This window comes from Salvelinus alpinus, chromosome 10 (genome assembly GCF_045679555.1).
Source record: "Salvelinus alpinus chromosome 10, SLU_Salpinus.1, whole genome shotgun sequence".
NCBI lineage: Eukaryota > Metazoa > Chordata > Actinopteri > Salmoniformes > Salmonidae > Salvelinus > Salvelinus alpinus.
In genome coordinates this window covers 42,354,793-42,426,881 of record NC_092095.1, presented here as the reverse complement: position 1 = coordinate 42,426,881, position 72,089 = coordinate 42,354,793, and the positions used below count along the sequence as shown (strand labels likewise).

The 72,089-nt window shown below is 42.0% G+C and overlaps 1 protein-coding gene across 5 annotated transcripts; it reads right to left on the bottom strand.

Moving 5' to 3' along the window:
* Positions 1-15,196: 15,196 nt before the first annotated feature.
* On the bottom strand, positions 15,197-65,545 carry LOC139532074 (cullin-2). 5 transcript variants are annotated; one of them, XM_071329203.1, is made up of 22 exons: positions 65,207-65,545; positions 63,865-64,003; positions 62,380-62,482; positions 62,083-62,177; positions 58,509-58,614; positions 41,305-41,387; positions 39,485-39,581; positions 37,594-37,704; positions 35,953-36,139; positions 28,528-28,652; positions 28,167-28,274; positions 27,835-27,894; positions 27,500-27,628; positions 27,135-27,221; positions 26,524-26,676; positions 22,489-22,566; positions 22,258-22,324; positions 19,928-20,022; positions 19,575-19,751; positions 19,378-19,479; positions 19,143-19,259; positions 15,197-15,911 (listed from the first exon to the last, which is right to left on the bottom strand). In XM_071329203.1, the coding sequence occupies exons 2-22, from the start codon at positions 63,981-63,983 to the stop codon at positions 15,780-15,782; spliced, it is 2,331 nt and encodes a 776-aa protein (XP_071185304.1). In that variant the 5' UTR covers positions 63,984-64,003; positions 65,207-65,545; the 3' UTR covers positions 15,197-15,779. The 5 variants fall into 5 exon arrangements, with proteins under 5 accessions (XP_071185304.1, XP_071185307.1, XP_071185306.1 ...); XM_071329206.1 differs by having other exon boundaries at positions 19,644-19,751; XM_071329205.1 differs by having other exon boundaries at positions 35,977-36,139.
* Between the last annotated feature and the right edge of the window lie 6,544 nt (positions 65,546-72,089).

Below are 72,089 nucleotides of genomic sequence, written 5' to 3'. Positions count from 1 at the left end.
AAGCGAGGATAAAAGGCATTTAGCCCATCTGGTAGGCTCTGGGCAGCTAGCGGCTGGGTCTCCCTTTGTCCGTAATTGTTTGCAAGCCCTGCCACATCCGATGAGAGTCAGAGCCAGTGTAGTAAGATTCAATCTTAGTCCTGTATTGACGCGTTGCCTGTTTCGTCTGAGGGCATAGCGGGATTTATTGTAAGCGTCTAGATTAGTGTCCTGCTCCTTGAAAGCGGCAGCTCTTGCCTTTAGCTCGATGCGGATTTTGATTGTAATCCATGGCTTCTGTTTGGGATATTAACGTACTGTCACTGTGGGGACAATGTCGTTGATGCACTTATTGATGAAGCCGGTGACTGAGGTGGTGTACTCCTCAATGCCATTGGATGAATCCTGGAAGATATTCCAGTCTGTGTTATCAAAACAGTCCTGTAGCGTAGCATCCGCGTCATCTGACCACTTCCGTATTGAGCAAGTCACTGGTACTTCCTGCTTTAGTTTTTGCTTGGTAGCAGGAATTAGGAGTATAGAATTATGGTCAGATTTGCCAAATGGAAGGCGAGGGAGAGCTTTGTATGCGTCTCTGTGTGTGCAGGATAGTTTTCTTTCCCTCTGGTTGCACATGTGACATGCTGGTAGAAATTAGGAAAAAAATAAGTTTGCCTGCATTAAAGTCCCGAGCCACTAGGAGCTTCGCTTCTGGATTAGCATTTTTCTTGTTTGATTATGGCCTTATACAGCTCGTTGAGTATGGTCTTAGTGCCAGTGTCGGTTTGTGGTGGTAATTTGACGAAATATAGATGAAAACTCTCTTGGTAGATAGTGTAGTATATAGCTTATCATGAGGTTGTCACGAATCCCGTTTCCTGAGTCTGTTTTTTGCCTGTGTTCTGTCCTGGAGTGTTTTTTCCGGCGTCCTGGAACGCACCCTGTCTGGTTGCCGGGCAATGTAGCCAGTTGGGAGAGTTCTGATTACCCGCACCTGTATCCCATCAGCTATCTGCACACCTGGTCCTGATCATCATCTCTCCTCTTCTTAAGCCCGGACCTGACATCCATTCCCTGCCGGATCGTTAGCCATGAACAGTATGTTGTGCCCACGAACCAGCCTCCAGTTGATAGAGTTTGTTTTGTTTTGTTTTGTTGTTTTGTACGTCTTGCTTGCCTTTAACTTACCTCCGTTTGTTCTGTCTACAGCCATTCACCCGGAACCCATATCCCATCCCTGTCTGCTCGTCGCCAGTTTTTGTTTATCCCTTGGATCTGCCTATCCACTCCCATCAACACACCTCCGCTGCCCGCTCCGCCACCTGGAACTATCTACCTCCACGTTCTCATTTATTAATAAATACTCACCATCTTCATACTCACCTTGTCCTGGTCTGCTTCTGGGTCCAATTTTGGTAAACCCTGACAGAGGTACTCTACCTCAGGCGAGCAACACCTCGAGAATACCTTAATATTAGATTTTGCACACCAGCTGTTATTGACAAATAGACACCCCCACCCCACGTCTTACCGGAGGTAGCTGTTCTGTCCTGCCGATACACCGGAAACCCAGCCAACTGTATATTATCCTTGTCGTTGTTCAGCCACGACTCGATGACATAACATATTACCGTTGTTAATGTCCCGTTGGTATGATAGTCTCGAACGAAGCTCATCCAGTTTATTCTCCAGTGACTGCACGTTAGCCAACAGAACGGATGTTAGATGCGGGTTACCCACTCGTCGACGAATTCTCACTATGCATCCTGATCTGCGGCCCCGGTATCTCCTTTTCTTCATGCAGGTATTTGGGCCTTGTCCGGGAGCAACATTATATCATTCACATCATACTCATTAATGAAAAGAATCTTCATCAGTTCGAGGTAAGTAAACACTGTTCTGATATCCAGAAGCTCTTTTCGGTCATAAGAGACAGTAGCATCAACATTATGTACAAAATAAGTTACAAACAATGCGAAAAAACACAAAATAACACAATTGGTTAGGAGCCAGTAAAACGTCAGCCATCCCCTCTGGCGCCATTTTTGACCACAGAATCAAAACAATGATGCTATTCATTATGGATGTTCTGCATGTGTTCTGATCTGTTGTCAATGTTCACACGCACACTGAAGGTGATGATGAAAATGCTCACGATAACCATACTAATCTAAATATGGAACGGAAAAGCAGAAAGATTACCTACAAGTAAAATCAATTTAGCTAGCTAACATTAATTACAGACAACATGAAAAAGCAAGCTAGCTAACATTACTCAAAGTTCAATAGCGAACTAACATCAGATACATTATGTGCGTTACACTTAGATTTTAGCTAGTTGGCTAACATACATTTAGGCAGAGAGGAAGAGTATATAGCTAACTAGATAGCTAGCAAGCTAATGTTAGATTGTATCGCTAGCTAGCTCCTGAGTTAATGCTAACGTTAGTTAGTAACACTTTTTTCTTACAGATCAAACCAAAGGCAGAGGACGGTGCGGAATGTTTTATTTGTTTAGGGTTGTTCGGGTGATTAGTAGGACCTGTCACACTCTGATCTGTTGCCCCCGTCTTGTGCTTGTCTCCACCCCCGACCAGGTGTCTCCTATTTTCCCCATTATCCCCTGTGTATTTATACTTGCGTTTTCTGTCTGTCTGTTGCCAGTTCGTCTTGTCTCGTCAAGTCATCCCAATGTGTTTTCCGTGTGTTACCAGTTCTCAAGTGCTTGTTTTCTAGTCTTCCCGGTGCCGAACTTTCTGCCTGCCCTGACCCTGAGCCTTCCTGCCGTTCTGTCCCCTTTTCACTCTGCCTTGGATTTGAACCTCTGCCTGCCCTCGACCTGTCCTTCAGCCTGCCCCTTTGTTATAATAAATACTCTGAGAACCAAACCACCCGCCTCCTGTGTCTGCATCTGGGTTATATCCTGAGTCGTGATAGGACCTGTGTTTTGAATTAAATCAGAATTGATTTCCTCAGAAACGCAAATGATTTGATTGAATCCGAACAGTTTTTGAACATGCATTATTCAGTGTATTGTCCTCCATTCCAGAGCCTTTATGGAGTATGTTAGGTCCACAGACCTCTCCATTTCATAGTGCAGCTCAACCCTCTGTGGAATGCTATGTCTGTGTGAAAAAGACTGATCCCCTTGCAAGGAGATGAGAGTAGTGTTTTAGAGTGTCTTAGAGATGATAATGCTTCCCTTGACAAAAAAAGTATAAAGAATTAGCCAAGGAAAGCAAGCTTGGATTTGGCGTCTCTCCAATCAAAATGCTTTGAGAGCATACGTCATTAACAGAAACAACTTGAATTGTTGCATTTCGTTGTGTTGTCATCCAGCGGCTAGCTAGCTAAAATTGTCTCTTTCCTAAATTAGCCATTGATGGAGATAGGGATTTGGACTTAATTCTCCTGTAATGGGCAATGATTATAACAGCGATTCTGATCCAACCATTAATTCATACATTGTTGTGCCCCTGGCATTAGAGGATGGAAGTTCAGTATGTACATTACTGAACAACATACTAGCTAATGTTGCCCAAATCAAATCAAATTTTATTTGTCACATAAACATGGTTAGCATATGTTAATGCGAGTGTAGCGAAATGCTTGTGCTTCTAGTTCCGACCATGCAGTAATATCTAACAAGTAATCTAGCAGTTTCACAACTACCATATACACACAAGTGTAAAGGAATGAATAAGAATATGTACATAAAAATATATATGGACGAGCGATGGCCGAACGGCATAGGCAAGATGCCTTAGATGGTATAGAGTAAAGTATATACATATGAGATGAGTAATGTAGGGTATGTAAACATTATATAAAGTGGCATTGTTTTAAGTAGCTAGTGATACATTTACTACATCCAATATTTTATTATTAAACTGGCTAGAGATGAGTCAGTATGTTGGCAGCAGCCACTCAAAGTTTGTGAGTGTTTTTGGTGACAAGCCACATTTCTTCAGCCTCCTGAGGTTGAAGAGGCACTGCTGCGCCTTCTTCACCACGCTGTCTGTGTGGGTGGACCATTTCAGTTTGTCCGTGATGTGTATGCATAGGAACTTAAAACTTTCTACCTTCTCCACTACTGTCCCGTCGATGTGGATAGGGGGCTGCTCCCTCTGCTGTTCCCTGAAGTCCACGATCATCTCTTTTGATTTGTTGACATTGAGTGTGAGGTTATTTTCCTGACACCACACTCCGAGGGCCCTCACCTCCTCCCTGTAGGCCATCTCGTTGTTGTTGGTAATCAAGCCTACCACTGTAGTGTCGTCTGCAAACTTGATGATTGAGTTGGAGGTGTGCATGGCCATGCAGTCATGGGTGAACAGAGAGCACAGGAGAGGGCTGAGAACGCACTCTTGTGGGGCCCCAGAGTTGAGGATCAGCGGGGTGGAGATGTTGTTACCTAACCTCACCACCTGGAAGCGGCCCGTCAGGAAGTCCAGGACCCAGTTGCACAGTGCGGGGTCGGGACCCAGGGTCTCAAGCTTAATGACGAGTTTGGAGGGTACTATGGTGTTAAATGCTGAGCTTTAGTCAATGAACAGCATTCTTACATAGGTATTCCTCTTGTCCAGATGGGAAAGGGCAGTGTGCAGTGTGATTGCGATTGCGTCGTCTGTGAACCTATTGGGGCAGTAAGCAAATTGGAGTGGGTCTAGGGTGTCAGGTAGGGTGGAGGTGATATGGTCCTTGACTAGTCTCTCAAAGCACTTCATGATGACAGATGTGAGTGCTACGGGGCGATAGTCATTTAGCTCAGTTACCTTACCTTTCAGGAACAATGGTGGCCCTCTTGATGCATATGGGAACAGCAGACTGGGATAAGGATTGATTGAATATGTCCGTAAACACACCAGCCAGCTGGTCTGCACATGCTCTGAGGACGTGGCTAGGGATGCCGTCTGGGCCGGCAGCCTTGCGAGGGTTAACACGTTTAAATGTTTTACTCACATTGGCTGCAGTGAAGGAGAGCCCGCAGGTGTTGGTAGCGGGCCGTGCCGGTGGCACTGTATTGTCCTGTTTGTCTGGGAGCAAGACATCGTGGTCCGCGACGGGGCTGGTTTTCTTTTTGTAGTCCGTGATTGACTGTAGACCCTGCCACATACCTCTCATGTCTGAGCCGTTGAATTGCGACTCTACTTTGTCTCTATACTGACGCTTAGCTTGTTTGATTGCCTTGTGGAGGGAATAGCTACACTGTTTGTATTCGGTCATATTTCCGGGCGCCTTGTCCTGATTAAAAGCAGTGGTTTGCGCTTTCAGTTTTGCGCGAATGCTGCCATCAATCCACGGTTTCTGGTTGGGGAAGGTTTTAATAGTCGCTGTGGGTACAACATCACCGATGCACTTGCTAATAAACGCACTCACCGAATCAGCGTATTCATCAATGTTATTGTCCGACACTATGTGGAACATATCCCAGTCCACGTGATCGAAGCAATCTTGAAGCGTGGAATCCGATTGGTTGGACCAGCGTTGAACAGACCTGAGCACGGGCGTTTCTTGTTTTGGTTTCTGTCTGTAGGCTGGGAGCAACAAAATGGTGTCGTGGAATTGAAGTTAGGCTAGCTAGCAAGCATTTTAGCCCAGTAGCCTTTGACAACAAAAAATAAAAGCGGCACTGTATGATAGAGTGACAGTCCGTTTCGTCAACATGAAAGAAAGGAGGGTGGCATTGGCGTTTCTCTACAAGTAGGGTGAGTCAACATGTTTTCTACTTGCACGAACGCATGCGCACGCAAAAGGACAAGCGCACGCAAAACAGAAATCAGAAACACAAACAGAAATCAGAACCATGGACAGCCACATCATATTTAGCCTATGTTGATTGGACTAAATTGTTTTTGGTATCTTTTAGTTGTCACTGTATTAGACTAGGCAGAGGTGATTTGTTGATGTTGAAATGTTGAAGTTGAAATGGTGCTGGAATAGTTGAGGCAGCTCCTGTTTTCTTTGTGACTTGCGGTAACTGTGGTTTTAAATCAATCGTTGTTTAGTGGTCTAAAAATGTCAGGAAAATATACTTGTCTGTTACATGCAACTGGCTTCCCCAGTGATTTTACCCACGCACCGCTACTGCAGCACACGAGGCATGCATACCGGCTAGGCCTATATCATATTAGATCTAATATATTAACTTAGTTTAAGACCCAGGCTGAGGCTGTGGCAAGGCTCTCCTCATGAAGCAATTTGAGAGGCAATTTGAAGCACCAACCTTGGAGCGACTTTGAGGCAGAGGGAGGGGAGGAATTACACAGAGAAGGTTTCAGAGAACCATTGAAGTGGGAAGATAAGACAGAGAGAGTGCTTCATGGTGTATGGCCACTTGAGACCTACCAGTAACTTAAAGGCCTAATTGGCATGCAAAAATGGTTGCTCGCTGGTTACTTTACACATGTGTAAAAGGTCAGGTGTAGTAAAGAATAGTAACATGGGATTTGACATGGGATGTTCCTAGATTCAAGGATTAGCAAACCAAATTCAGAAAATTCCCTGAAAAAATCATATTGATTAAGAGAGAAACTATCTTTGAATATTTGACATTGGACTGCAAGACTATAAGAAAATGGCACCCTCCTCAGAAAAGGTATAATAACTATAATCGACCATGTCAGATTAGAACATGCAAAAATCTGATGGATATGCTTGTACAAAGCCTAAAACATCTCTGAATTCAGCAAATACAATCCCAAGGTATGCGTGACACAGACAACTATTCCATCAAACATAAAATAAAAACACTTCAGATTCATGAATTCAGGGCCACAAGACGAGAATCCAGCCTCTCCTCTGTGTCAGTAAATCAGTGGGCCTGCGGTGTGTATCAGTCCAATATCTGTCCCATATGCCCCTAGTAGGAGACGGGGCCTGTTATCTTAGCGGGTCCTGGAAAGCTCCGGGGCCTCCGGGAGTGGGGGGTAACGGAGGAGGGGAGGTAACGAGGAGCCCCATCCCAGCAGGGGGCCTGGCTATGTCACCTCTGTTTATGTCCCCTTGGGCAGTGCCTGACCTAAATCAGCCTCTCGGTGTTGCAGGGCTGGCCCAGGGAGTCCACGCTGGCAGCTATTAGGGCCGTTTGGCAAAATGTTCAGACACTAGAGATAGACTAGCCCTGACAGCTGTCAACAGAGACAAACATCCTAGCATGACACAGAGAGAGAGCAGTGGGGGAGTGTGTACAGGGAAGTGTGTGGGGATGGGGCTGTGTGTGTGTGTGTGTGTGTGTGTGTGTGTGTGTGTGTGTGTGTGTGTGTGTGTGTGTGTGTGTGTGTGTGTGTGTGTGTGTGTGTGTGTGTGTGTGTGTGTGTTTTCATCAGTAGTGCCGAATTCCAGGTCTGGTTTAAAGCACTAGTTATACAGGCACGTTGTCAGGAATCATTTGGTGAAATGGCAAAGTCGAAGCAAGCTGTCATGCTAGGCATATCATAAACAGCTATGTGCCCAAATCTACTGAGTGCCCCTTGAAAGGAAAGCCCAGTAACTTGACCTGATTTCAAAACCATGGTCCTAAAACAACCAAATCTCCTGGCAAAACAGTGTATTTTAGCTGAAAGAAGAATGGATATCACATAGTCCCTCAGAGGGGAAGTTTTGTCCATGTCTGAAGACACCATTGAATGGGGGCTAGTTAGTGTATTCTAAATAGATTGTTTGAATAATTCCTTACTCGGAAACATAATGCAAATGTGTGTGTGTGTACAAATCAAACGGCCTAAGTATGACACCCATGAGTTTACCAGTCAATTTGCCAGGGTTAGAGGTTCCAAGCCCGTTCTATTCATTATATTTATTTGTGCTGCTGCAGGGAGGGGAGTGTTGCCAAGTCAACCGAAGACTTGTTTACTTGTTTCAGCAAGGAGCAACAAAGTTTAAAACCACTTAAGAGTCCATGTTACCACAAAAAGAGACTCAACCACACGAATGCCTGGCTGTCCCGTCTTCAATCAGCTGTTCAGTATTCATCCATAAACATTGGTTACTGTTAAACGGTAATAGTGTAATCCTTGGCAGACACAGTCTCTCAGTCTCCCGGTGCTCCATATTCTTCTTCCTCAGGCTTCTATTCATCCCTCTTTCTGTCTCAGGATCTGTCAGGATCTCCCCGGATAAAGAGGTGCTTTTGGCTGATAGTGGACAAGACAGTTGTCTACCCCTCCTTCTCTCACCCTCTCTCTCCCCCTCTACCCATGAAGGGAGGGATTGAGTAAGCGAGGCAGGCAGGGGGATTGGAGACTCAGAGAGCAAGAGAGAGAAAATAGCCCCTTCTCCTACTTTCTCTCAGTGAGTCTCCAATCCCCCCATCTTTTCTTCCTTTGGCTCTGTTGTGACTTTACTTTCATTAATCTGATGACTGTTATTTATTGAATCAACTAACCATGTTTAATTGTTACCCGATTAAATTAATCATGTAACAATTAACTCATTAGGAATTTGGGGCACCACGAGAGTGGTTGTTTAACTTCTTTGATATAGGGGGCAGCATTTTCACTTTTGTATGAATTGCGTGCCCATAGTGAACTACCTCCTACTCTGTCCCAGATGCTAATATATGCATATTATTATTACTAGTGGATAGAAAACACCTTTTGAAGTCTCTAAAACTGTTTGAATGATGTCTGTGAGTATAACAGAACTCATATGGCAGGCAAAAACCTGAGAAAAATCCAAACAGGAAGTGAGAATTCTGAGACTGGTCGATGTTAACCTTTCACGAGCCTCTACCCCGGGTCCGGGATCACCCCCCACCCCCCCCACACACTGATTAGCATAGCTAGCATAGCTTCACAAGTAGATAGTAGCATCTAAATATCATTAAATCACAAGTCCAAGACACCAGATGAAAGATACAGATCTTGTGAATAAAGCCACCATTTCAGATTTTTAAAATGTTTTACAGGGAAGACAAAATATGTAAATCTATTAGCTAAACACGTTAGCAAAATACACCACTTTTCTAACTCCATCAGTTTCTTACTCCTTCAGGTGCTATCACCAATTCGGCTAAACTAAGATATTGATAGCCACTAACCAAGAAAAAAACTCATCAGATGACAGTCTGATAACATATTTATGGTATAGGATAGGTGTTGTTAGAAAAAAGTGCATATTTCAGGTAGAAATCACAGTTTACAATTGCACCGACCATCACAAATCGACTAGAATTACTAGATAGAGCAACGTGTATGACCAATTTACTCATCATAAAACATTTCATAAAAATAGACAAAGCATAGCAATGGAAAGACCCAGTTCTTGTGATTTCAGACCATATTTCAGATTTTCTAAGCGTTTTTCAGCGAAAACACAATAAATCGATAAGTTAGCATACCACATGTGCAAACGTTACCAGAGCATCGATTCCAGCCAAAGAGCGCTATAACGTAATCACCGCCAAAATATATTAATTTTTTCACTAACCTTCTCAGAATTCTTCCGATGACACTCCTGTAACATCATTTTACAACATACATATACAGTTTGTTCGAAAAGGTGCATATTTAGCCATACAAAACCGTGGTTATACAATGGAAATAGTCACAACTCAAGCCTCAAAATGAGGAACGTCAGCTTTCAGAGTGATCTAGTTTAATCGAAAGCTAATCATATACTTGACTAAAAAATACAGGGTTGACAGGAATCGAAAGACAAATTAGTTCTTAATGCAACCGCTGATTTACATTTTTAAAATTATCCTTACTTTTCAATACAGGGTTCGCCAAGTGAAGCTATACCAAACAAAATGGCGAAATATGCGTTTAAAATATTTCGACAGAACAACGATTTATCATATTAAATATTGTTTACTTTGAGCTGTTCTTCCATCAGATTCTTGGGCAATGTATCCTTTCTATGTTATAAACGTCTTTTGGTCGATAGATGTCCTCTGTCCTTCGAAATGTCCACCACCAACGACCGACACCCCGAAACGTTTCCAAAGCTAAAAAGTGCACGACAAAGAAATTCCTCAAAATCGCACTAAACGGATATAAATTGCTATAAAACGGTTCAAATTAACGACATTATGATGTTTTTAACAACTATAACGACTGAAAACATGACCGGAGAAATATAACTAGTTAAACAACGATTTGGAATGAGGCAGGTCCGATGTCCATCTTGCTTGTGGCGCGCGGAGAAGAGAGAGAGATCCTCCCACGTTTTGTGGTTTTATATGGGCTGGGATTGTGCAATAGACTCCATTCAAAACGTGATGACGTACAGACACCCAGAGGAAGACGTAGGCAGTGTCGGTTTCTTCATAGCATTCACTGTCGCCTTAAAAACAGACTCCAGATCAGGGGTAAAAATTTCTGAAATCTGACCCCTGTCATGAAAGGTGCTGTAGATATTGTTCTGTACCACTCAGAGACAAAATTCCAACTTCTATAGAAACTAGAAAGTGTTTTCTATCCAATAATAACAATAATATGCATATTGTACGATCAAGAATTTAGCACGAGGCAGTTTAATTTGGAGACCCAAATATGCTAATGCGGAACAGCACCCCCTATAGTCCCAAGAAGTTAAAGTCATTGCCTATTCAATTCCCTGTAGTATATGGATCTGTTTGTTAGAACGCTGAACGAAGCCTCTAGTGTGATGTGGGGCTGGATGGGAGGTGTTTCAGTCATTGGTCTGGCAGATTGCCAGTTCTTGGTCACGAGCTTTCCTCATGATATCGCCTTGCGTTCCATAACTTCTACAGACATGAAGGAATGGGCCGGTTGGAACGTTATTGGATATATATGATAACAACATCCTGAAGATTGATTCTCTACTAAGTTTGACCAGTTTATTCGACTTGTAATATAACTTTTTGACGTTTTTGTCCGACGTTTGCCTGCATCTGCGCGAGCGTTTGGACACGTGTACTACACATGCTTGCAAAAGTAACTAATTGGACATAAGTAATGGACATTATCGAACAAAACAACAAATTATTGTGGAACTAGGATTCCTGGCAGTGCATTCTGATGAACATAATCAAAGGTAAGGGAATATTTATGATGACATTTCGTATTTCTGTTGACTCCAACATGGTGGAGAAATGTTGTTAAATCTGAGCACCGTCTCAGATTATTGCATGGTGTGCTTTTTACGTAAAGTTTTTTTTAAATCTGACACAGCGGTTGCATTAAGAACAAGTGTATCTTTAATTCTGTGTAAAACATGTATCTTTCATCAAAGTTTATGATGAGTATTTCTGTTATTTGACGTGGCTCTCTGCAATTACTCCGGATATTTTGGAGGCATTTCTGAAAATGGCGCCAATGTAAACCGAGATTTGTGGATATAAATATGCACATTATCGAACAAAACATAAATGTATTGTGTAACATGATGTCATATGAGTGTCATCTGATGAAGATAATCAAAGGTTAGTGATTAATTTTATCTCTATTTCTGCTTTTTGTGACTATCTTTTGCTGGGAAAATGGCTGTGTTTTTCTGTGGCTATGTACTGAGCTAACATAATTGTTTGGTGTGCTTTCCCTGTAAATCCTTTTTGACCAATGTAACAGTATAACTTTATACCGTCCCCTCGCCCCGACACGGGCGCGAACCAGGGACCCTCTGCACACATCAACAACTGACACCCACGAAGCGTCGTTACCCATCGCTCCACAAAAGCCGCGGCCCTTGCACAGCAAGGGGAAACCCTACTTAAAGTCTCAGAGCAAGTGACGTAACTGATTGAAATGCTACTAGCGCGTACCCGCTAACTAGCTAGCCATTTCACATCCGTTACACTCACCCCCCTTTCAACCTCCTCCTTTTCCGCAGCAACCAGTGATCAACGGTCGCCCCTCACGACGCCAGGTCAGCGGAGTCAATCACCACCTTCCGGAGACACCTGAAACCCCACCTCTTTAAGGAATACCTAGGATAGGATAAAGTAATCCTTCTAACCCCCCCCCCCCCTTAAAAGAGTTAGATGCACTATTGTAAAGTGGTTGTTCCACTGGATATCATAAGGTGAATGCACCAATTTGTAAGTCGCTCTGGATAAGAGCGTCTGCTAAATGACTTAAATGTAAATGTAAAATGTAAATCAGACATGTTGGCTGGATTCACAACATGTGTAGCTTTAATTTGGTTCTTTCATGTGTGATTTCATGAAAGATTGATTTTTATATTAATATATTTGAATTTGGCGCGCTACATTTTTTCTGGATTTTGGCCAAGTGGGACGCTACCGTCCCACCTATCCCAGAGAAGTTAAAGAGTTACCATCTCCCGAATTAAACTTTACCTATCACATCCACAAAACAGTCAATGTATTAATCATAACATCACTCCGAACAGTCGTAACCTCCTGCATCTGCAAAAAACCCAGCCTCACTTATGATTCAGTACCACACAAATTGATTTAATTAATTACTAGCTAACTAACTGATAACACAGGATAAACATACACACTTAATACATTAGGAAAAGGTCCCTAGCGGACTGACACAACATATGGCTGCTTCTTACACAACGACAGAGACAGAGAGAGACAGAGAGAGAGAGAGAGAGACTTATCGTTGATACATTTTAGGAACTACTTTCACAGTAATCATATACTTTGCACATGAACTGCCGACCGTTTTGAGTAAGAAATCATTCATGTATTTACCTTTACCTCCTCTCATTCACTCCTGAAGCTTCTTTGAAGATAGGCTAGCCAGTCGTGTCGATGGTTCCAGTGGGGTAATGAGACTAGTGTACTACGGTGATTTGACAGAGCAGTAGAATGATCCCACTTAAATTCACTTTCGAAGAGATTTTACTTTGCTGCTAATCAGCCGTACCAGTGATTGACATTATTGTCTCAACCTCATGTTGAGATTCAGAGTTCAAACCACATTAGAAGTGAGCTGCAGCTCCCAATCTTTCCTGGTCTAAATGTTAATTTCTTTACCAATCCTTTTATGCACTCTGGTCGAAAGGGCCGGTTCCATCAGGCTGACACTCTCTCTGACCTCACTCGAGGCGTGGCTACTTACTGTTCAAAGTTTATAGGAGACATTGATCTCTTATGGCTCCTTAAATCCATTCATATTTTAACAAAAAAACTTTCATAATTTTTCATAATTCATGCACAACGTAAAGGATGGAGACTTCTTGCATGTAGTGTACAGTTGAAGTCGGAAGTTTACATACACTTAGGTTGGAGTCATCAAAACTCGTTTTTCGTTTTGGCAAGTCGGTTAGGACATCTACTTTGTGCATACACAAGTCATTTTTCCAAACAATTGTTTACAGACAGATTATTTCACTTATAATTCACTGGATCACAATTCCAGTGGGTCAGAAGTTTACATACACTAAGTTGACCGTGCCTTAAAAAGCTTGGAAAATTTCATAAAATGATGTCATGGCTTTAGAAGCTTCCGATAAGCTAATTGACATAATTTGTACCTGTGGATGTATTTCAAGGCCTACCTTCACACTCAGTGCCTCTTTGCTTGACATCTTAGGAAAATCTAAATAAATCAGCCAAGACCTCATAAAAAAATTGTAGACCTACACAAGTCTGGTTCATCCTTGGGAGCAATTTTCAAAAATTGGGTACCAAAAATTGCTGTAATTTGTAAATGGATTACCTGATATCGATAAAAATACCCTCAAATTATAGTCATTGTATAATTTCAAATCCAAAGTGCTGGAGTACAGAGCTCACTGCTGATTCATCAGATTTTAGGGAAAAAAACTAACCATTGGACTTCCTGAACACAAAATCCAATTCTATTAGCTATATATCCATAATGAATTTCTCCAAATGGGTGATATTTATACTGAACACAAATATAAACGCAGCAATGATTTTACTGAGTTACAGTATAAGGAAATCAGTCAATTCAAATAAATTCATTAGGACCTAATCTATAGATTTCACATGACTGGGCAGGGGCGCAGCCATGGGAGGGCCTAGGAAGGCATAGGCCCAACCACTTGGGAGCCAGGCCCAGCCAATCAGTTTTCCCCCACAAAAGGGCATTATTACATAATGATGATCTCAGACTATCCCGCAGGTGAAGCCGGATGTGTGCACCTGTGTAATGATCATGCTGTTTAATCAGCTTCTTGATATGCTACACCTGTCAGGTGGATGGATTATCTTGGCAAAGGAGAAATGCTCACTAAAAGGGATGTGCACACAATTTGAGAAAATAAGCTTTTGGTGCATATGGAGAATTGGGACCAAAACTTTACATGTTGCATTTATATTTTTGTTCAATACACAGTACATATACTTATATAGACTTGTAGGCTTAATATAAAGTAATGTGCTTACTTGCTTATGGGGATGGGATGTCATGCCATAGCTCTCTGTTGTTCTGAGACCAGTGTATCGGCAGATGTTGTCCACGCATGTTTCATGTGGTCTTCCAGGTCTACTCCCATTATACGTTTTTTTTTTTTTTTTAACTAGGCAAGTCAGTTAAGAACAAATTCTTATTTACAATGACGGCGTACCCTGGCCAAAACCAGGACGACGTTGGGCCAATTGTGTGCCGCCCTATGGGACTCCCAATCACAGCCGGACGTGATAGGGCCTGGATTCGAACCAGGGAATATAGTGACGCGTCTTGCACTGAGATGCAGTGCCTTAGACTGCTGCACCACTCTGGAGCCCATTAGAGGGTACCCAAAGTATGACTGCTTGTGCCTTGCTCAGGATGGCTGAAACAGTGACCAGCCAATCTCAGCCTCCTGGCTCTATATGTATCAAGCATCTCACAGTAGGAGTGCTCAACTAGGATCAGTTTAGTCTTTTAGATCATAATGAATAGGATTTAATGGACAGGAGTTACCTGATCCTAGTATTCCTTCTCCAATATGCTTGATACATACGGCCGTTGATCTTCTCACTGATCCTGGGCAGAGTTTTGTACAGCTCCTGGTTGGTAAGGTGTTGTAACCAGTGGACCCTGGTATTGTCTCATGCATGAACAAACAAGCAGTCAACATCATTGGAATACAAGAATGCAGCATTGTAAGTTACGTAACAATGTGTAACTCCATAATTATTCATAACAATGTGTCCTCTTGCACTCCCCCTAGAGGTAGGCTTCTGTAATAAAGATAGACATTCCATCCATCCCCTTAGTTTCTCATCACACTGACACTAGCCTCTACCACAACGTGAGCGAGGCCTGGAAGCAGAGGCTACACTAACACATACACAATCCTTTGAAATATTTCCCAAAATCCCTCAGTATTTTTATTTATTTATTTGACAAGCAGCAGGACCATGTTTGTCACCTCAATTTGTTTGTTCTTTACATTTGAAAGTAGATACAATTATCAGTATACCGGTTTTATTACAATATTGTTTTCTAACTTCGATACATAAAAAAAGAAAACTGCAAATGTGAGAAAAGAAAGCATGGTTTTCCACGTCTAGTCTCCAACATTTCCGTCAATGTCACAGCTCACTCGCTCTTTTTCCATTCTTCTTTGTTTTCGGTTAAGTCAACAAAAAATGTATTATCAGCTTTGCACACGGATAGCTATAGGCATTTTCATTGACGCAACGGTGCGTGGCACTGGTGATGTAAACAGCATAAAATCAGAAAGGGGGGGGGTCAGAAGGTGTCGTGTTTCGGTGGCTGTCTGGGGTGACTTGTTTTGTTTGTTTCCAAGATAGAGGCACATAGTCCTGCTTCATCCCTCCCTCCCTACGGGAGCACGCGAGACAGCAACAGCCCAAAAATATATGAAGAAGAATGGTCTCTGTCGTTCTTTGCTTAACCTGCGGTTGGTTGGGGTAGGGGGCCTAATATGCCATTATTCCTCCATTATGCCACATAGCTGTACTCGTCTGCAGAGCTCTGGCTCCGCTCAATGTACTGCTTGTCAATGAGCACCTCGATGCACTTCTTGATCATGCTGATACTGGGGTTAAATCTGGCTTTGGACTGGTTGATGACCTGAGGGAAGAAATGGACAGACAGAAAGAGAGAAATTAACTGCCTGTGTTACTCTGTTGTTGGTAGAATCGTGAATAATAATAATGATTACAAGGCATAAATATCATACCCCCCCAAAAATGCTAACCTCCCGTTATTGGTAATGGTGAGAAGTTAGCATGTCTTGGGGGTATGATCTTTGTGCCACTGTAACTTTCTCACAATTCATGATTATCCGTAATCATGGTAGCATCCACATTACTGTATAAGTGTCCAGAAACATATGCTATTTATGTTTACAAAAAGTGACTTTATATTTATTAAGGATCCCAATTAGCTGATATCAAAGCAGGAGCTACTCTTCCTGGGGTCCAGCTACATTTAGGAAAGTACATACAATAGAGAATTTTAAAAAGTGTTATTACATGACATTTCATAACGCTTTTCACAACACATTGTGTGCCCTCAGGCCACTAATCTACTACCACATACACTACATGACCAAAGGTATGTGGACACCTGCTCATCGAACATCTCATTGGAAAATCATGGGCATTAATATGGAGTTGGTCCCCCCTTTGCTGCTGTAACAGCCTCCACTCTTCTGGAAAGGCTTTCCACTAGAAGTTGGAACATTACTGCGGGAACTTGCTTCCATTCAGCCACAAGAGATCTTAGTCTTGTGATCTTGTTGATCTTAGGCTTATGTGCTGCTGCTCAGCCATGGAAACCTATTTCATGAAGCTCCCGACGAACAGTTCTTGTGCTGACGTTGCTTCCAAAGGCAGCTTGAAATGCGATAGTAAGTGTTGCAACCGAGGACAGACAATTTCTACGGGCTTCAGGACTCGCCGGTCCCGTTTTGTGAGCTTGTGTGGCCTACCACGTAGCGGCTGAGCTGTTGTTGCTCCTAGACGTTTCCATGTCACAATACACTTACAGTTGACAGGGGCAGCTCTAGCTGGGCAGAAATTTGATTAACTGACTTGTTGGAAAGGTGGCATCCTATGACGGTGCCACTTTGAAAGTCACTCAACTCTTCAGTAAGGCCATTCTACTGACAATGTTTGTCTATGGTGATTGCATGTCTGTGTGCTCGATTTTATACTCCTATCAGCAACGGGTGTGGCTGAAATAGCCGAATCCACTAACTTGAAGGGGTGTCCACATACTTTTGTATATACAGTGTATCTACAATACAAAAGCCATGTGTACGTGTGTGTAGAGTGCACTTGTATGTGCCTGTGTGTGTGTCTCTTCACAGTCCCCGCTGTTCCATGAGGTGAAAGTTTATCAATTTTTTTTTATCTGATTCTACTGCTTGCATCAGGTACCTGATGTGGAATAGAGTTCCATGTAGCCATGGCTCTATGCAGTACTGTGCGCCTCCCATAGTCTGTTCTGGACTTGGGGATTGTGATAAGACCTCTGGTGGCATGTCTTGTGGGATATGCATGGGTGTCTGAGCTGTGTGCTAGTAGTTTAAACAAACAGCTCGGTGCATTCAGCATGTCAATACTTTATTACAAAAACAAGTAGTGATAAGGTCAATCTCTCCTCTACTTTGAGCCATGAGAGATTGACATATTCATGTTAGCTCTCTGTGTACATTTAAGGGTCAGCAGTGCTGCCCTGTTCTGAGCCAATTGTAATTTTCGTAAGTCACTCTTTGTGGCACCTGACCACACAACTGGAAAGTAGTCAATGTGTGACAAAACTAGGGCATGTAGGACCTGCCTTGTTGATAGTGTTGTTAAGGCAGCAGAGCAGTGCTTTATTATGGACAGACTTCTCCCCATCTTAGCTACTGTTGCGTCAACATGTTTTGACCATGACAATTTACAATTCAGGGTTACTCCAAGCAGTTTAGTCACCTCAACTTGCTCAATTTCCACATTATTCATTAGAAGATGTTGTTGAGGTTTAGGGTTTAGTGAATGATTTGTCCCAAATACAATGCTTTTAGCTTTTGAAATATTTAGGACTAACCTATTTCTTGTCACCTATTCTGAAACTGCAGCTCTTTGTTAAGTGTTGCAATAATTTCACTTGCTGTAGTAGCTGACATGTATAGTGTTGAGTCATCCACATACATAGACACACTGGCTTTACTCAAAGCATGTCATTAGTAAAGATTGCAAAAAGTAAAGGGGCCTTGACAGCTGCCCTGGGGAATGCCTGATTACCTGGATTATGTTGGGCCCTCTGTGTTCTGTTAGACAGGAAGCTCTCCTCATTTTTATTGGGCACAACATAATCCGAAACACAACCAAAAAAACTGCAAATACATCCAACAAGTTTGTACAGTCACAAGCTTGATGTAGCTATTGTGTGCTAGGAATATGGGACCAAATACTACACTTTTGACTACACATAAGTGAAATTGTCCATTTATTTATGACACCTTCAAAATGGGGGTACTAGATATATAGTGCTTTCATTTCTAAACGATAAAACAGATATGTACAAAAATACCCTTAAATACAAGGTGACATTCTGTAGTGTCACCTCATATGAAACATTTGATCTCAAATCCAAAATGTTGGAGTATATGTAGGGGACTGTATGTGGTGGGGAGAGTGCGCCACTAAACCAGTCACTTAAGTCCTAATTTTATGCAATGACTGAAATATTGAACCATTAAAGTACAGAGAGGGAAAATAAAATAGTGTTTTGAGGTGTGTTGTGTTGTTGGGGAGACAGGATATATGTGAGTGAGTGAGTGAGTGAGTGAGTGAGTGAGAGAGATAGATGATGACAGCAGAAAGCAATGTGCTGCAGCCTTCTCCTAGTCCCCAGGCGTGTTCGAAGATCATTCCAGAGGAGAGACACTCATTCCTGACATCACTCTGTTCTGTGTCCCGGCCTCAGAGATGATATCTCACCATCAAGGAAGGAATTTACCTCCCTGACACAACAAACCAGAACATCAACACAGGAGGAAGAGAGCCAGGGTCTAGACTAGAGACCTAAACCAGGGAGGATGTAGTCCGACTGGTCAGGTGACTGCTCTGTCCTCAGGAAAACCCTTGGATCTCTCCATTCCCTTGTTTCAACCGGTCTCTCAGGACTAGCAGGTAAAGCTCTGTATCGTATCTGAACAGTAACTTGCCTGTACCATTCACAGACATTGCTTGAACCTGTAGCCTTGATATCTCTCTATCTCCCTCTCAGGACCATGTATATGTACAGTACAGACCTGGGGTGCTATTTCTACATGGGTTTGTGGAATATGACAGGAGTTGAACTCACCTCCTGTATGAGTGCGTTGTGTCTGAGCACTTTGCGTGCCTTCATGATTCTCACTATAGCAGCTTGTAAATACATTTTGCGGTCCTCGTCCACTGCACTCCTCGTCTGCTCCATCTCCTGCAAGGTTGGAGGAACACACACACACGTTTAAACAGAGGCAGACACTTTCAGAGAATAGGTGTTTGCATTGTTGGATGGATACAGACTGAGCTCTCAGTGTAGTAGGGTACTGTACCTGTGGTGTGTCTTTCTGCATTGACGTTGTGATCTTGAACTTTGTTCTTTTACTGGTGAAACTCATATTTAGTGAAAACGTGGACTCAGCATCGATTTCCTCCTGAAGACAAGAAAATAGTTACATACATTGTATCCACCAAAAGGACTGAGAAATAATAAAAATGCCAAGATGAGCTACTTTTAAATCCATCTAACCACTAAAGAAGACACTGCTGACTCTGGGTCTCCGGGTGATTCTGTGGCTGCTGATATCTGACCCCTGACCTTTTGAGAGTCGTGGTTAAGCATCTTGACGTCCAGCAGGGACTTGATGGTCTTCTGAAGCTCCTTCTCGTTCATCTGGGTGGAGTCTTGGAGCTCCTTGTAGCCCACCTGTTAGGATATGATACAGAGCTAGTTCAGTGCTTAGGGCACAGTTATTGAACTTGCTCAGTGCTTAGGGCACAGTTAACACAGTCCTTTTCCACCTGTTAGGATATGGAGGTAGTTAGTGCTCAAGGCAGTTAAAACAGTCCATTTCCACTAAACATGTTGGTTTCGTAACACACCGTCTCACTGTTGTTGAAGGCCAGCAGCACCGCCATCTGGTAGGTGGTCACCATGGCAACATAGGGCTTGGAGAGATAGTTCATCTTCACCTCACCTAAAGAGAGAAAGGAGCCAATCATCGTCATCACCAATGCTGTACCACCATCTTATTCGCCACACCACCTATTGATAACAGGTTTGTATTTGTATATACAAAAAAACTGCTCTCAAGTGTAAGCAAAACCAAGAAGAAATCAGACAACGGTAATCCCCAATCCTGATGTGTTCTCTGGGTATTCTTGTAAACGCACACAGGGATTTAGTTCCAATGCGTTAACTGCAGTGTCAGTGTCGGGATTGCACCTGACATACAGTGGGGAGAACAAGTATTTGATACACTGCCGATTTTGCAGGTTTTCCTACTTACAAAGCATGTAGAGGTCTGTAATTTTTATCATAGGTACACTTCAACTATGAGAGACGGAATCTAAAACAAAAATCCAGAAAATCACATTGTATGATTTTTAAGTAATTAATTTGCATTTTATTGCATGACATAAGTATTTGATACATCAGAAAAGCAGAACTTAATATTTGGTACAGAAACCTTTGTTTGCAATTACAGAGATCATACGTTTCCTGTAGTTCTTGACTAGGTTTGCACACACTGCAGCAGGGATTTTGGCCCACTCCTCCCTACAGATCTTCTCCAGATCCTTCAGGTTTCGGGGCTGTCGCTGGGCAATACGGACTTTCAGCTCCCTCCAAAGATTTTCTATTGGGTTCAGGTCTGGAGACTGGCTAGGCCACTCCAGGACCTTGAGATGCTTCTTACGGAGCCACTCCTTAGTTGCCATGGCTGTGTGTTTCGTGTCGTTGTCATGCTGGAAGACCCAGCCACGACCCATCTTCAATGCTCTTACTGAGGGAAGGAGGTTGTTGGCCAAGATCTCGCGATACATGGCCCCATCCATCCTCCCCTCAATACGGTGCAGTCGTCCTGTCCCCTTTGCAGAAAAGCATCCCCAAAGAATGATGTTTCCACCTCCATGCTTCACGGTTGGGATGGTGTTCTTGGGGTTGTACTCATACTTCTTCTTCCTCCAAACACGGCGAGTGGAGTTAGACCAAAAAGCTCTATTTTTGTCTCATCAGACCACATGACCTTCTCCCATTCCTCCTCTGGATCATCCAGATGGTCATTGGCAAACTTCAGACAGGCCTGGACATGCACTGGCTTAAGCAGGGGGACCTTGCGTGCGCTGCAGGATTTTAATCCATGACGGCGTAGTGTGTTACTAATGGTTTTCTTTGAGACTGTGGTCCCAGCTCTCTTCAGGTCATTGACCAGGTCCTGCCGTGTAGTTCTGGGCTGATCCCTCACCTTCCTCATGATCATTGATGCCCCACGAGGTGAAATCTTGCATGGAGCCCCAGACCGAGGGTGATTGACCGTCATCTTGAACTTCTTCCATTTTCTAATAATTGCGCCAACAGTTGTTTCCTTCTCACCAAGCTGCTTGCCTATTGTCCTGTAGCCCATCCCAGCCTTGTGCAGGTCTACAATTTTATCCCTGATGTCCTTACACAGCTCTCTGGTCTTGGCCATTGTGGAGAGGTTGGAATCTGTTTGATTGAGTGTGTGGACAGGTGTCTTTTATACAGGTAACGAGTTCAAACAGGTGCAGTTAATACAGGTAATGAGTGGAGAACAGGAGGGCTTCTTAAAGAAAAACTAACAGGTCTGTGAGAGCCGGAATTCTTACTGGTTGGTAGGTGATCAAATACTTATGTCATGCAATAAAATGCAAATTAATTATTTAAAAATCATACAATGTGATTTTCTGGATTTTTGTTTTAGATTCCGTCTCTCACAGTTGAAGTGTACCTATGATAAAAATTACAGACCTCTACATGCTTTGTAAGTAGGAAAACCTGCAAAATCGGCAGTGTATCAAATACTTGTTCTCCCCACTGTATGTATGCTGTTGTAAGCTTTGAGGGAGTTATCACAGTCTTAGCGCTGTGGGATTTCATGGATTATGCAGTAGTAGTGCCAGGTGCAGCGTTAGTTAGAATCAGAGCCTCTCTACTAACATGTAATGTGTCACGATGATTTGGGATAAAACACTGCAGAGCATACACACAATCCATTTTAGACTATGGAATAATCATCCTGTTACTTCTGTCGAGCTATGGATGTGATTTCAGTGAGTAGCAAGTGGGCCTTCCATGTAGTAGCAGCTTCAGTGAAAAATAGAGTACTGCTGCTAACAAAAAATTCCACATATTTTGCACGGGGTTTTCTATACTACTATCCCCTGCCGTGCGCGCGCGCACGCATACATACCTGTGCAGAGATAGTGCAGCCAAGTCAACTTCCTCCCACTGAAGTGCTGATTATAGAACATCTCAAACTGTAGAGAAAAACATAATCATGTTAGAATTACATCAGATTAAGATATGCAGTTTTGTTGAATAGCTAGGTGTAATCTTGGGGCAATCACAGAAATAAGGTTTTATTTCTATGGGCATGCCCTCTCCAAACAACCACATCTAAATCTCCTGAACCGCTACTTACCATCTGTACACTCTTCTCCAGCTCCTGTGGGATGGCAAAGGTGGAGGAAGAGATGTGTGTGAGGGGCCAGGCTCCTGCCTGCAACGAGACAACACACACGGTGAGACATCTCTACCACCATTGTCATTGAGGTTCTCACAGCAAACCTGCCTGAAGATGCCTAACCTTCAAACTATTTACAAAACCACAGAAAATTACCCAATTACCCGATTTCACTCCAGTGTCAACAACCTTTATTATAGGAAAACAATTCATTGGATACTTATTTGATGGGTGTCGTTTTCTCTTATGCTATCAACCTGCTTAACCTGCACATACAGTAATGTCTATCCATTAACATGGGTGAGCTAGCAACCTGCTTAACCTGCACATAAAGTAATGTTTTATTATTTTATTTAACTTTTATTTAACCAGGTAAGCTAGTTGAGAACAAGTTCTCATTTACAACTGCGACCTGGCCAAGATAAAGCAAAGCAGTGCGACAGAAACAACAACACAAAGTTACATGGAATAAACAAGCGTACAGTCAATAAACACAATAGAAAAAAAGAAAGTCTATATACAGTGTGTGCAAATGGCATGAGGAGGTATGGCAATAAATAGGCCACAGTAGCAAAGTAATTACAATTTAGCAGATTAACACTGGAGTGATAGATGAGCAGATGATGATGATGATCAGATGATGGTGTGTAAGTAGTGATACTGGTGTGCAAAATAGCAGCAAAGTAAATAAAAACAATATGGGGATGAGGTAGGTAGATTGGGTGGGCTATTTACAGATGGACTATGTACAGCTGCAGCGATCGGTTAGCTGCTCAGATAGCTGATGTTTAAAGTTAATGAGGGAAATGTAAGTCTCCAGCTTCAGTGATTTTTGCAATTTGTTCCAGTCACTGGCAGCAGAGAACTGTAAGGAAAGGTGGCCAAAGGAGGTGTTGGCTTTGGGAATGACCAGTGAGATATACCTGCTGGAGCGCGTGCTACTGGTGGGCGTTGTTATCGTGACCAGTGAGCTGAGATAAGGCGGAGCTCTACCTAGCATAGACTTGTAGATGACCTGGAGCCAGTGGATCTGGCAACGAATATGTAGCGAGGGCCAGCCGACTAGAGCATACAGGTCGCAGGGGTGGGTGGTATAAGGCGCTTTGGTGACAAAACGGATGGCACTGTGATAGACTGCATCCAATTTGCTGAGTAGAGTATTGGAAGCTATTTTGTAGATGACATCGCCGAAGTCGAGGATCGGTAGGATAGTCAGTTTTACTAAGGTAAGTTTGGCGGCGTGAGTGAAGGAGGCTTTGTAGCGAAATAGAAAGCCGATTCTAGATTTAATTTTGGATTGGAGATGTTTGATATGAGTCTGGAAGGAGAGTTTAAAGTCTAGCCAGACACCTAGGTATTTGTAGTTGTACACGTATTCTAGGTCAGAACCGTCCAGAGTAGTGATGCTAGTCGGGCGGGCAGACGGGTGGGGGCAGCGAACGGTTGAAAAGCATGCATTTGGTTTTGCTAGCATTTAAGAGCAGTTGGAGGCAACGGAAGGAGTGTTGCATGGCATTGAAGCTCGTTTGGAGGTTAGTTAACACAGTGTCCAAAGAAGGGCCAGATGTATACAGAATGGTGTCGTCTGCGTAGAGGTGGATCAGAGAATCACCAGCAGCAAGAGCGACATCATTGATGTATACAGAGAAAAGAGTCGGCCCGAGAATTGAATCCTGTGGTACCCCCATAGAGACTGCCAGAGGTCCGGACAACAGGCCCTCCGATTTTACACACTGAACTCTATCTGCGAAGTAGTTGGTGAACCAGGCAAGTCAGTCATTTGAGAAACCAAGGCTATTGAGTCTGCCAATAAGAATACGGTGATTGACATAGTCGAAAGCCTTGGCCAGGTCGATGAAGACGGCTGCACAGTACTGTCTTTTATCGATGGCGCTTATGATATAATTTAGTACCTTGAATGTGGCAGAGGTGCACCCGTGACCAGCTCGGAAACCGGATTGCAGAGCGGAGACGGTACGGTGGGATTCGAAATGGTCAGTGATCTGTTTATTAACTTGGCTTTCAAAGACTTTAGAAAGGCAGGGCAGGATTTATATAGGTCTGTAACAGAAGAGGGGGATGACTGCGGTAGCTTTCCAATCTTTAGGGATCTCGGACAAAATGAAAGAGAGATTGAACAGACTGGTAATAGGGGTTGCAACAATGGCGGCAGATAATTTTAGAACGAGAGGGTCCAGATTGTCTAGCCCAGCTGATTTATACGGGTCCAGGTTTTGCAGCTCTTTCAGAACATCTGTGATCTGGATTTGGGTGAAGGAGAAGCTGGGGAGGCTCGGGCAAGTACCTGCGAGGGGTGCGGAGCTGTTGGCCGGGGTTGGGGTAACCAGGAGGAAAGCATGGCCAGCCGTAGAGAAATGCTTATTGAAATTTTCGATTATCATGGATTTATCGATGGTGACCGTGTCGCCTAGCCTCAGTGCAGTGGGCAGCTTGGAGGAGGTGCTCTTGTTCTCCATGGACTTTACAGTGTCCCAAAGCTTTTTGGAGTTAGAGCTACAGGATGCATATTTCTGTTTGAAAAAGCTAGCCTTTGCTTTCCTGAATGACTCTGTGTATTGGTTCCTGACTTCCCTGAACAGTTGCATATCGCGGGGACTATTCGATGCTATTGCAGTCCGTCACAGGATGTTTTTGTGCTGGTCAAGGGCAGTCAGGTCTGGAGTGAACCAAGGGCTATATCTGTTCTTAGTTCTACATTTTTTGAAAGGGGCATGCTTATTTAAGATGGTGAGGAAATTACTTTTAAAGAACGACCAGGCATCCTCGACTGACGGGATGAGGTCAATATCCTTCCAGGATACCTGGGCCAGGTCGATTAGAAAGGCCTACTCGCAGAAGTGTTTTAGGGAGCGTTTGACAGTGATGAGGGGTGGTCGTTTGACCACGGACCCATAGCGGATGCAGGCAATGAGGCAGTGATCGCTGAGATCCTGATTGAAAACAGCAGAGGTGTATTTGGATGTCTATCCAATAATATTGGTGAGCTATCAACCTGCTTAACCTGCACATAAAGTAATGTCTATCTATTAATATGGGTGACGACTGCACATTTGCACATGATTGCTCCTATTTCATGACTACCTGATATCTTTGCTATCCATAATATACACTAACATTCAAAAGTTTGGGGTCATTTAGAAATGTCCTTGTAGGCCAGCATCTTGGAGTCGCCTCTTCACTGTTGACGTTATGACTGGTGTTTTGCGGGTACTATTTAATGAAGTTGCCAGTTGAGGACTTGTGAGGAGTCTGTTTCTCAAACTAGATACTCTAATGTACTTGTCCTCTTGCTCAGTTGTGCACCGGAGCCTCCCACTCCTCTTTCTATTCTGGTTAGAGACAGTTTGCGCTGTTTGCTGAAGGGAGTGGTACACAGCGTTGTACGAGATCTTCAGTTTCATGGCAATTTCTCGCATGGAACAGCCTTAATTTCTCAGAACAAGAATAGACTGACAAGTTTCAGAAGAAAGGTCTTTGTTTCTGGCTATTTTGAGCCTGTAATCGAACCCACAAATGCTGATGCTCCAGATACTCAACTAGTCTAAAGAAGAAAGAAGGACAGTTTTATTGCTTCTTTAATCAGCACTACAGTTTTACTACTGTGCTAACAATTGCATTTGGGTTTTCTAATGATCAATTAGCCTTTTAAAATAATAATCTTGGATTAGTTAACACAACGTGCCATTGGAACACAGGAGTGATGGTTGCTGACAATGGGCCTCTGTACGCCTATGTAGATATTCCATAAAAAAATCAGCCGTTTCCAGCTACAATAGTAATTTACAACATTAACAATGTCTACACTGTATTTCTGACCAATTTGATGTTATTTTAATGGACAGAAAATGTATATGTCTATATCATGTTGTATGGTTGTTATTGTTTTAATGTTGTTTCTTACCCTGACTGCACTATACACATTTGCGGACAATAAAGATATGAATTTATGTGAGACTTCTAAACCCCTCTCACCTGTAATACATAGATCTGGAAGCTGATTCCCAGGTCAACCGGTGACTCCTGGGTCTTGATGAAGTTGTTGAATTTGTTGTTCAGGTCTGCGCTGACGCTCATGTCTGTGTACATTCTGTGGAGCTTGCTCGTGAACTCGTAGCCGCATGCTTGCTGTAGTGGGGGAGAGAACGTGTGTGTGTGTGTGTGTATGTATGTATGAATGAAAGACGTGCACCAGTACAAACACTATAATAAACAAGTCCATCATTACGGCCAAATATCACACATGACAGACGCATTCGAGTACAGTGGAGTCACACAGCTAGAAGACATTTACTATACTGCATTGAGAAGCACATGCTGTAGGGCTTCGTTTGAAAGTTATGTGGGATACTAGATTAAAGGGAAAGACTGACAGTTTAGCGAGTGATGCTCAATCATGGCATTAATAAATGGCATTGTTTAGTGTCTTGTCCAGAGAGGGTGTACCTGTACATCAAGCTGCCTCATGCTACAGAAACAGGAGATATGCTCCTGCCATATGGGACATTCTGGCTTGGAAAATGCTTACTTTAGGCATAAAAGACCCTGAAATGCACCTGATAAAGTTAAAAGGAGTCTTATTTCACCTTTAGTTTGTTGATCATGGCTTCCTCTGAGTCCATGGACAAGGACAGCCCGTGTATTAACCTCTTTGCTAACATTCTTGCATAAAACTGTACAAAAGAGAAAGAAGCGACAGAGTGGGAGAGAGAGTGAAAGTGAGAGGGGGGCAAGAGAGTGAGTCATCAACATGGTTAAAAAGAAAACATAAGACATCAATTCAACATCTCAGTCTCCAAAAACGTTTTATTTGTATTTATTTTTAGATAATGCTCTTTGGCGAATTCCAAATTCAGCCTGGAAGGAGTAAAAAGCAGCCATACTAGCTGTCAATATCGCTGGTCATTTGTGATAATGAGAGTAAAAACGCTAATGCCGGTCTATCAGCTACCTTTTGAAAAACGTCCTTGTCGTCTATGTACTTGAACACGGTGATGAAGCTAGTCAGCTTGTCCTCCACCTCGTTCTCTGTCATTCCCTTTGCAGACTTCTTGAGCAGATTGTCACAATACTTAGCGAGCTACATGGGTAAAGGGAAAAACAACACAAGGTCAAGACTTTACTATGGTCCTCAAAACAAATGTTGAAAAAAAACACAGATAAAGTAGTAGAGCTCTTGACGAACTGCTGTGTACAGGGTTTTAACTTAGTTTATCACTATGGTCTTATCTGATACCCCCCACACATGTCCTAACCTCAGGTGTCATGAATGAGTCTCACACTCACCAGTTCAGGTGCTTTGCAGATGGATTTGGGCTCCCTGTAGTTAACCACTGAAGTCAAAGCCTGGGGAGGATCAAACAAACCAGTAATTCTTCCACCCCCATCAGTTTCAGTACATCCACAGCTAAGACATCAACTAATAAATATAGTTAAAAGTTATGTTTTAACTTATGCAGATCCTTCGGAACAATCTTGTGAGAAACAATATGGAGACACATTCCATAGTGAACACAAACACCACTCACTGGTGCCACCTACTGGCTTGACCTGTCCCTAGTGTCCAGATTCTGATTTCCCCTCTAAGCCTGCCAGCCAGGGAGTCATAACATTAATACCTTATCAAGTGCGCTCATGAAGTGCTGATCCCCATTCAGGACTGTGTTAATGAGCTGAACAAATTTACTGTGAACCTCTAACACGGACTCCACAAAGAGGGTTGGCATCTGAGGAGGTAACAACACAACAGGAGAATTAGTAGTGAGTTGTGAATATTATGTTTGTGATAATGGTAATCTGATAATGCATAGGCCTACTGATAATACATACTGATAATGTACAGCAACAATGTAGTGTTTGAAGTCCAAAAACAATACATTTAGACAAAAGGATTAGCGGGGTGCTGTTATACATTTACAATGACGATAATCAGATAACGTACAATGATAACGTATAGTGATACACAAAGATGTGACGTACGTTTTCCTGAGAGAGGTTACTGGTGGCTCGGAGGCCCTCGTCGTGGATATGGATCTGGAGCTCCTGGATCATGTGGGGTAAGCCGCTGGACACGGCTCTCAGCAGGGTGTACATGTTAGCCATGTCTGTATGGGGTAGCAAGAGGGAGAAAGAGGGGAGAGGAGAGCGAGACCAGAAGGAAGGCAGAGACAGACGGAGCCAGGGGAGAGTCAGTCATAGAGACAGGGTTCGTACAGACAGACAAGCCAAATTCAAGGACTTTCAAGTACATTTTCAAGCACTAATGTTAATTTTCAAGGACCATCAATTTGTAATACTTCCTAACATATACATGTTCTATTCATCACTACCCCAGTTATACCCAATAACACGTCTTTCAATACGTAATTACTACATACTTGAGTAGTACGTCAGTAGTGATGATGTTGTAATTTGAGAAGTGATGAGCAGTTTCGGGACGTGCCTACTGGTGAACACATTTCCTATTCGCATTACTACACAATTCCAGCTTAATGACCGTATTGTATTACTATAGGGAATTTGGGAATCTACTACTCAATAGCTACTAAATAGTGTAGTAACTATGCAATTGTGTTCATGTTATGTAATATTGTTTAATTGACATCACAATATGCTTAACTCTTTCTTGAACTGCACTGTTGGTTAAGGGCTTGGAAGCAAGCATTTCATGGTAAGGTCTACACATGTTGTATATGTGACAAATAAAGTTTGATTTGATTTTAAATACTGTAGCCGCAATAATCTTTGAAGTCACAACAACCTGTTTCTGGTGAATTCAAATTCATAAATGGCGCTATGGATCAGTCAATGAGATCAACATGATTGTGTAAAACAAACTCAATGACAATAAAACAACCTTTTATTTTAGGTTACAGACCAAAATGTTTTATGTTGAACCATTTTCAACAACAATCTCAAAAATGTCCATGTCAATAAAGTTAATTTAATATGAGAGAGAGAGAGAGAGAGAGTTGGATTTAGATGCATTATTGAAATTGTATATAATAGATGGCAGTCTGAACAATTTATCAGAGAGATGAGAATACGGAATAAGATGTGTTTAGCTAATAGTGATAATGGTTGAAATAAAGACTTTGAAAGCAAATGGTAGATGAAGGTGAGAAAACTAGCTACCTTTTGTCTAATTAAGCAATAAGGCTTGAGGAGGTCTGGTATATGGCCGATATATCACTGCTAAGGGCTGTTAGGCACGACATATCGCGGCCCCATATATCACAAACCACCGAAGAGCCTTATTGCTATTATAAACTGGTTACCAATGTAATTAGAGCAGTAAAAATACATACTTTGTCATACCCGTGGTATACGGTCTGATATACAACGACTTTCAGCCAATCAGCATTCATGGATCAAACCACCCAGTTAATAATAAAAAACACATCCATGGGCATAGCACACATGTAACATAGTGTGTACACCGCAAAGATCAACATCACAGCTCACCTGATACATTATTCAGAGTGGTAGACAGGACCTTTGTCTCTCTGAAAACATTCCATTTAATTTCAACAACAATCTAAAACATTTCCATGTCAATAAAGTTAATTGAATTATACTGAACAACAAAGAAACGCAGCAATTTCAATGATTTTACTGAGGTTCAGTTCATATAAGGAAATCAGTCAATGAATTCATGAGGCCCTAATCTATGGATATCACATGACTGGGAATACAGATATGCATATGTTGGTCACAGATACCTTTAAAAAAAAGTTTGGGGCGTGGATTAGAAAATCAGTCATTATCTGGTGTGACCACCATTTGCCTCATGCAGTACAGCACATCTCCTTCGCATAGAGTTGATCAGGCTGTTGATTGTGGCCTGTGGAATGTGGTCCCACTCCTCTTCAACGGCTTCAAGTTGCTGGATATTGGCGGGAACTGGAACACGCAGTCGTACACGTCCAGAGCATCCCATACATCCTCAATGTCTGGCGAGTATGCAGGCCATGGAAGAAGTGGGACATTTTCAGCTTACGGGAAGTGTGTATTGATCCTTGCGACATAGGGCCGTGCATTATCATGCTGAAACATGAGGTGATGGCGGCGGATGAATGGCACGACAATGGGCCTCAGGATCTCGTCACGGTATCTCTGTACATTGAAATTGCCATTGATAAAATGCAACTGTGTTTGTTGTCCGTAGCTTATGCCTGCCTATACCATAACCCCACCACCACGGGACACTCTGTTCACAATGTTGACATCAGAAAACTGCTCGCCCACACAACCTCATACATGTGGTCTGAGGTTGTGAGGCCGGTTAGACGTACTGCCAAATTCTCTAAAACGACGGAGGTGGCTTAAGGTAGAGAAATTAATATTACATTCTCTGGCAACAGCTCTGGTGGGCATTCCTGCAGTCAGCATGCCAAATGCAAGCTCCCTCAAAACTTGAGACATCTGTGGCATTATCTTGTGTGACAAAACTGCACATTTTAGCGGCCTTTTATTGCCCGCAGCACAAGGTACACCTGTGTAATGATCATGCTGTTTAATCAGCTTCTTAATATGCCACACCTGTCAGGTCGATGGATTATCTTAGCAAAGGAGAAATGCTCACTCACAGGGATGTAAACAAATTTGTGCACAACATTTGAGAGAAATAATCCTTTTGTGCGTATGGAAATGTTCTGGAATCTTTTATTTCATCTCATGAAACATGAAACAACAGTGTATATTGAAGAGAGTGAGTGAGTGAGTTAGTGTGAGTGATGTGCTCACAACAGTCCAAGCTCAGCATTTGTATCTTCTATTGATCTTCTGAAGCTGTTGAACTTGATACTGCATTCTCTGGACATTGAGGAGGTCTGCCTCTGCAGCTACCTTTTCCATTTATTTTTGCAAGAGTTCCATGTCCTTTTCCAGGAATCTCTTTTTATTTGAGGTCCTCATTGTCTACCAATTTTATTTTCTCTGCCCTCCTGTGGTCATGATGTGCATCTAGGTAGTCTTGATTTTTCTGCCTTGCAGACTTACAGGAGGATATCCTTGGTGCGTTATGTTGACTTTCTTCAGTCCTACTGCATTCTCTACAGCATCATACACCAGTCTCTGTGCTGTGTAGGGCTGCTCCTTTTTGTTTACAACAGTGAGAGCGGAGTTGACTGAATACCCCCTTTCTACCAAGGCCTGTCAGTGGGAGAGCAGAAGGACAATTTGAGTTGCTTGCCACAGGTCTCTGTAGTTCTCCTTACCCTTCAGATGCTCTAAAAATGTGCTCAGAGGAGTCCTCGGCAGATCATACTCACTAAACAGAGTGATGTTTCAAAACTTCCTGCGATATGAAGCACTCCAACTGCCACTGAGCATGCTTCAATTTAATTACGTAAGCTTGAGAAGACTTTTGAATTTGCGCTCACAAGCTGCAGGATTCCTTGCCATCTGTTGTCGGTCAAGACAAACAGCCTGTCTCACAAAACTGGAGTGACGGGGTTTTGAGCATCAACTTCCTCAAGGAGGCACTTATTTTTGTCACTCTGAAACGCAAAAATCCTCCTCTCACTCACTTTGCTAGCCGCTTTTTGTTTTAGCAGCTTACATGTTGAAAACCCAATGTCATCTTTGGAAGGAACCCACGGCATCATCCTCTGTCACCGTGTATTTTGAGAGTTTCAGGGGGGTTGTAAGTGTGTCTGTCACCTCTTTTCAGGACTCTGCTCAAGACATTAGTCAATAGGTCTGCCCAGTCTGCTGCCAGGAATGGGAGCATGGGAATGTATGTACCCTTGAATGCGTTTGGCTACAAATATGAAAAGAATATGTTTTGCTGGGTGAAGTTTGCCTGCTATTGCTTCCTTTACAGTTGTGAATGTAATGCATGTCGGTGTTCTGTAGGATTTTATTAGGTTTGGCAAACCCTCTAAGGCTCTAGTTGCAACCTCTGTTTTTTGTACCTATAGGTGTCCACAACACTTTTTAGGGAAAACTGAGGAGCCTGTGGTTGTCACAAAATCATCTTGCCTTGCAGGGACGTCGTGCGACAGTCTATAGAAAGCATTTAAAGTGCCCTCTATGTCCCTATCTATGGAGCCAAATACATTTTGAAACACATTGTGGATACTGTGCAAGGAACATGTTCCAATGTCAATTAGCTCTCGGGTTGTGGCTTCTACAAGGACATCAGAAGTGAATTCTCTGTAAAACTTGTGGTTAACATGTGGTCCATCCATCGAAATTTGTAGGAGGCGAGATATGTTAGGTTTATCTGTCAACTCTGTAGTGAGAGAGACAGTCCTTAGCTGTACCGTGTCCCATGAATGATGAGTCCAGGTAGTGTGTGGTAACCCTGTTGGTTGTGGGGTCTAAAAACCTTACGTGGACATCAATTTGCTTGAGCTGCAGTCGTTTGTCAAAAAGCAGCACATAACCATCATTCTTCTGCAACTTGTCCAGGAGATGGTGTCAAAAGTAAGGTGCAAGACCATGATTGATCATGTAGGCTATCATCTTCTCCCAACAGGCATATGACTTGGCAATAGCACTGTCCGGAAACATCAAGGGGAAATTGTTGCGTTTTCCTCTGCACTTTGGCAGGATAAAACAGTTAGAGTTTAATAATAGCAGTGACAGGAGAAAACCGAGGCCTCACATGGTGTACAAGTTTAATAAATGTTAACTACTTCAGAGGAATTCCAGACTAACTCGTCATTAGCAGCGGATAATATCCACAAAGGTGGGAATTACCCCAGAGCATCCGTAAATTGCTCTGACCCTGGAGCTAGCAAGTGAAGGCTCTCCTGAGCCGTCCCGACTACAGTTTGCAAGACCAATACATCCCGACTACAGTTTTCCACAGGAGGCATGGCTGGAGTGGAGGACATTCAAAGACTTAAAGAAGCTACTCACCACCTCACCACTTCTTGGGCTATCCACTCGATTAGCGGCGACCTCATCCTTGATACAGACGTACTGAAACTTCGGCATTCGAGCCGTCTTGTCCCAAATGCAGGACGGTGAGGAACCCGTAGTAGTGTATGGGAGCTGGAGGCAGTCCTCCACTGAGCAAAACTATTGTACCACACAGAGGGAGCTACTAGCAGCAGTGGAGTTCATTACACACTTCCGTCAATACCTGCTCGGGAAGACCCTTCATTGTGCGCACCGACCACAGCAGCCTTCAGTGGCTCATAAGGATGAAGGAACCAGAAGGTCAACTGGCGAGGTAGCTCGAGAAGCTTGGGGAGTATAACTTCAAGGTCATTCTTCGTCCAGGACGGTCTTGGCATGCCCCTGATTGAGTGGCAAGCCAGCCACCAGGTCGATGGGCTCTGTTACTTCTCTTCCAAGGAGCATCAAGTTCGGAGCAAATTAATTTCCAGGCATCCAGAGCGCGAAACACGTGAGGGGGGGGGGGGAATTATGTAGGTAGTCTGCCTGGAAATTCATTTTCAAGACCAATACATTTTTCAAATATTTTTAATTTAACATTTTCTTTTCTGTTCTCCTCTCATTTTAATTCAAGTAATTTTCAAGCAAAAAACTTGAGAAAATATCTTGTATTCCAGAGTGCCAAATTCAAGTACTTCAAGCACCTTGCGCAAAACCTGTGGAGATCTTTAGTCAGTCACAGGTGGAGGTTCTCTGTTCAGTTTGAAATCTGATATCTACAGTGCATTCAGAAAGTATTCAGACCCCTTGACTTTTTCCACATTTTGTTACGTTACAGCCTTATTCTAAAATGTATTAGATTGGGGTTTTTCCCCTCAAATCTACACACAATACCCCATAATGACAAAGAATAAACAGGTTTTGGGAATTTCCTTTGCACATTTATAAAAATAAAAAAATACATGAAATATCACATTTACATATAAGTATTCAGTCCCTTTACTCGGTAAATTGTTTACTGTAAATTGTTTACTGCGTTTACAGCCTCGAGTAATCTTGGGTAGGACGCTACAAGCACACCTGAATTTGGGGAGTTTCTCCCATTCTTTGCAGATCCTCTCAAGCTCTGTCGGGTTGGATGGGGAGCGTCGCTGCACAGCTATTTTCAGGTCTTTCAAGAGATGTTTGATCGGGTTCAATTCCGGGCTCTGGCTGGACCACTCAAGGACATTCAGAGACGTGTTCCAAAGCCACTCCTACGTTGTCTTGGCTGCGTGCTTAGGATGATTGTCCTGTTGGAAGGGGAACCTTAGCCCCAGTCTGAGGTCCTGAGCGCACTGGAGCAGATTTTCATCAATGATCTCTCTGTACTTTGCTCTGTTCATCTTTCCCTCGATCCTGACTAGACTCCCAGTCCCTGCCGCTGAAAAACATCCCCACAGCATGATGCTGCCACCATCAAGCTTCACCGTAGGGATGGTGCCAGGTTTCCTCCAGACGTGACGCATGGCATTCAGGCAAAAGAGTTCAATCTTTGTTTCATCAGACCAGAGAATCTTGTTTCTTATGGTCTAAGAGTCTTTTAGGTGCCTTTTGGCAAATTCCAAGTGGGCTGTCATGTGCCTTTTACTCAGGAGTGGCCTCCGTCTCGCGACTCCACCATAAAGGCCTGTGCTGCAGAGAAGGTTGTCCTTCTGGAAGGTTATCCCATCTCAACAGAGGAACACTGGAGTTCTGTCAGACCTTTGGGTTCTTGATCACCTCCCTGACCAAGGACCTTCTCCACCGATTACTCATAAACATAAACATGATGCACCTGTGCTGAATTTCGAGGCTCATAGCAAAGGGTCTGAATACTTATGTAAATAAAGTATCCATTTTTTAGTTTGAATAAATTTGCAAAAATGTCTAAAAACCTGTTTTCGCTTTGTCATTATGGGGTATTGTGTGTAGACTGATGAGGAAAAACACATATTTCATCAATTTTAGAATAAGGCTGTAACGTAACAAAATGTGTAAAAAGTCAATGGGTCTGAATACTTTCCGAATGCACTGTACATCCAATGGCCAGTAACATATGGGAGTCAGTCAATGAACCATATGGGATTCAGCCAGCTCAAGTTATATTTTATTTAACCTTTATTTAACTAGGCAAGTCAGTTAAGAACAAATTCTTATTTACAATGACGGCCTACCCCAGCCAAACCCTCCCCTAACCCGGATGACGCTGGGCCAATTGTGCGCAACCCTATGGGACTCCCGATCACAGCCGGTTGAGATACAGTCCGGGATCGAACCCAGGTCTGTAGTGACGCCTCAGGCACTGCGATGCAGTGCCTTAAACGGCTGCGCCACTCAGGATCCCAAATACAGCCTGCTTGATCGCCAATGTAAGGATGACCTGTGCATAATTAACACTGGCTCTAAGCCAGCCCCTGGCACCCTGACCATCTAACTTACTGATTTGACCATCTAAATACAGAATTACCATCTAACTAGAGTAACAGACCTTCTAAGCCAGCCCCTGTATCTATTAGTAACAAACAAACTGACCGTCACTCCTGTAACCAGACTGACCGTCTCTCTTCTCCTGGCGGATGATGTTCTGACACTCCCCGTGGAGAAACTGCAGGTGGTCCGCCACCATCCGCTGCTGGCATTCATGGATGACTTTGGCGTATGAGCTGGGGTGCAGGTACTTCCGACATCGCACCTCCTCATCTTTCAACCTTCCTAAAACCTAAGTGGAGCCAGGGAAGAAAGGGAACACATTGGATTCATTGATTTGTTTAATATGGTTAATTATGCAGATTTCAAAGTCGCTAAATGGCCCAACCCCAGTGGGGCTGAAAGCCAATAACCCACTACAATCTACCCTGCAGCACTGTCTACTTAATGCAATGATAGGCAGGTGAACAGAAAGCACCAGGGTTGGGGTCAATTCCATTTCAATTCCAGTCAATTCAGGAGGCACACTGAAATTCCAATTCCCTTCAATGCCTTTCAACGAGGAGAATGTTGGAATTGAAATTTGGTTTACTTTCTGAATTGAATGAATTTGACCACAAACCTGGAAAGATCTATACTGGGATAAGTGACTGTGTGGGGAAAAAATACCACATCATATAAGCAACGCTAACGCCGCCAGCAAGCATATCCCATATATAGAGATTTCAGTCACCACCACACAGCACAACAACAGATGGACAGATGCTCCTATACACTGTAGACTGGCCACCATGCCTTTTGAAGCCAGTGTTGTGATTATCCTTGTTAAATGGCGATCACATTAATCTTATCATTGTCACTGATTTACAGGTCCACTTGTGAACAGAGTCCGAGTCCCAAATGGAACCCTACTCGCTATATAGTGCACGACTTTTGACCAGACTACAGCCCATAAGTAGTGTACAATATAGGAAACAGGGTGCCATCGCAGACGCACCTGAAGGCAACCATGATGTGAGCTAGCTAATGTAGGGGACTGTCTGTTTCTGCGCTACAGTCAGTCAGACAGAAATACACAGACTCAACTCTTAAGTCAGCACATCCACAAGACCTCCCACACCATCTCAACACTGTCTGGGGTGAGGGCAGGGGTGGAGGGCTTCCACTCAGGCCCCGCAATTAAGGAGCCTTACGATGGAGGATTTAACCCCTTCATTGGAATTATAACACATTTTCATAAACACACACACATGACGGTGCTACAGCTGGTAGCGCCATGAGTCTCCTCGGAGAGTCACGGAGGGCTCCAATAGTATAACACCAACAACACGATAAATGCACAGCAACAATACTCAATACCAATTTGCAGCCATGGCAAATCACATGAACTAAATCAATATTTTCTAAAATCCTAGCCTCAACGGATTGCCACATAGGCATTCCTTAGGGTCACAACGGACTGCTCTAAGGCCCTTGGATTATATGTACAAAAAGTCAAAGAAATAACATTAGGAGGGTTGAAACAGGAGTAATTTGATTTCTAAATGACCAGGGTGTAGCGTATTATGCTCAGCCCACAGAGAGCAGCAGGTAACAAGGGAGGGGAGTGAACAGCAATACATGTCCTGTCCAGCAGCCATCTTACCTTTTCCCTAAAGGCTACTGTGAGCAGTTAGACCATAGAGATCCTATAATTTACATAGCTGTATGGATCTCTATGAGTTGGGCTACCTACAGCCATCTTACCTTTTCCATATACTGTGAGCAGTTGGACTCTTGCAGTAAATTGGAAGCTTCCTGTTTGTAATACTCTCCCGTTTTCGTCAGAAATGGCCCTTCGAAGATTTCCTGATAAAACTGAAACACAATAAAAGAGTGTGAGCTGCATAGTGAGTTTAGAGAACACACAGAGTGCACAAACTGTACACCTATTGTCACGACCGTCGTGGCTATCTGTAACATTTTAAAAATCGGACATGTTGGCTGGATTCACAAGATGTTTATCTTTCATTTGCTGTATTGGACTTGTGATTTCATGACATTATATTATATTATATCCCTGTGGCGCTAGGCTAGGCTATGCTAGTCAGCGTTTCTGATGATAATGATCCCAGATCCGGGATGGGTAGTCCAGAAAGGTTAAAGTAATGATGGACTGTCGTTTCTCTTTGCATATTTGATCTGTTCTTGCCATTATATGGAATTGATCTTTTACCAAATAGGGCTATCTTCTGTATACCACTCCTACCTTGGCACAACACAACTGTGATTGGCTCAAACGCATTAAGAAGGAAAGAAATTCCACAAAATTTTAAGAAGGCACATTGAAATGTTAATTGAAATGCATTCCAGGTGACCACCTCATGAAGCTGGTTGAGAGAATGCCAAGAGTGTGCAAAGCTGTCATCAAGGCAAAGAGTGGCTACTTTGAAGAATCTCAAATATAAAATAATTTTGATTTGTTTAACACTTTTCTGGTTATTACATAATTCCATATGTGTTATTTCATAGTTTTGATGTCTTCACTATTATTCTACAATGTAAACAATAGTAAAAAAATAAAAAAATAAAAAATACTTGAATGAGTAGGTGTGTCTAACATTTTTAACTGGTACTGCGCGCTCGCACGCACACACACACGGCCAGAAATATGTGGACACGTGCTTGTCGAAACATCTCATTCCAAAATCATGTACATGTATTAATATGGAGTTGGTCCCCCCTTTGGTGCTATAACAGCCTCTACTCTTCTGGGAAGGCTTTCCACTAGATGTTGGAACATTGCTGTGGGGACTTGGTTCCATTCAGCCATAAAAGCATTAGATAGGTTGGGCACTGATGTTGGGCGATTAGGCCTGGCTTGCAGTCGGCGTTCTAATTCATCCCAAAGGTGTTCCACGGGGTTGAGGTCAAGAACACCTGCTCTTTTAATGACAGACTGATCAAGTGAAAGCTATGATCCCTTATTGATGTCACTTGTTAAATCCACTTCAATCACTGAAGGGCAGAAGATAGGATAAAGAAGGATTTTTAAGCCTTGAGACAATTGAGAATGTGTGCCATTCAGAGGGTGAATGGGCAAGACAAAATATTTAAGTGCCTTTGAACGGTTTGTGTCAAGAACTGCAATGCTGCAGCGTTTTTCACGCTCAACAGTTTGGATTCAAATAATGCAGCCCCGGCTTTTTTTTTTTCATCTGTCAGGAAGAATTACAACAAGTACTGCAGAGATGGCAAAATAGCCTCAGGGACTGTTCTTAACCACTGCCTTTTCGAGCGCTTTTCAGCACCCGTGGCCTAACCCAGGTGGGTGCTACATGTTCTGCAATGGAGGACCAGTACCTACGGAGGAGCGGATCCTATGGAGGAACTGACTGTCGGAGAAGCAGATGTGGTGCATTGGTGAAGCGCTGTCTTTTTCTCTCTCTCTGCTTGTACCATCTGCTGAAGTTACACTGCCTTTCCAATCTGAACTCCCAGCCTTTCATCTGAAGCCAAATGGAGACATTCAACCTCCATCTCTAACATCTCAATTTAAAGATGTTGTTTGTTTTGCTTTCTATGCACTTTTAGATTATTTTCTGGAAAAGTTAAATAAATTAGTATTATTAGATTCCAACATAGCACAGCTGCTTACCTTCAGAGGAAACTTTTTCTTGTACTGTTCAACATGAACAAAGGAGTTGATAACCCCATGGATTACTTTCTGATTTGGGTCTTCGCCACACCGGTCACTGGAAGAGAAGAACGACAAGCTCAATTAGTGATACTATTTCTGTTGAGCATTAACCTGTGCCTAGCTAGAGAATGTAAATAAAAGAGTAAAAGGTGACTAGTGGTTTTAAATGACATATCAAAAGCTGCCTAACAGTAACCCTGAACTGTATTAGCCTGCTATAACACGGTAATAGATACGGTCAGAACAGAGCGAATGTTCATCCTTTACCTTCACAGAAACAAACCCAGAGATCAAGTCATTAAGACAATCACAAACCGCTAAATAGAAGCACTGGTCATTTTAGACCTACAGTCCATTCGGAAAGTATTCAGACCCCTTGATATGTTTTTCCCCTCGTCAATTTATAATACCCCACAATGAAAAAGCAAAAACATGTTTAGACATTTTTGCTAAAATAAAAACAGAAATATCATATTTACATAGGTATTCAGATCTTTTACTCAGTAGTTTGCTAAAGCACCTTTGGCAGCGATTACAGCCTTGAGTCTTCTTGGGTATGACGCTACAAGCTTGGCACACCTGTATTTGAAGAGCTTGTCCCATTCTTCTCTGCAGATCCTCTCAAGCTCTGCCAGGTTGGATGGGGAGCGCCCAGGTCTCTCCAGAGTTGTTCGATCGGGTTCAAGTCGGGGCTCTGGCTGGGCCACTCAAGGACATTCAAAGACATGTCCCGAAGCCACTCCTGCATTGTCTTGGCTGTGTGCTTAGGGTTGTTGTCCTGTTGGAAGCTGAACCTTTGCCCCAGTCTGAGGTCCTGAGCGCTCTGGAGCAGGTTTTCATCAAGGATCTCTCTGTACTTTGCTCCATTCATCTTTTCCTCAAGCCTGACTAGTCTCCCAGTCCTTGCCGCTGAAAAACAACCCAACAGCATGATGATGCCACCACCATGCTTCACCGTAGGGATAATGCCAGGTTTCCTCCAGGTGTGACTCTTCGCATTCAGGCCAGGTCTGAGAGTCTTTAGGCAAAGTCCAAGCAGGCTGTCATGTGCCTTTAACTAAGGAGTGGCTTCCGTCTGAACACTCTACCATAAAGGCCTGATTGGTGGAAAGCTGCGGAGATGGTTGTCCTTCTGGAAGGTTCTCTCATCTCCACAGAGGAACTCTGGAGCTCGGGTTCTTGGTCACCTCCCTGACTAAGGCCCTTCTCCTCCGATTGCTCAGTTTGGCCGCGCGGCCAGCTCTAGGAAAAAGCTTGGTGGTTCTAATCTTCTTCCATTTAAGAATGATGCTGCTGTTTTCTTAGGGACCTTCAATGCTGCAGACATTTTTTTGTACCCTTCCCCAGATCTGTGCCTCGACACAATCCTGTCTCGGAGCATTCTAAAAAAACAGTTTTTGCTTTGTCATTATGGGGTATAGTGTGCAGAATGATGAGGAATTTTTTTAAAAAATCGATTTTTGAATAAGGCTGCAACTATGGTTGCAAAATTCCAGAAACTTTCAATAAATTCCTTTGTTTTTCCAGATATCCTGGTTGGAGGAATCCAGATTTCCTGCTCATTCCCTCCTGATTCCAGGAATCCTCCAACCAGGGATTTTGGGAAAACTAGGGAATTTATTGAAAGTTCACGGAATTTTGCAAACCTAGCTGCAACGTAACAAAATGTGGAAAGATTCAAGGGGTCTGAATACTTATCGAATGCACCGTACTTCAAGCATTTCTCCTCCCAGGCTAGCCCTGCTGAATCCTACTGTACATATCAACCAAGAACCAACTTTTTGATTTCGTTGAGCAGCATCCGGATCAGGACAGCTTGCAGTGGCTCGATCATCAGCTTCCTCCACATGTCTAGTGCTAGCTGAAATGACAAAGTGGGGAGAATTGTATGAGCATATTGTCATGACTCTCCTGTGAGGATCCAAATGATCAGGTTACAGTGTATCAGCTCTACAGAACTCTCGTGAGGTATGACACCTCACGCCCATCGAAAATTGTAAGGCAGCAGACAATTCCTTTCTGCTCTAGCATGGGCGATTGGAATGTATGTGTGTGCCTTATGAAGAGTTTACAGCCCAAAACTAGAACATTAAACCATGGACACGGGACACTATATTTCATCCTCCAAATGCTGGTAATAATGAGAGGTGGAATATGTAACATTTTGTGATGTCATTAAAAGTTAAATGAAGATGTTATGACAAACACTAACTTGAAGCATTTTCATAATGTGTATATGTTTACATTCTTTAAGTTGTGTAGAAAATATCCAGATTAAAGAGAATGTTTTTGTGAAGATGAGACGGGGATTGAAGATGTCTATCGAGATCATAGTAAATTGTGATACCTTGCCTCTTAACTACATTGGTTGCTCCTTTAATAGTTGCGTCATACTGCAACACACCTTGTGCGGGCTGCTGCAGCATTCTGTGACACGTTATCAAATTGTCAGCCATTTTTTTCTGTTAATGCAAGTTAGTGCTAGTTTGACCACCAGAGGGCATCTTTGAGAAGCATTTGATAGTCTACCATATTGGCATTACCAGAGAATGTAAAACCTTTTTTGTAATAACATAGTATATGGGATTGATTTTAAGAAATTTGGCTCAATTAATTTGATTAATATTATGGTGTTTCTATTCCGAGAAAAACAAAAAATTAAACCCTCAGGGTTTCCGTTAGGATGGAATGGAAAATATGGAATGGAAAATATGGCATTGTACAACGTGACGGTCGGGAGTAGGCTACAGCATAAGAGGATTGGAGGATTCTAAATTGTTTGCCTTCATTAGACAACTTTGTTCCAATATTTATGTAAATCAGTGACATTTATTCCCATAGTAATTCCTTATGGAACCATACCTAAATCAACATCTGCATTTTGTCATTCATATTTTTGTCATTAATTTATTAACGAAAGCATAATGATGCTGATGAAGAAGTACAGTATTGTACAGTATATTCTTTTACATTTGGATAATAAAGCATTTTGAAGATATAAGCCTCCTGCATTTGTTTATTAGGCTACTGTGCAGTCTGACAAGTAAACTTGGCCTCCAGTACATACTGTAGTAAACATGGGAAAGTGCCTAATTCCTTACATAAGGGAGAGCAAGCCATGTCTGTACTACAAAATGCAGGCACGCGGGGGACCGGGGTTCAATTCCCTGAAGGGGAGGAAGGAGTAGGCTGTCCTTGTAAATAAGAATTGTTCTTAACCGATTCCATATGTGTTATTTCATAGTTGTGATGTCTTCACTATTATTTTACAATATAGAAAATAGTAAAAATAAAGAAAAATCCTGGAATTAGTATGTGTGTCCAAACATTTGACTGGTACTTGCTTAATGAATTTGATTAATATTATGGTGTTTCTATTCCATGAAAAATGAAAAACCCTCTGGGTTTCTGTTAGGATGGAACGGAAAATATGGCGCTGTACAACGTGACGGTCCTGCTTCCTGCATGTTTCATTTGAAGTCGTGCCCAATTATCAGTTTATTATTTGGTTTATTTTGCCCATTCATTGTCAGTTAGAGACACAGTAGTGCATTGGGACCCAAAAGCATAATCAGTGCTCTAACTCCTCCTTGGTCGTTAGGGCAAATTTGGTCTGTGATAGGATTGGTTATTTTCACACCTAGCTCGGCTATTAGACTATTCTTTAGTAATAGTAGTAATGTTGAATAGTCTATTGTTCAGCTATTAGCCCTCCTCCCCAACTTGCAACAAATTGTTGTTACTCCCATCTCGTTCCTCGCCCTCTTCCACGCGTCATTCTCCACCTGAGTGGCTCGCTTATGGGCGTGCTGGCAGGATATGGCAGCATCTTCGGTTGTGCGTCAATAATTCGGTATAGCAAGTTTGTATGAAGGTCTGGTTATTCACAGGCAAATTGTTATATGCTGCGGAGGTACGTTTGTGTCTTTTTTTTTTTTTTACCCCCTTTTTTGTGGTATCCAATTGTTAGTAATTACTATCTTGTCTCATCGCTACAACTCCCGTACGGGCTCGGGAGAGACGAAGGTCGAAAGCCATGCGTCCTCTGAAACAAAACCCAACAAAGCCGCACTGCTTCTTAACACAGTGCGCATCCAACCCGGAAGCCAGCCGCACCAATGTGTGGGAGGAAACACCGTGCACCTGGCGACCTTGGTTAGCGCGCACTGCGCCCGGCCCGCCACAGGAGTCGCTGGTGCGCGATGAGACAAGGATATCCCTGCCGGCCAAACCCTCCCTAACCCGGACGACGCTAGGCCAATTGTGCGTCGCCCCACGGACCTCCCGGTCGCGGCCGGCTGCGACAGAGCCTGGGCGCGAACCCAGAGTCTCTGGTTGCACAGCTAGCGCTGCGATGCAGTGCCCTAGACCACTGCGCCACCCGGGAGGCCACGTTTGTGTCTTTTTGTCGAGAGCAAAACTGTTGTTCTGAAAGCAACTTTTTTACTTTTAATAAAAAAAGATTTTCTGATTTAATTTCGCTATCAACCACCTTCCATTTTGGCCATTTTTTGAGTGTCAGTTTGGCTACAACCAATACTGTTCAACCTTTCTTTCCGACACAAAGGAAGTCATAGCGGACACCTACGAAGGACTGTGTGATGTTGGCATCTCAGGTAAGCAGCACTGGGCGTTCTTCTGTCCAACTTCTACATAGCTAGTAGTTAGCGCCTACGATTCAGTGTCGGTTCTTAACATTCTACTATATTACGTAGATACATACATACCGTAGAATGATAAATCATGCAATTATTATTCTCAAGCTAACCAAAAACATTTAGCTACGAATGTCTGTTCTCGCCATTTTCATTTGAATTCATCTAACTTTCTTTCATGGCAACTCATAAGCAGGCCATGTCCTATTTGCTTCATAGTCGATATATAATCATATTTCATGACAGTGGAACGAAAGAACACAATATGTCTGTCCGGGAATGCTATTCTGATATGTCAGATGAAGAGTTAGACCAGAAAGTCAGGGCCATTAAGGCAAGGATGCCCCATGCGGGCTTTAGAATGGTCAAAGGAAGTCTCCGAGCAATGGGCCATCGTGTACAATGGCGAAGAGTTAGGGAGTCTTTGCAGCATGTAGATGGTGCAGGTATCATTGCCAGAATGATCCAGCTTCGTTGCATTGCTTGGCAAAAATACTCTGTTCCTGCTCCCGTCTCTCGTCCACATTGATACAAATCATACATTTATAAGGTATACTGAAGCAGGTTAATAGGTTAAACATTTCACTTTTAATTCCAATGCTTTTTTTTTTTTTACTTTGGCGGTATAGATGCATTTTCAAGGAAGGTAAGTATATTATTTTATTCGCATATTTATTTGCATACCTAATGAACAACCACAATACCAGCTTTCTGTGCTGTATTGACGGATACTGAAAATGACATCTGCTGCTTTAGAGTGAACGGTCATATCTCAGTTACTGTTTTCATATCTATAAAAAGTAAGCTATTTTCTTTACTTTCAGAGTGCCAGCTGATCAAGGGGTTGAAAATGTAGATATTGACAGATTTATGTTCACTGTCTGAGGAACAGGCCATGGAAGCTTTACTGCTGGCAAAAGTGTCCATAACTAGAGGTAATTAAACTGTTCTGTGTTCTTTTTCTCTCTTCCTCTCTGCCTTTCTTGTGGTACATGGAACCTGTCTTACATGCATACATTTTTAAAAACCTTAAGATGTCAGCTGCTAATTTTGAGATTTACACCACATAAACACTCAGCCATTTTCACTGGACTATCAAGCCCCTGTTGCTACCAAGTCATGATTTCCCTGGGGGTTAGCCTTGCAATAACCCGGTGGTGAGACAAACAGCCCTCTATATTTAAATGTTTCAGGTTCACTCAGATAGGTGTCTGCGTCACATACAGTCAGTAACCACTCAGAGAGGCACACACAACTTGCATTTCTATAACCTCGGACCCACCTCAGTGTTCACTATTCATGGAGGAAGAACACATGACCACAGAGATTAGGTTCCCCCCCCCCCCCACAAAACCTTCCTCTTTCTCTCTGTTAGAGTGGAACACTTATGGAGAGATGTTCGGAGTGCTGTGACATGTCAGTACTACAACTTGCTGCACAGTTTGGAGAAAGGAGGCTACCTTGACCTGTCAAATTATATCCACCTCTTCTGTGTGGGATATGTGCTCCTACCTCATCTGCGGGGCAGATCTGCAGCATTTCACAGAGAGTTGGAATAATCACCGTTTAAGTACAGAGGTGAACCTGACACCTCATCAGCTATTGCCTTAGCACTACACAACGGATTCAAATGATCAAGTCGTCATTAAGCCTCAAGGGGTATTTATGTATTCATTTGAGATCTGGTAATGTAAAAGTCTAATAATGACATTATCTTCCATTGTTGGTCCTTGTGTGTCTGTTTGTCAGCATAAAGTACTCTGTAGCCACTTAATGTGGACACCAGGTGAGACTACACACACACAGTTATATCAGCTGTTTTGGTGAACCCCTCCCGCATCTGAACTGGCTGACACAGAGGGCACAGCATAGGTGAGAGGTCATTTGGTCGGGTCAACAGGAAGTATTATTAAAGAGATGTTTTACAATGAAATACAGATAGAGATGTAGTAGTCCCAGAGTTAATGATCCAAGGTCAGTTTTGCATTTCACCTCCTGATGATTATGATGACTGACCGTGTTAGAATAAAAAACAAAGCTTAATCATGCTCTCTCTCTATCCACCTGTCTCTCGTCTGCAGGTATGTTTTGATGTGAGAGAGGAAGCCAGTCCTGTCATCGCCACCTCACCCGCTCTTAAGATAACCTTCGGACCAACTGGGGGCCCAAGGCTGGTTAGGAGACACCGCTAGAGACACTACGTAATTTTGATGAACTGAGAGAATATTAGGGTAGCACTGTAATTCATTAAATCATATGCTGTCTTCCCTACTCCTGTTTTACCTCTCTCCCCACCTCCTCTTTGTTCCTCTTTTTTATAATGCACACCATATGTGCATTGAAGTACAGATTTAACTTATATTTATAATATAATATTACAATTTAAATATTTATAATGCATGTATTATGTATTTATAACACCTGGAAAATGAACTTTCAATAAAGCGTTTCACATTCTCCACTGGTTGAAATTACGTATCTCATTGAAATACTTCACCTATCCTGTGTATTCAGATTAATGCAGATGAAGGGAGTTACAGTGAGGGAAAAAAGTATTTGATCCCCTGCTGATTTTGTACGTTTGCCCACTGACAAAGAAATGATCAGTCTATAATTTTAATGGTAGGTTTATTTGAACAGTGAGAGACAGAATAACAACAAAAATATCCAGAAAAACGCATGTCAAAAATGTTATAAATTGATTTGCATTTTAATGAGGGAAATAAGTATTTGACCCCCTCTCAATCAGAAAGATTTCTGGCTCCCAGGTGTCTTTCATACAGGTAACGAGCTGAGATTAGGAGCACACTCTTAAAGGGAGTGCTCCTAATCTCAGTTTCTTACCTGTATAAAAGACACCTGTCCACAGAAGCAATCAATCAATCAGATTCCAAACTCTCCACCATGGCCAAGACCAAAGAGCTCTCCAAGGATGTCAGGGACAAGATTGTAGATCTACACAAGGCTGGAATGGGCTACAAGACCATTGCCAAGCAGCTTGGTGAGAAGGTGACAACAGTTGGTGCGATTATTCGCAAATGGAAGAAACACAAAACAACTGTCAAACTCCCTTGGCCTAGGGCTCCATGCAAGATCTCACCTCGTGGAGTTGCAATGATCATGAGAATGGTGAGGAATCTGCCCAGAACTAAACAGGAGGATCTTGTCAATGATCTCAAGGCAGCTGGGACCATAGTCACCAAGAAAACAATTGGTAACACACTACGCCGTGAAGGACTGAAATCCTGCAGCGCCCGCAAGGTCCCCCTGCTCAAGAAAGCTCATATACATACCCGTCTGAAGTTTGCCAATGAACATCTGAATGATTCAGAGGACAACTGGGTGAACGTGTTGTGGTCAGACGAGACCAAAGTGGAGTTCTTTGGCATCAACTCAACTTGCCGTGTTTGGAGGAGGAGGAATGCTGCCTATGACCCCAAGAAACCATCCCCACCGTCAAACATGGAGGTGGAAACATTATGCTTTGGGGGTGTTTTTCTGCTAAGGGGACAGGACAACTTCACCGCATCAAAGGGACGATGGACGGGGCCATGTACCGTCAAATCTTGGGTGAAAACCTCCTTCCCTCAGCCAGGGCATTGAAAATGGGTCGTGGATGGGTATTCCAGCATGACAATGACCCAAAACACACGGCCAAGGCAACAAAGGAGTGGCTCAAGAAAAAGCACATTAAGGTCCTGGAGTGGCCTAGCCAGTCTCCAGACCTTAATCCTATAGAAAATCTGTGGAGGGAGCTGAAGGTTCGAGTTGCCAAACGTCAGCCTCGAAATCTTAATGACTTGAAGAAGATCTGCAAAGAGGAGTGGGACAAAATCCCTCCTGAGATGTGTGCAAACCCGGTGGCCAACTACAAGAAACATCTGACCTCTGTGATTGCCAACAAGGGTTTTGCCACCAAGTACTAAGTCATGTTTTGAAGAGGGGTCAAATACTTATTTCCCTCATTAAAATGCAAATCAATTTATAACATTTTTGACATGTGTTTTTCTGGATTTTTTTGTTGATATTCTGTCTCTCACTGTTCAAATAAACATACCATTAAAATTACAGACTGATCATTTCATTGTCAGTGGGCAAACGAACAAAATCAGCAGGGGATCAAATACTTTTTTCCCTCACTGTAGATATGCATAGGAAGTGTAGTGTACTGTTTTTTTCTGTATATATGAATTACAAATCAGCCTTTACTTAAATCATGTTTCTAGTCTATTGCATAGTTACAATGTGTAATCATTGATGTCCCAGGACTGTTGAAGTGTATAATTGTAATACATGCATAATACATGCATACACAGCATAATTCAAAGAATGGAGTTTGATACACCTATTATTGGATATGACTGAAAAAGAATGTCTCACAGAGATTCAAACCTGAACTGCACCTTTATTTGCTGCCAAGGAAGAGTACATGATCAGTGAATATATTCAATGTACAGGCTACAATGTGGGGATCCCATGTGTGGTAATAACTACAGTACATGTATATAGGACTTGCATCCTTGGCACAATAAAGTTATTATATTCTACTCAATCCATAGGCTTCATTAATGCCATTCAGACTTGAAGTCGATACAACAACTATGATAGCTGAGGTTCATAGATTCTGAACTAATATTCATACCAAACGTTGTAGGGTCCATACACAGATCGGCTACATACTGTCGCTAGCTACACATCCATAGGCATACAGTTATTTTTATCCTCCACTACACAATAAGCAAATAAATAGTTACCTAGCTAAGTTACTTCAGCTGCATTGCATGGCAAATATAAGCAAGGCAAGCTAACACAATTGTACATTCAATTTGCAGTAAATGCTTTATCTTGCTAGATTCTTTACATCCACTTTTTCACAAGACGACAGTCTGGTTTGCTGGTTTTCTCAGGAGTCCCTAAAACATTAAACAACACAAATTACAATTTCATACTCATGTCATAACACTAGCTAGGTAGTTGGCTAATGTTAGCTAGTCATACCTTTATGACCAAAAAATACGCACAATCGTTTGTCTTTACATCAATTAACATATTTATCTCAATTGTCATTTTTTTTGCTTGACTCGTTATAACATTATAATTACTTACATTTTTTCCACCGTAATGTTTTGTCAGCCATCTTTTCTGAAGAAAGTTACCAGGGACGGGTGGCTCGCGTCAAATTCGCCATTGGAACCACTCGATATGATTGATCATATAAAAACCTTGGGACCCAAATACATAATGAGTGCTCTAACTCCCCCTTGCGGTGGTCTGGAGCAACAAAGCCGTGATGCTGGGTACCTCTAAGTCCCGCGGTGTAAGCTCGCAACTTTTAAAGGAGGAACCACTTTAGCTACACCCCAGGGAACCCAGAGAGCGTACCAGCAAGACGGAAATATCCCTTTCTACCCGAGGGTATAAAGCATTTGAGTTAAGAATTAACATACCAGACTAGGATGATCACGCGCTGCAGCCGAGGTCAACGATTAGTCACAACTCCAAAACGCAACACGAGGTTGAAGAAGACAAAGGAACCTCTTAACAATCAATGCTATGGTTGAGTAGCTGTTCTAAGTACTGTATCTAAGGTGAATGAATTTAAGCAGGACCATCTAGTTATTCTCTTCAAATCATCGGTTGTCTACATGGCTTTCATCCCCATGCTGGGAGCATCAACACGGCTGTTTAGTCGTCCTCAGGAGACCCCTCTTACAGAACAAGTACAAACAAACAGACAACTAAGAGGAAGGACATTGTGAATTTAGCTTAAATTTAGCTTGTTCGCAAATCTGGCCATAACTCTATCCTCCTGATTCCTGCTTACAAGCAAAAACTAAAGCAGGAAGTAAAAGTGACTCGCTCAATACGGAAGCGGTCAGATGATGCAGATGCTAAGCTACAGGACTGTTTTGCTAAAACAGATTGGAAAATGTTTCGGGATTCTTCCGATGGCATTGAAGAGTACACCACATAAATCACTGGCTTCCTCAATAAGTGCATCGATGACGTCATCCCCACAGTGACCGTACGTACATACCCCAACCAGAAGCCATGGATTACAGGCAACATCTGCAATGAGCTAAAGGGTACTGCTGCCATTTTAAAAGAGTGGGATTCTAACTTTGACGCTTATAAGAAATCCCGCTACGCCCACGGACGAACCAACAAAAAGGCAAAGCATCAATACAGGACTTAGATTGAATTGTACTACACCGGCTCTGACACTCGTCAGGATGTGGCAGGGCTTGCAAACGATTACGGACTACATAGGGAGGCACAGCCGCCAGCTGCCCAGTGGCAAGAGCCTACCAGACGAGCTAAATGCCTTCTATGCTCGCTTCGAGGGAAGCAACACTGAATCATGGATGAGAGGATCAGCTGTTCCAGGATGACTGGGTGATCACGCTCTCCGTAGCTGATAACAAGGACGTGTACTCCAAGCATGCGCTGACCAACGAGCAAGTGTCTTAACTGACATTTTCAACCTGTCCCTGACCGAGTTTGTAATACCAACATGTTTCAAGTAGACCACCATAGTCCCTTTGCCCAAGAACACCAAGATAACCTGTCTAAATGACTACCTACCTGTAGCACTCATGTCTATAGCCATGAAGTGCTTTGAAAGGCTGGTCATGGCTCTCATACACACAATTATCCAAGAAAGCCAAGTCCCACTCCAGTTTGCATACTGCCCCAACAGATCCACAGATGATGCAATCTCTATTACACTCCACACTGCCCTTTCCCACCTGCACAAAAGGAACACCTACGTGAGAATGCTATTTATTGACTACAGCTCAGCATTCAACACCATAGTGCCCTGAAAGCACATCACTAAGAGAAAGGAACCTGGAACTAAACACCTCCCTCTGCAACTGGATCCTGGACTTCCTGACGGGCCACTGAGGTGGTGAGGGTAGGTAACAAGGGGGCTCCTGAGTGGCGTAGCGGTCTAAGGCACTAAATATAAGCGCAAGAGGCGTCACTACATTCCCTGGTTTGAATCCAGGCTGTACCACATTCAGCCGTGATTGGGAGTCCCATAGGGTGGTGCACAATTGGCCCAGCGTCATCTGGGTTTGGCCAGAGTAGGTTGTCATTGTCAATAAAAATGTGTTCTTAACTGACTTGCCTAGTTAAATAATGGTTAAATTAAAATAAAATCTAAATAAACGCAAATGCCACGCTGATCCTAAACACGGGGGCCCCTCAGGGGTGCGTGCTCAGTTCCCTCCTGTACTCCCTGTTCACCCATGACTGCATGGCCAAGCACGACTCCAACACTATCATTAAGTTCGCCGATGACACAACCGACAACGATGAGACAGCCTATAGGGAGGAGGTCAGAGACCTGGCAGTGTGGTCCCAGGATAACAACCTCTCCCTCAAAGTGATCAAGACAAAGGAGATGATTGTGGACAACAGGAAAAGGAGGACTGAGCACGCCCCCATTCTCATCGACGGGGCTGTAGTAGAGCAGGTTGAGAGCTTCAAGTTCCTTGGTGTCAACATCACCAACGAACTATCATGGTGCAAACACACCAAGACAGTTGTGAAGAGGGCACGACAACGCATATTCCGCATATTCCTCCTCAAAAGTTTCTACAGCTTCACCATCGAGAACATCCTGACTGGTTGCATCACTGCCTGGTATGTCAACTGTTCTGCCTCCGACAGCAAGGCACTACAGAGGGTAGTGCATACAGCCCATTACATCACTGGGGCCAAGCTTCCTGCCATCCAGGACCTCTATACCAGGCGGTGTCAGAGGAAGGCCCTAAAAAATGCCCAAAACTCTAGCCAACCTAGTCATACAGTGGTTCTTCCTGTAAAAGTTGTGTCATACTGCAGCACACCTTGTGGGCTGCCGCAGAATTCTATGGCAAGTTATTTAATTGTCAGCCACTGTTGCCATTAATGCCAATTAGTGCTAGTCTGACCACCAAAGGGCATCTTTGAGAAGCATTTGATAGTCTTCAATATTGGCTGTACTAGAGAACGTAAAACCTTTTTTGTAAGAACATAGTATATGGGATTAATGTTAAGAAATGTTGCTTTATTCATTTGATTAATATTATGGTGTTTCTTTTCCAAGAGAAATAAAAACGAAACACTCAGCGTTTCCATTTGGAAAATATGGCGCTGTACAAAGTGACTGTTGTTAGTAGGCTACAGTACTACGAGCATAACATTTCCACATCCTAATTCTAGTCTAACCAATACCCAAACGTAGATTCAGTGAAAATAAAAAATCTCATTGATTTATCAATACCAGTCCCCATGCTTGTCTCAGAGCAGCGCGAAACGGTGCTGAAATAGTTGACCACACACGGGTAGGCAATTTTTCAAATCTTATTGCTTCTAACTTCAATATGCTTTTTAAATAAATAACATTACTCAACACTAGTGAGACTCATGTATCCTACGGTAGGCCTACAGTAAATCTAAAAATATTGTTTTCAATGATGTGACTCTGCCAAAAATTACATTTAGAGGATTGGAGGATTCTAAATTAATATCTAAGTGGCATTTTTCATTAGGGCAAATCTGATCTGTGAGAATGTCTAAGGGGCTTTTATATAATTCGAAATTAATTAATAATAATAATAAATCACTTTGTCTAAAAAAATACAGATATTTTGGAGATTATTTCGTTCTCAAATAACCGAAAGTGAGCGATTGTAATCTGAATAAAGGCCAAATGGGACTCCCAATCACAGTCGGATGTGATACAGCCTGGATTTGAACCAGGGACTGTAGTGATGCCTCTTGCACTGAGATGCAGTGCCTTAGACCACAGCACCACTCGGCAGCCATGACCAATATGACCAATATATATTGTTCTCCTAATAGCCCATCATTCGTTTTAGATAAACAGCTCGTCTTTGAATGGTAACCCCGTTAAGGGTGGAGTTTAGGGCGGGGTGAGGAGTACTGGTAAGGTGTGACTTTCAGGTTACAATAGGCCATAAGTATACAGCAGATTGCCGATTGTCCTCTTTGATTTTGCTGTAACAACATACTGTAGCACCATGACCAGGATCTCTATTCATTTAAGTGAACAGATTATGGCTTTCAGGAGGAATAGAAAATCTACTGGAGACATTTCAAAAAATACTAGTAGACTTGGGGATTTTGGTCACGGACTGTGCTATTCGCAAACACCATCATCAGATGCCTGTGTTACACCGAACGCGAAAGCCCGATACAATTAACAGGTACAGTAGGCTACAATACTGTAAAGTAGGCCTAATAATGCTAAAAATAATGCTTAAAGAAATTGACTGCTGGTATTTACTGTTTGGTGCACAATTGTATTGTGTTCTGTTTACAGCAAGACAATTCAAGCCATCGACTCACTAATGGATGAAGATGATGAGTGCTCGGCAAAGGCCATCTGTAATCTGCTGACATCACGGCCCAACATCTACATCACTCTGATCACAGAAAGAAGACAGTTCAAGAAACTTGGGTGGACTTATGGAAAGGCTAGGTAAGCCATATATATACAGTGGGGCAAAAAAGTAGTTAGTCAGCCACCAATTGTGCAAGTTCTCCCACTTAAAAAAATGAGCGAGGCCTGTAATTTTCATCATAGGTACACTTCAACTATGACAGACAAAATGAGAAAAACAAATCCAGAAAATCACATTGTAGGATTTTTAATGAATTTGTTTGCAAATTATGGTGGAAAATAAGTATTTGGTCACCTACAAACAAGCAAGATTTCTGGCTCTCAAAGACCTGTAACTTCTTCTTTAAGAGGCTCCTCTGTCCTCCACTCGTTACCTGTATTAATGGCACCTGTTTGAACTTGTTATCAGTATAAAAGACACCTGTCCACAACCTCAAACAGTCACACTCCAAACTCCACTATGGCCAAGACCAAAGAGCTGTCAAAGGACACCATAAACAAAATTGTAGACCTGCAGCAGGCTGGGAAGACTGAATCTGCAATAGGTAAGCAGCTTGGTTTGAAGAAATCAACTGTGGGAGCAATTATTAGGAAATGGAAGACATACAAGACCACTGATAATCTCCCTCGATCTGGGGCTCCACGCAAGATCTCACCCCGTGGGGTCAAAATGATCACAAGAACGGTGAGCAAAAATCCGAAAAAGTATCCGAAAAATACTTTTTTGCCCCACTGTAATTATTTTATTTTTCTTCAGAACATTAACAATGTGTGTTCACTTGTTTTGTACTGTTCTGTAGTTTCGATCCAATGATTCGTCTGACAAACAAACACCTTCGAGTCCTGCAGGCCTAGGCATGTGTCATGACATGGCCCTTTCTGGGTGTAGATCGTGGCTCCCCCCTCCCCTCCCTCTCTCCCTCTCCTAACCTAGGTTTTATTATCTCAGGTAAAAAAAATCCTGGCAGAGACTCTCTCCCATTGGTCATGCAGAAAGAGAACAAAGGCCTTCACTTGGCCATACTCCTAAATCCCCAAAATGGGAGACTTAATTAACTTCTTATGGCTGAAGGGGCAGTATTGAGTAGCTTAGATGAAAGGTGCTTATATCAAACGGCTAGCTCCTCAGTCATAGTTGCTAATATTTGCATATTATTATTACTATTGGATAGAAAACACTCTAAAGTTTCTAAAACTGTTTGAATTATGTCTGTGAGATTAACAGAACTCATATTGGCAGGCAAAATCAAAACAGGAAGTTGAAATCAAAACAGGAAGTCAGAAATCTGAGCCAGTATGTATTCACCAGAGTCCCTAAAGAAATCCACTTGAGCTATTAATGATGTTGCACTGCCTATGGGTTCCACTAGATGTCAACCATCAATAGAAATTATAATGAGACTTCTATGATGTTGTGGGAGAGAATGATAGCAGAATCAGTCAGGTGTCCATCAAGCAGCCATTTTCTGATCATGCTTTTTCCTCGTGGAAGTCACTTACGTTCCATTGCTCACGAAGACAAGAAGGAATACTCCGGTTGGAACTTTATTGAAGCTATATGTTAAAAATATCCTAATGATTGATTCTGTACTTAGTTTGAAATGTTTCTTCGACCGGTAATATCACTTTTTGAAGTTTTTGTCCGATACAACCCTGACCAGAATTAGCATTTGGATATGTAAACCAGACGCGCTAACAAAAGAAGGTATTTGGACATAAATAACGGATTTATTCAAACAAAACAAACATTTATTGTGGACCTGGGATTCCTGGTGTGCTTTCTGATGTAGATCATCAAAGGTAAGGGAATATTTATCATATATTTTCTTTATGTTGACGCCATCTTTGCGGCTGTGGTGTTTTACTTTTGAGCGCTGTCTCAGATTAAAGTTTTTTTTAAATCTGACACAGCGGTTGCATTAAGGAGAGGTATATCTATAATTCCATGTGTATAACTTGTATTATCATCTATATTTATGATGAGTATTTCTGTTGAAACGATGTGGCTATGCAAAGTCTTGATGTTTTTGCAACTAGTGAATCTAGTCGCCTCAATGTAAACTCAGATTTTTTGATATAAATATGAATTTAATCAAACAAAACATGCATGTATTGTGTAACATGAAGTCCTATGAGTGTCATCTGATGAAAATAATCGAAGGTTAGTGATTAATTTTATCTCTATTCTGGTTTTTGTGAAGCTATCTTTAGCTGGAAAAAATGGCTGTGATTATTGTGGTTTTGTGGTGACCTAACATAATCGTTTGTAGTGCTTTCGCTGAAAAGCCTATTTGAAATCGGAAACTTTGGTGGGATTAACAACAAGATTACCTTTAAAATGATATAAGACACATGAATGTCTGAGGAATTTAATTATGAGATTTCTGTTTTTTGAATTTGGCGCCCTGCACTTCGACTGGCTGTTGTCATATCGATCCTGTTAACGGGACTTCAGCCATATGAAGTTAAGGGACAGTTATGGAGAGGGTGTTTCATTTGGTGATCTCATGAAGGACAGGAAACACACATAACGGTATCTCTTAAGGCATTCAAGACGTTTTGGATTGAGAAATTGATACATCTCAGTAAGGTTTTACCCGTCGTGGAGATGGGGGGGGGGGGAGTACAACTAAAATGTAGTTTAAATAAACATCTGCATTTTTTCTGTATTTTTCTAGTTATTTTATTAATGAAAGCATAAAGATGTTGATGAAGAACTGTTAGGGCCAAATTGGGGGATTTTCACACCTACAGCAGCTGGGTTATGAAGAGTTGCGTGTCAATTCATAAACCATGTGCCATGGAATGTCTTCCCAACTATTTTTCCATCTTCATGGCTCTTCGAAATTTTGCGGTTGCATGAGGACTTGAGTTAGAAATGTAACACTTTATAGTACTTAAGCATCGAATACATTGCAAATTGGGGAATTTTCACAACTACAGTAGCCGGGCTGTGAAGAGTCTATTGTCCTGCTAATAGGAAACATTGTTTGCATGATGGGATATACACCAGATACAGTATTAAAGTTTGAAAACCTGTTTTCAAAATGCCTCCAGCTATCCATCACTACTGTAAATAAAAACACAGCATCTTGTTTACATTTTTTATTGTAACCACAATGTCACAAATAAGTTGTATCTACCTTTCCAATTACTTTTTAGAAATGTGCACTTTCCTGTCATTTTTAGTAAGTAATATGCTACAGTCCAGTTACAGCTTGTTCTGATCAAGTAGAAACAAAAAAATAAGTGTATTTTGGGGGATAAATGTATTGTTTGGGGTGTGCGTGCAGGACAGAGGAATAGCAATTCTTACACTATTGTTCTGGAGGAACGGAAAATTGCATGTCAATTCATAAACCATGTGCCATCGCAAAATCTCTTACAAACTATTTTGCAATCTATATGGCTCTTCGCAAATAATTACATTTAGAGGATTGGAGGATTCTAAATTGTTTGTTTAAAAAAAGGAACGATATTTTGGAGACGATTACGTTTTCAAGGACATCCCGGCTGGCCAATTCCTCCCCTAACCAGGACGACGCTGGGCCAATTGTGCGTCGCCTCGTGGGTCTCCTGGTCGCGGCCAGCACGGGTATTGAACCAGCATCTGTAGCAACAATGCAGTGTCTTAGACCGCTGCGCCAATCGGAAGGCCCCATCCACAAAGTTTTTAATGCTGATCAATTGCTTTGCATAAAGTGTCAAAATACAGAGAGGTGTTGGCAAGAGTATATTGTCCTTCTAACAGCCCATAATGTCTTGACATGCGCAAGAGATGGTGGTAATCCAGATAATCCAGGTCAGGATAACCAAAACATTTCTTTATTATTTATTTTGATCCAAAGCCATGAACGAGTGAGTCATTCAGCTTCATGCACGTAGGTGCCGAGGTTATATGACTGCACCATCAACTTGATTATTTAGCAGACATCACTTGCTTATATTCAGTCAACACATATATTTTAAGAATATCATGGAATATAATTGAACATTTTAATTTATCTTAGTAAGTAATACTGACGAGTAGTAACAAAAAAAGTGAATTTTTCCGGGTGTGCATGTGCAGGACAGAGGAATAGCAATTCTTACACTATTGTCCTAAATTCAATCACCTTCATCCTTATCATTCAGTTCATTGAAATTCAATTTTGAAGTTGTGCATAATTATCAGTTTCTATTTGATTTATGTCGCCCATTCATTGTCAGTTAACGACACAGTAGCGCCTTGGGACCCAAAAGCATAATCAGTGCTCTAACCCCCCCTTCTGCTGGTCTGGAGCAATGAAGCAGTGACGCAGGGTAACGTACTAAACCACAAATTACCTCTAAATCCCGCAGCATAATCTCAAAACTTTTAGTTGAGCAGCCACTGTAGACCGTTCTCTCTGCTAGTGCACGGTAAGCGGTACCAGAGCGCCAAGTCTAGGTCCAAAAGGCTTCTTAACAGCTTCTAGCCCCAAGCCATAAGACTCCTGAACAGCTAATCAAATTGCATTGTCCCCCCCACACAAATTTACACTACTGCTACTCTCGGTTTATTATCTATGCATAGTCACTTTACCTCTACCTACATGCACATATTACCTCAATTACCTCCACTAACCTGTGCCCCCGCACATTGACTCTGTACCAGTACCCCTTGTATATAGCCTCGCTACTGTCATTTTATTGTTGATCTTTAATATAATTTTGTAAATTTTTTACTTCAGTTTATTTGAGTAAATACTTTAACACTTATTTTTCATAAAATTGCATTGTTGGGGGCTTGCAAGTAAGCATTTCACTGTAAGGTCCACACCTGTTGTATTCGGCGCATGTGACAAATACAATTTGATTTGAAACTGATATACTGTGACATTTGTACTGGATAACTGAGATTGTAAGTAATGAGATATGATTGGAGACTTACCTCTCCTATCTCCATAAGTGGTTCGTTCATGTCAACCCCTCCGTAGCCATACTGCAAGTCTGCCTCTGTCAGTTTGTTCTTCTTGATGAACTGTGTGTTGAGGTACCTATATTAGAGACAGGGGAGAGAAAGAGCATTACACAACATAATATTAAAATAACAACACGTCTGTTATTAATCTAGAGTTGTACCAAAGTATTGGTAAGACTAGCTAGCTATGGGCAACCCATAACACAAGATCCCAGGGCCAATCAGACCACAGAGAGAGAACGCAGACAGATACTGTCAGGCAGACAGACACGCTAGCTCTGAAGGCTGTCATCAGACTGATCTGACCCTGGCTCTACAGTGAGGGAAAAAAGTATTTGATCCCCTGCTGATTTTGTACGTTTGCCCACTGACAAAGAAATGATCAGTCTATAATTTTAATGGTAGGTTTATTTGAACAGTGAGAGACAGAATATCAACAAAAAAATCCAGAAAAACGCATGTCAAAAATGTTATGAATTGATTTGCATTTTAATGAGGGAAATAAGTATTTGACCCCTCTGCAAAACATGACTTAGTACTTGGTGGCAAAACCCTTGTTGGCAATCACAGAGGTCAGACGTTTCTTGTAGTTGGCCACCAGGTTTGCACACATCTCAGGAGGGATTTTGTCCCACTCCTCTTTGCAGATCTTCTTCAAGTCATTAAGGTTTCGAGGCTGACGTTTGGCAACTCGAACCTTCAGCTCCCTCCACAGATTTTCTATGGGATTAAGGTCTGGAGACTGGCTAGGCCACTCCAGGACCTTAATGTGCTTCTTCTTGAGCCACTCCTTTGTTGCCTTGGCTGTGTGTTTTGGGTCATTGTCATGCTGGAATACCCATCCACGACCCATTTTCAATACCCTGGCTGAGGGAAGGAGGTTTTCACCCAAGATTTGACGGTACATGGCCCCGTCCATCGTCCCTTTGATGCGGTGAAGTTGTCCTGTCCCTTTAGCAGAAAAACACCCCCAAAGCATAATGTTTCCACCTCCATGTTTGACGGTGGGGATGGTTTCTTGGGGTCATAGGCAGCATTCCTCCTCCTCCAAACACGGCAAGTTGGGTTGATGCCAAAGAACTCCATTTTGGTCTCATCTGACCACAACACGTTCACCCAGTTGTCCTCTGAATCATTCAGATGTTCAGTGGCAAACTTCAGACGGGCATGTATATGTGCTTTCTTGAGCAGGGGGACCTTGCGGGCGCTGCAGGATTTCAGTCCTTCACGGCATAGTGTGTTACCAATTGTTTTCTTGATGACTATGGTCCCAGCTGCCTTGAGATCATTGACAAGATCCTCCTGTGTAGTTCTGGGCTGATTCCTCACCGTTCTCATGATCATTGCAACTCCACGAGGTGAGATCTTGCATGGAGCCCCAGGCTGAGGGAGATTGACAGTTATTTTGTGTTTCTTCCATTTGCGAATAATCACAGAAACTGTTGTCACATTTACATTACATTTACATTTAAGTCATTTAGCAGACGCTCTTATCCAGAGCGACTTACAAATTGGTGCATTCACCTTATGATATCCAGTGGAACAACCACTTTCCAAGCTGCTTGGCGATGGTCTTGTAGCCCATTCCAGCCTTGTGTAGGTCTACAATCTTGTCCCTGACATCCTTGGAGAGCTCTTTGGTCTTGGCCATGGTGGAGAGTTTGGAATCTGATTGATTGATTGCTTCTGTGGACAGGTATCTTTTATACAGTTAAGAAACTGAGATTAGGAGCACTCCCTTTAAGAGTGTGCTCCTAATCTCCGTTCGTTACCTGTATGAAAGACACCTGGGAGCCAGAAATCTTTTTGATTGAGAAGGGGTCAAATACTTATTTCCCTCATTAAAATGCAAATCAATTTATAACATTTTTGACATGCATTTTTCTGGATATTTTTGTTGTTATTCTGTCTCTCACTGTTCAAATAAACCTACCATTAAAATTATAGACTGATAATTTCTTTGTCAGTGGGCAAACGTACAAAATCAGCAGGGGATCAAATACTTTTTTCCCTCACTGTATCTACATTCTACATGACAAGTTGTTTTCACAGCTGTGCTGTCTACTTTGCATTAGCAGGACAGACAGTGACGAGAAGAGATATGAACTCAAGTTCATATATACAAAATCCTGGGACGACAACATGCTAAATGACCCTTAAAAATGGTTGAAAGGAGCTTCTTGTAAGAAATTATGATATCCAAAGCTGTCACTGTGGTGTAAGTTAATTTCCCAAAACATCTGCCAATGTGACATATGAAATATCTGTAAATATCTAAAAGTGGCAGTGTTCTTTACACATGGTGCCAATCTCAGACTATATCAGAAAATAGAATTGGCTGAGGGATAAGTGCCAGCTACACAATAGCAGTACATTTGAATCGGTTTGGGGTCCCGCGGACCGATCCACTCATATATTAAACATTTGAATCGGGACCGATGTGAATCGTTACATCCCTCTAAAACACCTAAACTTTTGACTACTGATGCATCCTCCAGTGTCGAACTACATGTAACTGTTGACAATCATTGATCTACAAGTTTTTTTTCCTCATCAAACTGCCCGCTTTGCCCAGCTACGTGAGTTTGGCAGCTTGTTCCTGATCTTGCACATCTGTGCGGCACATTCAGCATTCAAAAGCTAAAATGGCTTGCGTGATATTACGCTTTATTAGTTGAGTGGCAAAAAGTAATTTGCATATATGCGCTGTTGAAAATTATGTTTTACTGGAACAAAAGTAAGCTATTGGAGACAACTCTCATCTGGCTATAATTGCTCAAAGGAGCTTGCAATAGATTTTAATTTGTTTGTTCTGGTTCACCATCAGCAATAGTTTTGTTAGTTTTGCTTTAAACAATCAGTGTATTTGGTCATTTTTTTTTATATATAGGGTAAAGTTGATAATTTCATAAGGAGGACAGCAATCACTTTTGCGTGGTGCACTGCATGGCCAAAACAAGAGGAAAATAGAAGATCACTCAGGAAAAACTTACAAGCGGTCAAAACCATTTGATTTTGAGATGGGGGTAAAATCCAAAGTTGTGCTATGTATTCATTGGTTATGTCATAGTTAGTTTGTAAATTATAAATGTTGTAACATTACTAGCTCAAATAAAATCAGCAAAAATGCCAAGTTAATTAGTGGGTGATGGTGATTTCAGAACCATAATGGGGAGACAATACAATAAACAAAGGCTAGTTTGCCTCCCGCCGCCCCAATCTGATAGTCGTGTGGTAGATGCCTCGCTCTTATGGCTAAGCTCAGGTGCCGACAAAGTGCGTGCATGGACGGACGCACGCACACACACACGCACAAAAGTCAGCTCAGACAGATCCAGCTCGGAGAGGCCCAGCTCATGAGCTATATCAGCAGCAGACTTTTATTTAGAATGGAAAATGAATGTTAGTGCATCGAATTGCATCAATTCTCTCTCTAATCAAACCGAATAATTTCAAACTAAAACGTATCGTTCCTGTATCATATCGAAGAACATATACGCATCGAATCACCTCGACAGAAAAAGATGCACATCCCTAATATTACCTGTACAAGCAATCCATGTAATCTGCTCCCTTGCTGTACTCCTCCCAGTATCTGTGGTACATCACTAAAACCTTCTCCTCAGACTCCAGAACTTTCTGAAATTACAGATTAGAGACCCAATATCAGTTTATTACCTTGGCACTTCAATGACAAGCAGCCAACCAACAAATACAACTATTAGGCTATCCGATGCTGAGCAATGGGAAATTAGTAAATTGAGTGAAAATGGCATTATGAACTAACATTCAGTAGATAACAGATCTAATATATTTTCCCCAAATGATGAAACGTATTTACCTTGTACAACTGTCTGACATGGTTCTCCAGGAATACCTTGGTCTCTGTGTACAACCTTTCACCCAAAGGCTCTGGGTATGCAACACACAAGGCATAGATGTCACTGATTTTAGAGTAAAGGAGTCCAACACATTCATCTGTAACACTGAGGAAGAAAATCATGCAGACAATTTATTTTCTACTGGAAAATTGTTAAGTGAACTTGAGAATTTCCTTAAGTTAAACCTTAAAGGAATACTTTGGGATATTTACTTCCTGAGTCAGATTAACTTGTGGATACCATTTTTAGGTCTCTGTGTCCAGTATGAAGGAACTTGGAGGAAATTTTGCAAGACGATGCTAATTAGTGTTAGCGCAATGGCTGGAAGTCTATGATAGACCTCTGGCCATTGTGCTACTAGTTAGCATTGGCTTGCAAAACTACCTCTAACACTCTTTATACTGGACAACCAACCACGTATTCATCCACAATTTAATGCAAGTAACCATATCACCAACCATATTGTAAAAAGAAAATCACAACAGCTGTGACGGAAACAGGAAGTTTTGGTGTAATTTGTTCATTCGACATGGTGGGATCTTTTTGTGACGGGAAATTAATTATGCAGGAAATGGCAGTGGAAACGCCTTTCTGCACAAATGTTGATATAATAACCACCATATCAAAGCAAATTTGGTGTCTTGCGATGATATGGTGTGTGGTCCTCATACAACTCTGGAAACCATGCAGTTTATTAGGCTACAAATTAAATAAATTATGGTGAACTTCACAGGGTAGTGAAAGTGCACAGTGATCTTGCTCCTTCTATCCAATAAATATCGAAGGTCTCATTCTGGTGACATGATGATCGATTAATGACTGCAGTTTGACAGAATACTCTCGCTCTTATCCATAATAATCGAATGTAGACTAGAGACCCCAAACAGCCTACCGGCACTGTATATGCGAGCTTTTGGCTAGAGTGCAGGTGCCAAGACCAGAGTAGGTACATTTGCTATTTAACGCAAATGTTTGTGACAAAACTATCGGTTGAGTTTAAAATGCGATGTAAACACATTGAACTTACGATTTTTATTTGGTATATGAAAACGTAAGCGAAAAAGTACATTTTTGTGTGCACTACATCATGCAATGATTTTTGTCCGCAACAAGTCCATTTGGTGGAAACACACCACTGGTGGGAAAATGGACATATTTTATTTATGGGGATTCTAGAACATTCACATTAAAATCTGTCAGCAATTGGATGGAAACCTAGTTAAAGACATACAAATAGTATCCACAAGTTCATCTGACTCTGGGGAAGATAAAGTAGATAAAGGGGCTCATTGCCAAAATCCTGAAGTATCCCTTTAATGGCTTGACTATGTAAGCACAGATAAGAGGCATTTTAGCCTACTAAATCAATGGCAAACTAAACAACAAAACACAAAGTTCAGAAACTCATAACTATTTTTCTGAAGAGCTGAAACGAGGTAGGATACGAAAATCTGTCGTTCCATGTGGCCCTCTCCACATAATCAAGCATCACCACAGCCTTGATTGTCGTCAGTAGCTTGCTCCATGTTTCATCAAAGTCCACCACCCGCGGCTTCAAGGACATCGTACGGCTTCTTCTTCAGGCTGTTGTAAAGAGGTAAAAAGAGCAGGGTTATTGGTGTAATTGGACAGTACTGGAATATTGGAGCAAGGTGTTTGGAATTATAAATGCAAATTCTTCATGTATGGATGTTGAATCAAGTAACTGCTAATACACTATGCCAAACGTAATCAATCCAACTGCAATTAGGAATGATCTTTCCTCTTCAGGTTTGATAAACTGTTACATAATGTCTCAATTAAACAATACTTGGGCATACAGAATATTTTAAAAAGACAGATTTGAAAAAAATATGTTTTTACTGATCTGCCTGTAGCATAACTAACTCTGATTATAAGTTTGCAATTACAATTTTAAACATGATGTTGTTATAACAAGGTTATGACTTATTAATTTGCCAAATTACAGTTTCAGATGGGTTCACAACCTAGCTAAAAGACATGTCAAAATGTAAAATTGTGCAGGGGATGATAAATACTACTGTATCTCCTACTCAATATAGTGAAAGCACAAATGAAGTTATCACTATCATGTGAGATTTAACGTTACCCCTAAATACAATTACACCTCAACATACAAACAATCCTGTTAATAGCTAGCTAGAAGGTTATAAAATGGAATGTTCCACCCTTGTCCACGGGCGGTTGCTAGCAACCTAACGTAGCTTAAGTTAATTGACAGTGTAAACAATCCAATCGTCAAAATATTAGTCATGCTACCCAAATCAAATATAGCTAGTTAGCAAAGCGATTTGCTAACAATATGCAGTCATTCGTTGCATTAACGTTAAGTTGAACTGTCACAGGTAACAGGGTGAGTCTAATGCCAACGTTAGATATCCTGCAAGATTTTTACAAGAAGGCCTGGCTAGCTGTCTAGCTACTGTAGCTAGTTAGCAGCTATCAATTTCATTCGTCATTCAAACAAGCAAGCTAAAGTTAGATAGCTTGTCAGTTTTGGAGAATATTGCAGCATGCAGCATACATATTTACCTTACTCACTGAAGTCACGAACAGTCATATTTTTCTCGAACAATGTTACACATTTACTAACTAACCATGCTAGGATGAGGAAGAAGCAACAACATAGCTAGGTAATAGAAGTAGCTAGCTTTGAGGTCCAGTTAGCTAGAGCTAGGCACTTAATTCTAGCTAGTAACGACCGATTTGGGGTAGCTAGGTAAACACGTTTACAACGTCAAAGGGAGATTTTATGTATATACATACCTCTAATAAATATATATACGTGTTATTAAAAAGTCAAGTTTCTCCGCTGTCACAAGCTTGATCTCTCACTTACAGCACTGCCATTTCCATACCTTATGGAATATACCATTGTATCAGCTGTAGGTGTACTGTAATGGAGTAGTTATGGATGTAGTAGTCATGAGCATTCAGTCTACTCATATTCGACAAATTAAATGTGTACCGCGCACAATTAAAATATTAATAATCAACAAAAGTCACAATTACAGACGGCGTCGATTCAAAGACTTATAAGAACAACATTGTAAAGCAAGACCCCTATTTTGTAATGGTGTCGACGAATACTACGGGTACCCGTTTGGGAGCTGTGGTAGAGCAAGAAGTCCTTTATGAAAACTAGATCGTAAACGTTTCCTTCATCCTTATAAATACAAACTGTGAAGTAGAAATACGAAGAGATATGAAGTATTATTCGTGAGATTTGAACGGTTAAGAACCAGTGTACTTAAAAAGTAGTGTATCATTCAAGTGGACTTGAATATTGACTGTGTTACACTGTAAATTGTATTCAGTCAAACTGCTATTCATATTACAGTACCAGTCAAAAGTTTGGTCATACCTACTCATTCAAAGGTTTTTCTTTTTAGTTACTATTTTCCAAATTGTAGAATAATAGTGAAGACATCAAAACTATGAAATAGCACATATGGAATCATGTAGTAAGCAATTTGAATGCACAGAGATACCGTGACAAGATCCTGAGGCCCATTGTAGTGCCGTTCATCTGCCGCCATCACCTCATGCTTCACCATGATAATGCATGGCCCCATGTCACAAGAATCTGTACACAATTCCTGGAAGCTGAAAATGTATGAGCTCTTCCATGGCCTGCATACTCACCAGACATGTCACCCATTGAGCATGTTTGGGATGCTCTGGATTGACGTGTACGACAGCTTGTTTCAGTTCCCGCCAATATCCAGCAACATCGCAGAGCTATTGAAGAGGAGTGGGACAACATTCCACAGGCCACAATCAACAGCCTCTAGGCAAAGGAGATGTGTCGCGCTGCATGAGGCAAATGGTGGTCACACCAAATACTGACTGTTTTTTTAATGCGCTTAAATACTGTGATATGCAACCTGGAATAAAAATGTAAGAGAACCAGTGCTATATAGTTAAATAAATATCTCACATCTGTGCCGTTTGCAAGCTACATTTGGCTACATTGTATTGTTTTTCCTCTTCAAAGCACACTAAAGCAACAATAAAATTTCACTTCGCCAAGACAACCATGAACTCGTCAAGTTAAGTTCTAAGCCACACACACATTTAAAGGATGATTGAATTTACATTTAACTAAGCAAGTCAGTTGAGAACAAATTCTTATTTTTCAATGACGGCCTACCGGGGAACAGTGGGTTAACTGCCTTGACAAGGGGTAGAACAACAGATTTTTACCTTGTCAGCTCAGGGATTTGATCCAGCAACCTTTCGATTACTGGCCCAACTCTCTAACCACTAGGCTACATGCCTCCCCACAATAGCCTATGCAATGGTGTTGGAAACTAGGTTTTGCCTCCAGCCAGTTTGTTCCTGAGCTTGTAGCTAGCTAGCTGGCAGGCTGAACAGAATTTGCCTATTAACAAATAGCCTATAGTTGCCCAATTCAGAACCATACACAATTTAGACTACACGACACATTTAACACGTGGTTAGCGAGCTAATTAATGAATTTGCAATGTAATAATTTTGATCTGATTACAGTGGTATAATTACCCATGTCTATAGACCTACCTACTCTAAAAGATATTAATCGTACCGTATTAATTGTACCGTAATGCCAAACCATTGTATCTTGTTTGCAATGAAACTGTCTCTGTTTGCAAATAATTCCATCTGAGATGTCATTATGAATCTAAGCATGGCACTTTCAGAAGTAGATTTTACATTTTAGACATGAGGCCCAAGTCTGACACAAAAAGGAGATAGGCATAATTAAGGAGTGCATGGTGGCAGTATTGGAGGAAATAGATATAGGCAGTGGCGATTTCAGCATGTAAATCTTGGTGGGGCAAAAAAAAACGTGGGATGCATGCACGTTCTCCAGCTGCATTGGCGGCTAGCTAGGTCTTACCATAAAAAAAAAACATTTTAAAAAACTTGACAAATGAGGTCTGATAACCCTCTTGCTATGCCATAAATTGGGTTATAATTTTGGAGTATTTTGAAACGGATGGTGATAGACTTGATTTGTTGAATGACTAGGGGTGTGTTTGTAAATCCACTCTGGCTATCTACTCCGATTTCAGAGCACTCTTGTCGGAGTGTGCCAGAACGCAGAATAACTGATGAATTTACGAATGCTCAACACCTGTTGAAAATGGCCGGTCTGTAAACATCAGCAAAAAAGCATAATTAAATTGTTGTCAGCTGCACAGTTACAGTCACCAACGCTCTGGATAACATGAAAACAGCCTAATCAGCTCTGCTAGGGTGAGTAAAATGGTCAGAGTGAGGTGTGCTCTCATTTGGGTCTGGAAGTAGCTAGCAAGCCAGCCACCGTTGGCCAGTTAGCTTGGGTGCTTGACTGCCGTTGTGTGGTCAGAACACTCTGATAAACCCTACTCCTTGGTCAAAGCGTCCAGTGTGCACTCTGAATGCTCTGAGAACAAAACACTCTGAATTTACAAACGGACAATCTGACAATGCTCTGAATTTACTAATGCCCAGAGCACACACTGAGCGCCCTCTGGCACTCCAGATTGAATTTAGGAACACACCCTAGGCTACTTCAAATCAAATTGTATTTTTCATAGGCGCCGAATACAACAGTGAAATGCTTACTTACAAGCCCCTAACCAACAACGCAGTTAAAAAAATTACAAATAGGAATAAGAAATAAAAGGAACAAGTAATTAAAGAGCAGCAGTAAAATAACAATTGCAAGACTATGTACAAGGGGTACTTGGCTAGTACCTGATGATGGTATCCAAGTCACATGACCCATCATGTAAATAAGGACGTAATTGCAATTAAATAGTAAAGAGAGGTTTAAAACTATTTTTTCCAATGGGATATCACATTTCCATTGAAATATATAGTCATTATTAAATTCATCACGAATGTATAAAACAAGTTTAATTTATATAGAAATTGATTATTTTACTCGCCCTAGCAGTGATTCCTGTTCTTTTCTGATAAAAAAAACTTGTTCATTGCATCCGCCGTGGAGCCCAGTTTCATAATATGACCATATTTCCCAACTGCTTGCTGTCATTTTGAAGTAATCGCGATAAAACGGGTCCTATTTGGAGTGCCGTGGCACCAACTCGCCTTCCGTACGTTCTATTCCCAGCTTATTATTCAACGTTAAAATGCCTGTTTCGCTATTGTTGGCAATGAGACCTGCTCACGTTGTTTTATAGTTAAAATGTACACAACAAAATGTAAACAACAAAAATAATATTGGAACTTTGCGATCTTCCCATTGTTTCCTATGGGGGAAATCTAGGCATGTCTGTCTATTTCGCCAAATATCTCGCAATGTGTATATTTCGATTTTTTTTAAGTCAGATGTAACCGGTGTGAAATGGCTAGCTTGTTAGCGGGGTGACCGCTAATAGCATTTCAATCGGTGACGTCACTCGCTCTGAGACCTTGTTCCCCTTGCTCTGCAAGGGCTGTGGCTTTTGTGGAGTGATGGGTAACGATGCTTTGAGGGTGGCTGTTGTCTATGTGTGTAGAGGATCCCCGGTTCGAGGCGAGGAGGGACAGAAGCAAAACTGTTACACGGGCACCCTTTTAATAAGGAGAATCTCCTCTTTGTAATTATGTAAGTCTGGGCAGCGAGCTCGCTTGTCATCGACCGCTAGGCCAGAAATAGTCAGAAGTTAAAAAAATGTCCCTACTTTTTCATTAAGCAGACATAAACACAGTTGACACCATCGAGGTGCGGATGTTTACTTTCTACACAAGTAGTTTTTTTCCAGTTTCATCTGACGAACAGATTGTAGTGGTAAAATAAAAACAGTTACATTTTTTTATGGAATTTTAAGCATCACTCCAGTCAAAACAGGCTCTGCGAACGTTTGATTCCATTATTTTGCTATGGGCTAGCGCTAGTGTTCCAGTTTAGCCAATGTTCTTAATATGGCTGGGGGCCATATTGAGTAGCTTGGATGAATAAGGTGCCCAGAGTAAACGACCTGTTACTCAGTCCCAGTTGCAAATATATGCATATTATTCGTATATTTGGATATAAAACACTCTGAAGTTTCTAAAAATGTTTGAGTGATGTCTGTGAGTATAACAGAACTCATATGGCAGGCAAAAACCTGAGAAAAAATCCAACCAGCAAGTGGGAAATCTGAGGTTGGTCGTTTTTCAACTCATTCCCTATTGAAGATACAGTGAGATATTGGTAATTTTGCACTTCCTAAGGCTTCCACTAGATGTCAACAGTCTTTAGAAACTTGTTTGAGGCTTCTACTGTAAAGGAAGGCTCTTTGAGTCAGTGGTCTGGCAGAGTGCCACAGGCTCGTGACGCTCGTTCACGTGAGAGGTATCTCGCATTCCATTGCTTTTCTACAGACAAAGGAAATCTCCGGTTGGAACATTATTGAAGATTTATGTTAAAAACATCCTAAAGATTGATTCTATACATCGTTTGACATGTTTCTACGGACTGTAACGGAACTTTTGGACATTTCGTCTGCTCCTAGTGAACGTGCTTCGTGACTTTGTTTCCTACACGCGCTAACAAAAGTAGCTATTTGGACAAATTATGGACATTATCGAACAAAACAAACATTTATGAACTGGGATTCCTGGGAGTGCATTCTGATGAAGGTCATCAAAGGTAAGTGAATATTTATCATGTTATTTCTGACTTCTGTTGACTACATAATATGGCGGATATCTTTTTGGCTGGTTTGGGCTCTGAGCGCCGTACTCCCGTTAGCGGGATCTCAGCCATAAGAAGTTAAGACGTTTTTCAGCCTTGGGTGAATTTTGTCTCATTCTATTGTCCAGCCCATAGATAGCCAGAGCGAATTTAAGAAAGCACCTGAATGTCCATTGAGAAAGCACAACGACTATACCATTTAGCTAAGCTAAGAATGACGAGAATAATCAAGTCAATAAACGTTTGGTAGTTAGTCTATAGTTAATATACTGGCAAGTTTGATATATAACTACTAACGTTAGGTAGCTAGCTAACATACCGGAACATACTGCTGTAATGATATGCTATGTGGTTTGTAAGGACAGCGTAGCTGACAAATTGTCAGCCAACATAACATGTAAGGCAACTTTTCTGAAAAGTCATTACTTTATTACATTGAGTAGCAAGCTACCCCTTGGTCGTTAGGGAAAATCTGGTCTGTGATAGGAGGGGGGGGGGGGGTGTCACACCTAGCTCGGCTATTAGGCTATTCTTTAGTAAAGGTTGAATTGTTCAGCTATTAGCCTTTCTCCCCAACTTGCAACAAATTGCTGTTCACATCTCATTCCTTTCCCGCTTCCACATGTCATCATTCTGCTCCTGAGTGTCTTGCTTGTGGGCGTGCTGGCAGGATATGGCAGAATTTTCGGTTGTGCGTCAAGAATTCTGCATACAGTCGTGGCCAAAAGTTTTGAGAATGACACAACTATTAATTTCCACAAGGTTTGCTGCTTCAGTGTCTTTAGATATTTTTGTCAGATGTTACTATGGAATACTGAAGTATAATTACAAGCATTTCACAAGTGTCAAAGGCTTTTATTGATAATTACATGAAGTTGATGTAAAGAGTCTTTGCAGTTGCAGTGTTGACCCTTCTTTTTCATGACCTCTGCAATCCGCCCTGGCATGCTGTCAATTAATTCATTATCCTGACTGATGGCAGCCCATTCTTGCATAATCAATGCTTGGAGTTTGTCAGAATTTGTGGGTTTTTGTTTGTCCATCCGCCTCTTGAGGATTGACCACAAGTTCTCAATGGGATTAAGGTCTGGGGAGTTTCCTGGCCATGGACCCAAAATATCGATGTTTTGTTTCCCGAGCCACTTAGTTATCACTTTTGCCTTATGGCAAGGTGCTCCATCATGCTGGAAAAGGCATTGTTCGTCACCAAACTGTTCCTGGATGGTTGGGAGAAGTTGCTCTCTGAGGATGTGTTGGTACCATTCTTTAGTCATGGCTGTGTTCTTAGGCAACATTTTGAGTGAGCCCACTCCCTTGGCTGAGAAGAACCCCACACATGAATGGTCTCAAGATGCTTTACTGTTGGCATGACACAGGACTGATGGTAGCGCTCACCTTGTCTTCTCCGGTCAAGCTTTTTTCCGGATGCGCCAAACGATCGGAAAGGGGTGTCCGTGTCACATACATTATCTTCTATTGACATTATCTTCTATTGTTTGTCCTTGTGTCTGTTTCAGCATAAAGTACTCTGTAGCCACTTAGTGTGGAGACCAGGTGAGACCACACACACACCATAACAGTGTGTCTTCTTCACTTCATCCCTCTTCCCCTTCTCCCTAAATCCTCTAGGTTATATCAGCTGCTTTGGTGAACCTCTCCCGCATCTGAACTGGCTGACACAGAGGGCACAGCATGATCATAGGTAAGAGGTCACTTGGTCGGGTCAACAGGAATAATTATTAAAGAGATGCTTTACATTGAAATACAGACAGAGATGTAATAGTCCCAGAGTTAATGATCCAAGGTCAGTTTTGCATTTCACCTCCTGATTTAAGATGACTGACCGTGTTAGAATAAAAAAAACAAAGCTTAATCATGCTCTCTCTCTATCCGTTTGTCACTCGTCTGCAGGTATGTTTTGATGTGAGAGAGGAAGCCAGTCCCGTCATCGCCACCTCACCCGCTCTTCAGATAACCTTCGGGCCAACTGGGGGTCCA

Bases quoted from the DNA above. Each gene is read 5' to 3' on its own strand.
- LOC139532074 (XM_071329203.1), bottom strand. From the start codon at position 63,983: ATGTCCTTGAAGCCGCGGGTGGTGGACTTTGATGAAACATGGAGCAAG. The intron at 39,582-41,304 runs GTTGGTTCTTGG...CTTCTCTTCCAG, and splicing joins CTGCTCAACGAAATCAAAAA to TGACCGGTGTGGCGAAGACC. The intron at 28,653-35,952 runs GTCAGTTTGTTT...TACCCCATACAG, and splicing joins GTCTGGTTACAGGAGTGACG to ACATGGCTAACATGTACACC.